The 60,948-nt window shown below is 46.7% G+C and overlaps 1 protein-coding gene across 3 annotated transcripts; it reads left to right on the top strand.

The window, feature by feature from the left end:
- Positions 1-282: 282 nt before the first annotated feature.
- LOC126534438 (uncharacterized) lies at positions 283-28,003 on the top strand. Of its 3 annotated transcripts, XM_055072140.2 has the most exons (5): positions 283-412; positions 3,026-3,041; positions 4,282-4,385; positions 13,567-13,761; positions 27,792-28,003. In XM_055072140.2, the coding sequence occupies exons 1-5, from the start codon at positions 367-369 to the stop codon at positions 27,875-27,877; spliced, it is 447 nt and encodes a 148-aa protein (XP_054928115.2). In that variant the 5' UTR covers positions 283-366; the 3' UTR covers positions 27,878-28,003. The 3 variants fall into 3 exon arrangements, with proteins under 3 accessions (XP_054928115.2, XP_054928116.2, XP_050037672.2); XM_055072141.2 differs by lacking the exon at positions 3,026-3,041 and having other exon boundaries at positions 330-412; XM_050181715.3 differs by lacking the exons at positions 283-412; positions 3,026-3,041 and adding an exon at positions 4,028-4,211.
- Positions 28,004-60,948: the final 32,945 nt, after the last annotated feature.

Raw genomic sequence — 60,948 nt, 5'->3', positions numbered from 1 at the left:
CTAACTCATTATTCAGCCTCGCAAGAATAAGACAATACTGAGTGACAAAAATACCATCAGGAATTGAAACGAGTGCATAAACAATGTCTCAGAGTCTTTGTACTCAACATTAGAAAATTTCTATTTTTGCCAATTAAACATTTTTATTGAAGACCAAGTAATGGAACTATACTCGCGAACGCGTAACACAAAAATTATTAGCGAGGTATTTCATCTTGGACAGATAATATACACATGTCCAAGCATTTCAGTTCACTTTGTCTTCTTCAGGCATGAGGGGTATTCGTTGCAACGGCCACTTAGGACAACAACCACAACAACGAAGAAGAGCTTTCTATCGCGCCGAAGACATCGAGGCCTGACATCATGCCATCGCGGGACACAACGGAGGAACCTGATGACAGAGAGAAATGTAAGTAATTCTTATATCGCGAAGCTGTTTGGTAAAGTTTGGAGTGTCAAGTTTAACCACCCTAGTTCACCAAGAATTTCATCTGAGCAATCAGGAGTGAAGCTTTAAGAACTGCTCAGCGCTCGTTGCCGTTTGGGCTCTTTCAAGGTGCAGAAGCCTTGATGACGTTTCCCTGCACTTGTCCGCGTGATAATTATCACTTCTGGAATGTGTTACTACACCACTGTCCTTTCTGCAGTCTTTATGCATACAAACCAACGCTTCTTAGCTATGTATTGAAACCTTTCTATTAAGCTTTGCTCCATCCTTACAAGTGCTTTCGTTTACCTTATATATTTTCCCAGACCAAGGTTTAAAAACAAAGTGAAGTTCAGGTATAATAAACGTGCTTTTATTTCATTTAGCTCCGTGCCACCAGTGTGAATTTATGCTTACTGCCTGAGCGCCTTCGAAGAGGCTTCTTGTAGTGTTTGGTCCTTAAGATATTCTTTCGTTTAGCAATTCTAGTGTACCAGCAGATATTAAAAGATAGATTTGTTACGTCTCTTGTGGCAGGCCGGCAGGAAACGCATTAGGGCATTTCACGTTTTGTTACGTGCTCTAGGAGAATACTTTACAATATATAGGTGAACTCTTAATATGTAATTCTAAAGAACTGCTTCAACATTTAAAAAGAGATGAATAATTTTTTCAAGACCCATAGATTAGCTGACGCACCAGTGTTGTTAGAGGCAACTCAAATCTGGATGCATTGCAGAAGTTGATTTGCTGAATGATTGCTAGAAACCTGTAGAAGGCTGTCTACCGGCTCTTCTCAGGCAATGGCGTCTCCAAGGTGCCATAGCAAATGTAATTAGAAGTTTGTTAATGAGGGGCTTGAGCATTTTAGCTGATAACCTTCATGACTATCAATGGTATGTACAGTGGACATAAATGGTGTTTGTGAAGATTTACTTCAAAAAGAACGCTTGGTATTCAACTAAAGAACTGGGATGTCACTGAAGACTACAGGGAAGAGCCTTTAAAGGTCGACGAGATTTTAACCGAAGATGCTGCGAATGCTCCTTCGAAGCACTTTAAATGAAATGGAAATGGAAACATGCTTGCGATCTTTGTTTTATAATTAAAAAAAGAGAGAGCGTAGAGTGAAAGAAGAGCCGGTTGTGGCAATTTTCATAGCACGCTCATGACAATGCACACTTTTACGAAATTAACATTAAAACCATAAGGCTGCGTCTTGTTGTAAAGTTTCTGCACAGAAATGTAACCAGACAATTATATGCAATCAGGAGTTTGAAATGGCAAGTCGGGCTTCATGCGTGCAGAGACAACTCATTCAACTCCTTGTGGGGGACGTAAACATCGGCTGAGACAAAGTCGAAAGCTTCAAGACAATGGACATACCAAGTTCTGTCAATTATCTCAAATGTCACCGGACTAATCTCTCTAATAAAGAAAGTGATGCGCTTGTACATAGCATATGTTCCGTATACAAGTTCGTTTTAAATAATTATCCTATGACGAACCACAAGACCGCTCTTGTTTCGTTGAACAGATGTGCGAATCGACAGTATAATCTCAAAATAAGTGGCTAGTGTCCTGCATGTGAGCAGTTATATTTAAAGGTATCGAAATTTGGTCGAGACTAAGAATCAAGGTTGAGAATGTTAGCTGCAGCGTGCGAAAAACGTTGACATATTTGTATATATATTTTGTATTGCTTCAACAAACTTCAGTAAATAGTGCAGCGCTTCTCTTGTGCTCCTCTGGCCTTCTGTTGATATTTTTTGACGCTTCTTGTACCTTTGCCAACAAATTTTTATTGTGGTACATTAACGCGGGCGCGATATGAATTCCCAATCGTTATCGCGATCGTTATTGCGAGTGGCAGGGGATCAGAGGGGCTTGGACAGAAGCTAGTGAGATAAATCATAGTTTACTAGAAGGTCTGAGAATACGCGTCGAGGTGTTTATTAGCGTCCTGTAGAAATGCCACGATTTTCCTGGTCTATAGGGCAAACAGAATGCCCCCTTTTCTAAAACGCCCACTAGCATCTTTCAAAAAAAAATTTTGAAATGTGTCTGGCAATATACAAGAAATTATTCTAAGCATCGCTGCTGTTTACTTGTGGACATAGTTGCCGCTACGAAGATGAAGGCACACTATGGAGCATAATATAATACACCAATTAAACGAACGCCTATATCGTCTTTCATGTTCATCACTCTATTCGTCTTTTCAGTGGCTATTATGACACTTATGATAGCACATTTTATCTGGCCACTATCCTTTTTACAGCAGGATATCATCATTACGCTCAAAAATTTCTGCAATCAAATGGTGGTGCTTGATAATGATTGGTGAACGATTTATGATGTTTCTTCACGTTTGCCTCTGCAGAGGAACTTCTTAGTCGAGACAAAGAAATCAGTCCAAAGGTGCTCATGTTAGTGGACATCCTATGGAACTTTGCGAGAAGTACAGTGAGATGTGGAATGATCATTGTGATAATATGTGTATTAGTAATCAGCTCATGGTAATCAAGTAGGCATTTTATTACCGCGTATGATACAGACGTCATTGATACAGTTGACATTCTTTCTCATTTTCAGCACCATATGATGACTTGTAAGTATAAACAATGACACTGAAGCCTCATTACAATGCTTTTCTTAAATAATAATGTATTGACGCCTTGAACGGAAACCAAAATTACAGGTGCCTACCTGTTTAGGAATTATGACTAGAAGAGATTACAAGGAATCGTAACGTTTACAACCATCAAAGCCGTTTGACATAGGTACTATATAATGCGAAGGTGACGGCTATGCTAATACGCTTTATAGAATTGGCCGTTGTGTTATTTTATTGTCATCGAAATGTAGAAACACAATTTTGTGAATTCTACTGACATACCAGTAGCACTTCTGTTCCTCCACCGAGCAAAGGCTTGCAGGCGTTAAAATCAAATGATGCACGAGGAGAAGCAGGTCCACAATGATACAGGTTTTAGCGGTATTCATGTACCCGAAGTACATAAAAGAAAGTATTATACTTTGTGTGCCGAAGCCCTACTACTTGATTCGATAATGTATTCGTGGTGTTTCACGTAACAAAGCCAAAGCAAGGCTGGGGCTGTGAGAAACGCCTCACTGGAAGGCTACGGATTACTTTTACCAGATAAGGTAAATACCGGGCACCTCAATATAAAGCCATCAGTGCTTTTCATTTAGCACGCGCCTAAACGCGGTCATCGCGGCCTTGAACAAAACAAGTTAAGTGAAGCACAGCGCATGAACCTCATAGCCACAGATCGAACCCGCCATGGTACTATCGTAATTCGAAAATCACATGCACAAATAGCCAGCTTTTTTATTGTGTTGGCAGTTATACAGACCTTCAAGAGGTATTCACGCCGTCGCCGTCGTACTCTCACGGTATAAAAGTGCAAACGCGGCTCGCATGTGCACGATTAGAAGATCTCTACAGACGCGCATTGCGTTTGACTGAAACACCACGATGCCAATTTGACACAGTGGCAGGCTCCACTCCATTGGCTCAGTTTAAGCCAGGGAAGCGTAGTTGGCTTCTACAGCTGTCTTGAGGTATGTGCACAAACATATGCGTTCACGGTCTTCCTTGAGTATGTTCTTGTGCACCAAGAAACTGGGACGCCCGCAGCTTTTGTTGCCGCACTCGTGATCAAGCCAGCATTCTGAGACACCTTCAGCGCAACGCTAAAACTCGGTTTCGCTTGAGGCGCTTTTCGTTCGCCTAAAAGTGCCAAACTTTTTTCAGGTTTGTGCTAGAGAGAAAACGCGATCGAAATCTCCCGCTCTTTAACCAAACTATCCTCGTCATTTTGCAGGCCCATGATATGGGACACCAAGAGCATCCTGCTTACCGTCGGATTTTTCGGTGGTGCCCTCCTGATGGCCTGGGTTGCCTTCACGGTCTTCACGTGGCTTGGCGGTGAGTGCCCCTAATGTAAAGTTGAGAATCGCTTTCATGCAGCGTTTGCGATTATAGCTTACTCGATAAGATTAGCAGGCGCTTCATCAATCCTAGGAAACTACAGCTGCAACACTAGTGCCAATGTGGTCGAAATGAATGACAGGAATGACTGTTTCAATGGCAGGGCGACGAGACGCACAGATATGCACTGCCTTTAACTGCACGTATCTAACCGCATTCGAACTTGTCATGCACTTCGTCACGGGCCTTTTCCGTGTGTTGCAACAGCGGGAGTGCCTTTGCTACTCTGCTGGTGCACTCGATGTGATGCTGCTTGCATTGAGGAATGTAATACCATAATGAATATTAAATTATCAGGTGCAATTTGAATATTTCCTTTTAATAGGATTTATTAAAATGTAACTGCTTTCAATTTCTCCATATAGGCAAGTACAGGCGAAGTTCTCAGAATAACATATTGAATTGAATCATGTAGTTTTACGTGCCAAAGCCACGATGTCGCTATGAGGCGCGCCGTAGTAGGCGACTACGGATTGATTTTGACCCCGAAAGGATCTTTTATGTGCCCCCAATACACGGCATACGGGTCTTTTTGTATTTCACTCCCATCGAAATGCGGTCGCCGTGACCGGGATTCGATCCCACGACTTCGTGCAAAAACACCATGCCGCTAAGCAACCACGGCGGGTCATTAGCATATTAAACAAACGTTTCTTAGCAGAACTATGACATTCGTTATTAGCGACAATGTATGTCCGCGTCGCCTTACATATTCCTTTGTAAGAAAGCCAAGTTCGCTACACTCGTAGCTGTCTTATAGCTGTCCTAGCTTTCTTATCTATACACACCTTACATATGCGTGGGATAAGCCTTCATTAGAACAGCGGGCTTTCCATAACATCCTTGCATTTAGAAAGCGCTCCGAACGCAGATCTCTGGGACTATGGAAGGAATGAAGACTCATCCTACCAAGAAAGCACAGAGAAGGTAATGTCGCCGACGCGGTGAAGAGCCGTTGGTAATTGATGCTACATCTTTCTTGGATCTCGTAGAGAGGAAACAAAACAAACGTCTTAGTGCTCAATATGAAGGATGAATTCACCCAGACTTTATTTAGGGCGAAGAAACTGTTAAATTGCTCTTTCGCATCAACTAAAAATCTGCTCATTACAGCCGGATTACTTGAAAAGCCGGACTTTACTTGCACAGGAAATACAAACGCATATTGGAACAAATATAAAAATTCAATAATCACCTCTTTAACTAGTTACATAAGGGCACATATCCTAATCAACCTAGTGATTACGCAAAACATAATAATTGGAAACGAATATTTCACTCACACTAGTTGTGAAATAGGCACTGTCAAAAACTTGCGGGTATGATTGCACTGTACTTCGGTTAACTTTTTTCAGAAAACGGCTTCTTTAGTAATGAAGCTCAAAAATTACTTAACACCAAGCATTTTGACGCACAGGGGCGCTATCAGGTAAAACTTTTCCAAACTTTTTATTCTGCAATCAGTCCTACGCAATTGCTCAAAACATTTTTTGACCGCACCACTTCACCTGTCTGTCACGTGACGTCACGAAAACCGCGATAGCTCCCCATCTGATATGATGTGTACACACTGGTTATGCATCATTTGCCCGAAAAAAATAAAAATTGTTGTTTTTGATTCGACGCCTTTTAGCCATTAGCCCTTGGTTATTAGTCAAAAGCTTTCGGGCTGCACCCACTTCACCTGCCTGTCGCGCAGCGTCACAAGACCGCAACACCTTACCACGTCAAAGTGACGTGTACGCGTTAAAGATGCATTAATACGCCGAACAAAACTGAGTTTCTGTCTGAATAGCCGCAGGCAGCCCCGTTCCGAATGGAATAAAAGATGACTGCCACCTTTCGCTATCACTGGCTACTCGCGCCTGCCGGAAAGCATGGGTCTATTTGCGTATAATAAAACTTCTTGTGTGGCCGTGTAGCGTTTTCAAGCACTTTCGGCATGTTTACGACCTCGTTCTTCCAACTATTCTTGCTTTAGGATTAGTTTTTGCGTCATTCTTAAGCTTCCGTTGCATACCGGCGCTATTTTCGGCCAGCCACCATAAGCTACGCTATGTAAGGGAAAGCGGACCAATCGCAGACGCCGGCACCACACTCTTCGTCTGGTTATCAATTTTCAGTGCAGTGGCTCGGCCCCGTCGAATTCCTCTCCACTTCAGCGTGCTCCTCGCCTTTAGTCAGCCAATTGGATACGACAAGGCGCTAGGCGTAGGCAATGTTATTCGTTTTTCAAGCAAACAAAAGTGACCTCTATGAACTAGGAGAGCGTTTGATTGGTCTGTTCAGACAACCCTGGGGGTAACCGCCCGGTGCTTGCGTAGGCGGTTACGCAAATTTGACGTCACGAGATTGGAATAAAAACATATTGGAATAGTTTTACGTTATAAGGCCCCAGTTCTCAAACGCATATGTGGAAACTCGTATTACTCCAAGAATTTGTTCCAAGCGGATATGATATGCAAAACGACCGGCTACAATTCGACACGGTAATATGTGCCGTATAGTTACTTTAAAGGTAATCAGCGAGATATTGATATTTTATTCACAAGGCGTTCTAATTTCGTAAGCACATGATATCCGAAATTCGGCACATTCCACCTTACGATGAATGCCGACGATAATGCGTTTACCATTGAACCAATGTAGCGACACAACATATTGTCACCGTCGAAACGATTAGTGTATGCGGCGTGTACTGCTTCGGGACTCCTCGTTGCCGCTTCGGATGTACGGTTGTTATGAGCGTCCCCTTTAGAACGGGGTGGTGGGTTGCGTCACTACGCTCTTCCCGAAGAACCGAAAGTGCCATCTAGTGGCGCCACCGCAAATGCGGCGCGCACCTCTCGAATGTATGGCGCGCCGGTGCATGCGAACGCTGAGAAACGCGTCGTGCGGCAACTGGGCTTCTATTCCGCGCTTTGATGATGTCTAATTTATTAGTGTTCCCGTTTTGAAGTGGGCCGCATAGGCAAATAGTTCCTGATCCTGCTTGATTTAATGAGATTTTAGTACACCTATCACTATCTGGCCTTTTGTCAATCTGCTCTTGATCTTAGCGTTGGTATTTAACGCCTCTTTCACTATACTGTACCTTTGCTTACACTGGCACTGACTCCGGCTCGCCCAATTGGTTCCCGGCTTTTCTTACCCATACTCTAAATGTCTATGACTTAAGCAGCTGAGAAGTTGTTAGCGTGCAATGTTAAGAGCGTCGGCTTCTTCGGACTAATCTTAAAACTTTACTTGGTCTGCCTGTCACAATATTTATTTAATAAGAATGCCATTATACTACACGAATATTTCTCAGAACCGACGTACATCTTGCTTCGTCGAGATAATTCACGAAAAAGATTAGAATACCCGTTCAACACGTGCACTTTCAATGGTTCGTTTGTTCTAACAACACAAATATGAAACTGGCTCCAAGATGATATCGTGAACAAAACTCACAATGAGCTTTTGTTCCGTTTCCTAAGGTAACGTCGACGTGAATAATGTAGACCTAAATGGAAATATTCTGCCGAAGTGATTCTAATAATGAGAATGTATGTTCGCGGCAATTTTCGTATATTCTGTACAGTTCCGCCTAATTTAAGGTTTTGTCCTTTCTTATTGTGTGCAGTGCACAACGATATCTTGTCATTTGTCTTATGTTGTGATCCATGTCCCGCGCCCCCCTACGAAATTCCTTGTCGGGATGTAGGTAATCATAAATAAAGTAAATAAAATTTAGGACGAATGATACTGCTTTTCTAGCTAAAGCGATTCGCAGTGTAGTATGATGCGTATGCAAGAAGCCGGAAGCTGTGACACGGCCCTAAGCCAACATCGCCATGCGACCGTTGTCCATCGAATGCTGCCGGTAACACTCGCCGGCACTTACACGAACGAAATACGACTTCGTGTAGCGGGAGCTTAGTACACATTCTTCAAGGGCTATAGAAGTAGTGATATTCTTCTGCTGACACGTTTCAATTTAATTCAATTATGGGGTATTACGTGCCCAAACCACTTTCTGATCATTACGCACGCCGTAGTGGAGGACTCCGAAAATTTCGACCACCTGGGGTTCTTTAACGTGCACCTAAATCTAAGTACACGGGTGTTTTCGCATTTCGCCCCCATCGAAATGCGGCCGCCGTGGCCGGGATTCGATCCCACGACCTCGTGCTCAGCAGCCCAACACCATAGCCACTGAGAAACCACGGCGGGTCTGCTGACACGTTTGTTTACCTAACAATTCAGACGGGCAACAAATGAAGCCCTCCCCCAACACGCACACAATACTGCAGCGCGCCTCGCTGAATTATATGAGTATACACAAGGCATGGACATTTCTGAGGAAAGCTGCGCGCTTTCTAACTGAGCGCTTACAGACAGAGAGTTTCCTTTTACGATACTTCAACGAGCATGCGGTGTGCACGGAGAAGGGTTCTAAAAGAAAAGCAAGAACCAGCTGTCAATAACTGTCTCCTGTCTCCCAGTCGGTGTTCTTATAGGTGCCCCTGGAGCCGCCAGCCACTCACATAATGAACTCGCCTCAGCTAGCGTGATGCGACGGCGCTCGTATTCGCAAATCAGCATGTCTTGCTCGTCATTATTTCGTGTCAGCGCTGTGCAGTCAGCCCTGTGTTTGAAGCGAAACACAAACTGTGGCTGCAGGTACCTGTGTCAACAATTGCACCACTCGAATAAATCGGTTGTCAAACACGAAAAGTTAGCGCTGGAACTTTTCCTTGCCTCGAATACGCTAATGACTTGTTTAGGATGAGTAAAAGAAAACACACAAAAAAAGTGAGGAGCACATGTTAAAATTAGCGGCAAAAGTTCCACAGCCACTACTTCAACACAGGGGTCCGTTGTGCCTGTTGGAGGGGGGAAAGAAAATCATCTTGACCTGCTTACCGATGGCTCCACACCTGGCAACACGGTCTTCGGCACAACACAGCTGTTTCAGGAAGTCGCCACTTAAAAATCGGAGTCGTGCCGGCCTGGTGCGATAGTGCTTAAACCGATTTCAATTACTGTAAACCGCCAAAGCAAGCCGACAGCACCGGCCATCATAGCCTCAGCTGTAGTGGCACCCCTAGCGGCCGCTTCTGTCCATATTGCAAACTCGGTCTGTAGTTTTGTGGCCAGTAAAAAAGTATGGTATTAGTGGATATGGTATGGATATGGATATGGTATTAGTGAAAAAGGAACAAGGGAGAGATCGATAGAGGTGACGTCGCTACCTGTATAGACAAACTTGCAATTTAAAGATAGAGGTTCCGATAAGATCAAGTCAAATGAAATGAAATCATTAATCGCAATTGTGCATACAATGCCAGAAGCACGGACAAAAAAGCCCAAAAGAAATTTCGTGAGTGGATTGAGCGAGTTGAGCATACATTGAAAGGTGCAAAAAAAGAACACCGAAGAAATAACAACAAACAACAAAAATTTATTATAAAAATAATGACGTTTTAAAGAAGTTCAGCAACGTTCCTTGCACACAAGATAAATGTTGGTGTGCGCAATTAGTTCCGGTATGTGGAACATGCCATTTCTGGGAGTGTCATGTATCATATTTATCATACTTTAGTGTAAGATTTGATAGCTTCAAAAGAAAACTTAGTACAGTTCTTGACTTCAAAGTTCAACTGTATAATTAGCGTGTCAGTTTAGAAGTTATTGAATACTAGAGAAACCAAGGCTCCGGGATGAAGAGTCCGCATGAGAATCGTAAGCTAAATTTAAAAAAAGCTAGAACAACGTTTCACTTCGTGAACGCGGGTGACTCACAAGCGTGAGGGTGCTATAGCGCACACGACGCTATCGACCCTCAGTGAGCCTTGACGGCTGCGCTGTCCGCATCGCAGATCGTATTCAAGACAGGGCTCGAGCGGGCACGCCGTACACAGCCGCCCCGGCAGTATAACCTACCTTTGTAAACATTCCCTCATTATGGTTTGACCGCGCATGGGCAAACCTGAGAATTTCAAACTCGATGAACCTGGACACTCGCTGTCAAAAACTCTGGCGTGAGGAATCGCGGCACCAGCAGCGAGCGACGTGACCTTCGTACTCTCTATCGCTTCAACGCAAACTGAACGGTGAGAACACAGCACACGCAAAGGTACGAGCCCTCTCCCTACATACACTGTGCACCCAAAGCAGATGGCTTTCAAGATAAAGCCCGCGGCGACCGCGCGCGGCCGAAGTACAAAACGCTCGCCCCCCCTCTCCCTCTTTCCATAGTGCCAACCGTGCGCGCGACCGAATACGACGCGCTTCCTGCTCTTACGCACGGCAGCATGAGCCGCCATTGTCGGATCACCGTCACTAGCTTTCACTCGCACACACAGCGTACGGTGCGTAAAAACGATGTTAACACGACCCGAACCCAGTACGTATGCATCGCAACAGAAATCTATAGTAACTGCCAGAGCAGGTCAACCCAGAGTACATCCGCGTAACTTCCTCCTCCGCGACGCTTCACCTCGTTTCTGCATCCCCACTTCGCTCAACGTTGCCTATACATTCCTTTAGGTGGCGGTATTTTGGCGCGCGCTGAGATCGCTCCTTCGTACTTACCCGGCCGCGCGATTACCTTCACGTCCGGGCGCCTTCTTCATTCGCTTGCTTCGCTTCCTCAGACGCACCGTCGATTTGGAGAGCTGGCCAGTTACGCTTGCGCGTAAAATAGCAGAAACGGCTTTCTCTTGTAGCAAATACAGGTTCCTGGTGTTGGTTTCTGTTATATTTCCCCAAGGTAGACAGCAGTAAATATGCGACAAAGAAAATTCACCGACAATTACGATACTCCCTAATGTGAAATGAGAAAACCACTATATACGTGTTTTCATTGCGCATATCAATATTTTGAATTATGATTACATAGGTACAGAGTTTATGTTAAGAAGATAAAGCTTTGAATAGCGTAGCTGGCATGGACAGTCTGTCTCACAAGTCCCACTGCAAACGGACCGCACTGTGACGCGACTGCGTCGCTAATCGGGATATGGCGAGAGGCAGCGCGTGGGTAAGGCCTGGGCGCGATTCACAGCAGCCACGCAGCGCATAGTTGCCATACAGACGACGCTCGCCACTGTGGTGCCATATCGTATCTATGGTCAATGCACAGCCCATCTTGCGCGGCACTATGGACGACCGTACGCCAAGTTTCATCCTAGACGCCAGCGCTCGTTTCTCCCCTGGCAGAACGATTTCATCCTCGACGGGTGTAGGTTTCCGCCGCAGCTCCGCTTCACGATCGCGCCCGCGTTCACTTTGCGCTGCGCGGGACACGTCTCTTGTTTGCGAAGGTGCCTCTTCGCATGACCGGAAATTATTATTGTGTTGTTAATTGTTACGACAGCAATGTAAACACGAAAGGGTTTACGCCACCAGTGAAATTCTGCCGATTCACAAGAAAATGGTACGAAAAAAGCATACGACAGACGTGGATTACTGCGGTGCGCCGAGCGAAGTAAACAACTGAAAAACGAAGCGAGCTCGTAAATTGATCACTCCTGAGTGTATGACGGTTTTTATATGTAACCCACATGAATTTAATAATTACTCGGTACATAATCCTTTTATTTATATAGAAACTTGTTCGACGAGCGCTTGTCCTGTCTTCTTTCTCGTGTTTCATTTATGTGTGCGCTGCCCAAGAATTGAAACCACTCGTATGCGCTGGCAGTGGCCGAAGTTCATGCGTGCCGAGAAATTGATTATGTGCACGATGCATTGAACATGACCGGATTTCATTCCCGCTTCACCACTGCACCGATCGATCGAGTTACTGGACGATACACGCCCGCGTCTTGGTCGCGCCGGCATTGCTGAAGCAGGAATGATTACTAATACTTTCAACTTCCGTCTCTTGAGCACTGTTAAAAAATGGCCAAGCTGTCTACATAGCTGCCTCTATTCCATATTGTAGGGGACACACTAGTTAAAGTTGTGTGCGCATGTCGTACTTGTGCTATGCAACGATATATTTTGTTTATTTCCTCACAGTGTCGATGGAAGTCCGTTGTCACCATCAGAGACAACACGGATTTGTAGCAAACATATTGTGAGAAACTGCAAAAATGACTTTAGCTCGTATATATGTGCCGTATGTATGTGCCGCATCGTATGTGCTGACGATTTTTCCGGCGGTACATACGATGTCGTTTCCAATCACCTGCTCAGAGTCATTACATGGTTAAGCAGACGCTGCCCTTTCGCCGCATTGCAGCCATAAAAATAATCGTCAAGCGTACCGATCTTCTTAAAGACAAATAGAAGCGTGTACAGTCTGTTTCACACTTAGGGGAAAACTTTGAACGTATTGCATTGCGATGCGGCACGCAATGGAGTCGTGCGGTGGCAGCAGCTCGAGCAGGCGCAGAGGCCCGAGGGGCGGAGTCGTGATCTGCGTCGTCTGCTACGGCGGCGCGCGCTGGCCGCATTGTTGGGATTAGTTTCGATGTTGGGATTAGTGATCGATTAGTTTTTCTGTGCCTTTGTCAAATACAGCGAGTGTCGACACTGACCTGAAATTCCATAATGTATTTTTCTCTCCGCTTTAAATAAAACGTCCCCATTTCCAAGTTTATTTTGTTCAGAAAACGTGCCGTGCGGCAAAATAAGGCTGTACGGGTGTTGACGGACGGCACTGATTACATCGAGGCTGAACTTCAGAGGCCAGACTTCTGTGTCGCCAACATCACAATATTTATTATATTTAATTTGACACGCGACAGTTAGTCGAGCGCGTTCATGCGAGATAAAAGAGGGCGCTTCGAGTTTTGTGGCGGCAATAAGTCGACGGCGCGCGCGTAATAATGGTCGTTTGCGAAGAGAGAAAAGATGAATACAGAAGAGATAACGAATGAAGAGAGAGAAGATAAAGAAAACATAGGAAAAATGCTAGGCTGCCATATATGTAGGGCAACAACATTAGCTCAAGAAGAACTACTGGCTATTTGTCGCCGCCCTATTTAAAACGGTGCAACAGAAATCGTCGCAATGCCAATAAAAGCCTTGTCCAATGAGAGCGCTGTGCAGTGCCTCCCTGTTGCCATAGACGTATTTGGTGCGATGTGTTCTCACTAGTCTCACGAAATGCATCGCGCCGCAGGCAACAACCGCATGATCCTGCTGAGCCGTGAAGAGGCGGCCCGCTTGGTCCGTGAGCGCGGCTGCAAATGCCGCAAGGCGCGCTCACCGACTGTCTCGGGCAATGGCGTGCCCCGGAAAGAAGATTACGTCTGCAGCTGCCCGGCATCGTCGAAGATCAAGACTAAAGGAAAGAGGCGGCTCATGAAAAAGATCGGTGAGCTGAGGGTCGCCACGAAATGTTGTTCAGATATGTACAGGGTTCATGGAAACAGGGGCTATATATAGAATGTACACTTTCGCTTCCGGTTATCTAAAGAAGCTCATCCTCAGTGAAGTTAACCAAAATTTGTTTCTGCTGTGCTTAAGACAGCAGACGACTGGATACGGCAACGTTAGTTATCGCGGCACGTAGACTCCTTCATTGCCACAACTGCATGCTGTGCGTGATCGCGCCCGGCTTGCGTAGCAATACAATTTGCGTCAGCCTGTTTCTCGTGCAACAATTATGACTGGTATTCTATATGTCATTTGCATTGTTGACGAAATCAATATCACAAGTTTCCATTCTCAACTCATCAATATGGGACCTGAAGCTGATACTGGCGGAAGTGTGTGCTGTGGGGCACTTAGTCCGATAAAATTAGGCACAGCAGCATGTTTTCCTCCAAAAATCGCAACAAATTTATACGTGACGCTGTCGGTGAGAGTGTCCTTACACTAAACGCGGTTCAGAGATATCTGAGACAGCTGATTTCTTGCTCTTGCAGTCCACCTTTCATAGAGTCAATGTCGGCGGAGATCTGAGATCACCATGCAATGAATGCTGAAATAATGCTTCTGTAGCGCTGCGAATGCTCAGAATTGCTTGCCAACATTTTCTTTAAAAGATCTCTTTCAAGCGAGAGGCCGAGATTGGTTTGTGAATTATCATAACAATTGGCACTCCGCGAATGATAAACCAGATGCCGCTTTGGAGTCAATGTGTCACAGAATAAATGCGACAGCTTTAGCTGGCGGGACGTATTCGAAACGTTTGAGCAACTTTCATTTTCATGATAAAACGCATCTACAGTTAACCTTCATGCTATACAATAGCATGTAACCTTTTTTGGTCACCTATGAAACCATCTATCCACAAAAATATATACAAAATGACGTGGATCCCCATTTAGCACTTTCGGTTAGAGAATGGCTTTCGGACTACTACTAGAACCAATTCAACGCCGTATGTATGGTATGATGAACTTTATTTAATGTCCTGAAGATCAACCCTTAGGTTGACGCAGGCGGCTCCCACGTCGGGACAGTAAGGTTTAACCTTACCGCCGTATCATGGGCCTTCTGGACGGCCTGTACTTGATCGAAAAGACCTCCACTGTGTAGGACTCGCTGCCACCAGTCTCTCTCCTTGTCACAGTCTGTGAAAGTCACAGGACACTGCCAAAGCATGTGATCCAGAGTAATGATGCCATTACACTTCTCGCAATTGATTGGTATCTCTCTTTCAGGATATATCTTGTTAATAAAGTTTGGACTTGGATAAGTTCCTGTTTGCAACAATCTCAGAGTCACCGCTTGAGCTCTATTGAGCTTAGCGTGTGGCACTGGGAATTCCCTTCTGTTGATGTAATAATGCCTCGTGATTTCATTATATGTTAGTAATTGGTCCCTGTTCTCCTCCTGTATATTATTAAGGTCCTGGTCGCGTAGTGCACGGATAGTAAGTCCTCGTGCAGCTGCGTTAGCCATCTCGTTTAAATTCTTCCGAGATGGATCGACAGACCCCATGTGCGCAGGAAACCAGCGGATTTCGATCTCTTGGCTGTCCAACTCACCGATCAGCTGGGCAGCCCTTTTGGTTACAAAGCCATTGGTAAAGTGTCTAATAGCCATCTTAGAGTCACTGTAAATCTTCGTCCACTTATTATTCCTTAAAGCCAATGCTATCGCTACTTGTTCCGCGACTGTCGTGTCTTTAGTCATGATTGTAATAGCATCCCGAGTGAGACCATCTGCATCTACTACTACTGCCGTAAAGGCTTTCTTTCCTCTGACCCACGCAGCATCTACAAATGCTGCATGTTCTCTGTCGTGTTCTATCTCTTGCAGGAGAGCTTTGGCCCTTGCCTTTCGTCTTTCCAGGTTGTGCACCGGGTGCATATTTCTGGGGAAAGGAGTTGTCTTGATTACCTTTCTTATGCTATCTTTTAGTTCTACTGTGCCTTCACCTGAAATTTTGGATTCGGTTGGGCACCATCCTACCTCTTCTAGTATTGCTCTACCTGGCCTTGTTCCAGAGAGGCTCTCTCTGTGGGCAATTTGCTGAGCTTCAATTATCTCGGCTATTGTGTTGTGGAGCCCGAGTTTCATTAATTTGTTATCCGGAGTGTTAATCGGTAACCCCACTGTTGTTTTGACTAGCTTTTTTAATTAATCTGTTCAACTTGTTTATCTCTGTCTGTGTCCAAGTGAGCATCCCAGCTACATATGAGAAGTGACACAAGGCGAAAGCGTGGACCAGTCTGATGGCGCTCTCCTCTCCCAGCCCTCTGTGTCTGTTAGTGATTCTCCTTAGCAGTCTTATTACCTCCACAGTCTTGCTTGTGATGTGTCGTATTGTTCTTCCATTTGCCCCGTTTGCCTCCAGGAATAACCCTAAGACTCTAATGGATTCTACTTGCTTAATAGATTCGCCTGCCTTCGTGGTCAGTACTAACCTGGGTTCTTCCTCGGGAACGTATCCCCTCGGTTTTTTACCCCTTCTTCTGTTCTTGAGTACAAGGAGTTCAGACTTATTAGCAGAGAATTTGAGTCCCATGCCTTCTAAAATAGACTCTACCTCATAAATGCTCTTCTGAAGTCGGCTTTCCGCATGTCCCATACTTCCTTCAGCGGTCCATATAGTCACATCGTCTGCATAAATGGTAAAGTGAATGCCCTCTATCCCTTTTAGTCCCTTTGCCACTTTTGACATGGCCAGGTTGAAAAGCATAGGTGACAAGACCGACCCTTGTGGCGTCCCTCTGTCACCGAGATCCATCTTCTTTGATTTAATATCCCCGAATCTAAGGTGAGCAGAACGATTGCCAAGAAAGGTTTTGACCACTTCATAGAGTTTTCTCCCCAATCCCAGTTCGGAAATCACTTCAAGTATTGCTCTATGCTTAATTCTGTCAAAAGCTTTTTCGACATCCAACCCCAAGAGAGCTCGAGTGTTTTTTGGTTTAGCTAATAGCAGTTGATGTTTGATTAACAACATGGCATCTTGTGTGGACAAGCCTGATCTGAAACCAATCAGATTGTACGGTAGGATGCCATTGTCCTCCACATATATCGTTAACCTGTTCAATATGACAGGCTCCATTGTCTTCCCGAGACATGATGTTAACGAAATTGGCCTCAGATTATCCAAGTTGAGTTGCTTGCCCGGCTTTGGTATTAAGATAGTACTGGCCGTCCTCCATTCTTCTGGATATACCCCATTTTTCCATAGGTCCATAATGTATGTGGTCAGATATTTTATTGAATCGTCGTCCAAATTCTTAAGCAATCTGTTAGAGATGCCATCCGGGCCAGCTGCTGACCTACTATTCAGATCATACAGTGCCGTGCGTAACTCACTTTCGGTGAATTCCTGATCCATATATTTGCATTCTACCCCTAAGTAATCGGGATAACTCACATCCTGATCTTCTTTCCTGAGAGGCAAGTATTTAGTAGCCAATCGCTCCATTATGCTCTCTGCGCTTGCAGTCTGACTCTCCTGGTGTACCAGTTTCGCCACTGCCGTACGTCTATTCGATTTAGTGCCTTTTTCGTTGAGCAGATGCCTGAGCAGACTCCAATTGCCTCCACGTTTTATCCTTCCGTCTAGACATTTACACACCTCATCCCATTTTTGTTTCTGCAAATATCGTGCGTGTTCCTCTATACTCTTATTGAGCTGAGCAATTCGTTTTCTAAGTCTCCTGTTTAGGCGTTGTGATTTCCACCTTTGTAAAATCGATTGCTTGGCTTCGATCAAATGCGCCAATCTACTATCAATTTGTTCAACCTCTTCCTCTGTCTCTATAGCCTTAGTTGCTGCATTCAAGTCGTCCCTAAGCTGACCCACCCACTCTTGTAGTGTGATGCGCCCCTTTCTATCTGTGTCTGCTCTGTCTTTTCTGATTTTTCTAAAGTGCTCCCAGTCTATGTAAGTGAAATGCTTTACCTCCCCCCCTGTCGTTTCGACCATTATGTGTAGTATGTAATGGTCGCTTCCTATGTCCGTACCAGAGTTGATCCAGTCTGCCCTGGGTAAGTTATAAGTGAAGGATAAGTCCGGGGTAGTGTCCCTACACGTGGAACTGCCACACCTGGTAGGAAAGGCTGGGTCCGTGATAAGAGAAAGGCCTAAATCTGTGGCGAGATGCCAGATTCCTTCCCCTTTTTTACTACTCCAGCGGTAACCCCAAGATTGGTGTGGGGCGTTGAAGTCCCCTCCTATTATGAGTGGCGCAGTTTTGGCTACCCTCATGGCCTTATTAAAAATTGCTCTGAAGCTCTGTCTCATCTCTCTGGGACTGCTATATATGTTGAGGCAGAACAAGCTTTGCGCTTTACCTCTGTGCCTTTTTAGGACCATTTCTATCAATATGTATTCAATTTTACTCGCCCCTAATTCTAGATCGTGCTCTATGTAGGGAATTTTCTTGTCAATTAGGGTGGCAATTCCTCTGCCTGGTTCTTTGCCTTTGCAGACCGAGTTGAAGCCGGACAGCCCGATCTCCTCCGCTAGAGTTTCCTGCAACATTATTAATTTCGGCCTATATTCAACCGTTTTGATTATCTGTGCTAGTGACGCTCTTTTTTGCTGAAATCCTCTGCAGTTCCACTGCCACACACTAAGTCTATTTCTATTATCCATTATTATTGTCGCTGCCCCCTGACTTGCTACCCCCTGTCACTGTTCGCTTGACTGTACCACCTACCGCTCCTGGGGGTATTCTAGCGCTTTCTGCTTCCAAGGGCATATATTCTTCATCCTCTCCTTGGGCCTCTAGCCTTTTCAACCTTTTCTCGGCTATTAACTTCCACTTCCATGTTTTATCCACCTTAAGGTTAACGCTGTCTACCGTGTCCTTTAGGTCCCTAATCGCATTCCTAATCTCTTCCAGAACCGAGCACATCGATTCTGCCTCCGGAACTACAGCTCTCTTTTTGGGCGCCGGTGTGTCTTCTTCCTGGCTGTTACTTCTACACACCGGCTTAGCTATTGCCACACTGCCGCTTTCTGTCCTCAACCCTTTCTTCATTTCCTGAATCTGCTGCTTAAGTTCTTCATTTGCTTTCTTTAGTGATATAACCTCTCTGATCAGCTGTTCTACTCTGGCATCATTACTTTGTTCCTGCGAGGCTAGCGCATCTGTGACTTTCACAGTACCTTTGACTTTCTCGGCCCAGGTCGCTCCTGGCTCCTTTTTCTTGTTTGTCTTCAGCTCCTGCTCCTTGAAGCGCACCTGCGCCTCCCGAGACCTGGAACGGTTTCGTCCCCTCGATGTTGAGCGCTGTCTTGATCTTGATGTGCTTCTGGAGCGTGAGCGCCTTCCGGCGCCTGGAGGGGTTGCCTTTGTCGGTTGGGCCGATTCCATCTCGGTCTCCACTTTGGAGCGTTGTCTTCTTCTTATTCTTACTACATATGGTATTTGGTACCGCTGCTTGCAAGCCCTGTCACCTGTGGGGTGATCTTCACCGCAGAACTTGCATTTGGGAGAGCAGATATGAGCCTCACCTGGGTCTTGCATACCACATCCCCTGCACTGCACAACATCAGGTGTTGGACAAACGTCTGATCTGTGTCCGATTCTTCCACATGCGTAACATACGTCAAATTGCTTCCTGTACAGATAGCACCTCACGAGGGTTGACCCATATTTGATGAAGTTGGGCACCCTGAATCCGTCGAAAAGCACAATAACCGATCCCGTAGCTTTGATACGTTGTGCAGCCAACGCCATTGGGTTGTATTCATGCACAATCTTTTTCGTGATCACACTCTGACTGTCATTGAGGTTCACTCTTCTAATAACCCCCTTGCACGTAGAGTGGGGGGCTGTTTCATAAGCACTCACTTCATATTCTGCCTCCATGATCGTAATGGACTTGATTCTCACATACCTTTCAGCATGAGAGGAGTCCGGTGTACTAACCACCACAATATTCTGTGTGAAGTTGGGGCAGACGATGTCTTCCTTCGCTTGGTCTGCTGTAAGCCCCGCTGCCTCGACGACCGCTTCTCCAATAGCTGTGCTGACCTTGTTCAGGTTGATGCCTCCTCGAGGCCTAACGATGATTTTCCTGTGCTCCTCCGGCAGTTGCGGCATTCTTGACGCCTTCACAATCCGGCGTTTGAGCTTGTCGGCCCCGGCAGCACCTTTGTTGGCGATCTCCTTTCCTTGTGATTCTTGGATCAAATTGGCGGGTCCACCAGCTCCCCAGGTCTTTTTCGCAGATCGCGATCTTCGGTTGGTGACCACCTGCCAACCCATTCTTTCCCGCCGTCTTCCGTCTCCGAGGAGAGTTCGTCGTCCATGCGCATATCGGCCATGCCGGCTTGGCGGGCTCACTAGACCTACGTGGCGTGGCGCCCACTTGCGATGCACAGAAAAGAGGCTATAGAAGTCCAAAAAATGCTGGCCCACCTTGTCCAAAGGTGTCCACCGATTCGGGTTAACCTCACGAATCCGATGATGAGCTTCAATGCGTGGTCCTGCCAAAAGTGCCGGCAGAATCATTCAAAAAGACGGAGCCGATGCGGGGCACGTCCGCTTTCTTCAGCTTCTTCTTCTTCTTCCAATTCAACGCCGTACATGTTTTTTTTTCCAAAAGACACTTTACTCTATAGCAGTAAAAAGTTCTAAATGGAGATGCTGTGTCCGTCGTTCCATCTTTCCATCAATCCATTCTTTCACACAGACGATAGCGGTCACAGTCGCCGGCGTCAAGCAAATACGTGTCTATTTATTATGTGTCGTTTTAGCTGCGCCAAATTTTAAAAGACCCGCCGTGGTTGCCTAGTGGCTATGGTGTTCGGATACTAAGCACGAGGTGGCGGAATCCAATCCAGGCGACGGCGGCCGCATTTCGATGGAAGCGAAATACTAAAACACCCGTGTACTTAGTTATTCGTGCACGTTAAAGAACCCCAGGTAGTCAATTTTTTTTTCTGGAGTGCCCCACTACGGGGGGGGCACGCCTCATAATCAGATCGTAGTTTTGGCAGGTGAGGGAGCATAATTTATTTTCTCAAATTCTGAAAGAAAAGCAACTTACACACGGGGAATTCCCAGTCACAATTCTAATGTTAAGATTGGTAGCTGTTAAAGAAGTAGTAATTTGGGAAGCTATGTTCGAAATGAACGATATTTTATAGAGCCGTCTTTTATAAGTGATCTCAGGTGGCTAAATGAACAGAGCAGTTTGGAGTCCGTCCACGGTATTAGAGAGTTTCACAATAGCGTTTGACGCCTTCCGTACGTTAAACGCTGGATCCTTAGTGGGTAGTTACGGTGTGCATCCCTTGAAAACTTGTAGTTTAACGCACGAGAAAGCAAGCGTAAAGAAGACGCTAGAAGACAGAGGACTGGCTGGTTGCTGACGCCAAAGATATCCAAGGCAATAGAATTCAATAGTACGCATTATACGGTGTGTATGACGACGTGTGTCGTTAAGTATATGGTCGATGGATTCGCCGAACGACCTCAGAAATGGTACGTGCAGTGCGCTCATGACAAACATTTATGATAAACTTACACAAAACAAATGCTCATTGAAACAGTTACTAGCAATCAGCTATAGCGAGAACCTAACCATAACGAGAATTCACGCTGAAACAGGTGCCATGGTTGCCGCCATACTGAACAACGCTATTTCTTAGCATAAGCAAGTACTATTACGTTAATCTCGCCGAACATAATACGTGCGGATAGTGTTCGTTGCCCTTGCAAACCAAATACTTTATCAAGCATGCTAAGTGAGGACAACGGTATTTTTTTTACATACGTGTTGCGTTTACGTTTCGTTGACAATCCAAATCGAAAACCCCATATAACGTATCTTGGTCAAAGTGGGAGGTCGTGCGGAGCGTTGTAGTGGCGAAGCCATATTGTCTGATAATAACAGGCAAGATTGCATTACCAGTCATCTTGGCTGGTAATGAGCTTGATCATTTTTTGTCAAGTCATAACCAATTTCTTAGCATTTTCTGTGTAGTCGGGCAACTTGTTACCTGGGTCCGCATTCGGAGGTGTCAGGCTCGCAGGGAAGTAGAGAGTAAGATGTGCAAAAGGATTCGTTTTCAGGGAACCTAAAGAGTGGTGAGAAGCTATCGGTTGCTTGCATGGCAGCCTTATACACGTAGATTAGAAAACAGGGAATCATGTCGGAGTTTGAATAGTCGCGAAGACTGCTATTTCACGAAGACTGCTATTGAAGTGCTTAGCTTCGAGTACGCCGGCGTCAGTACTCCTGGGGTAGTATGAAAAGCAGGGCAGATCTCGGAGTGCATATGACGGTCTACAACTACGAGTCGCTTTGGTGGTCAAGGTGCAGCAGGACAGGATGTCTCACACGGTGGAATGAGAGGCTTGACAACGGAGCGTGCCTCAAGGCGGGGCGTCCGAGCAATCGGACAGTACGTACGTTCAGCATGGCGACATTCCACGAATCCTCACGCTGCCCCACGGCCACAGTATCAAACTTGTGTGCAGAGATAACTCTGAAACCTCCAGAGGCAGCGGCAGCTGTCAGGGGAGAGTAAGTAGTGGCATCCGTACACTGTTTCCAGCCAGAGTTGTACACCAATTGGATGCAGTATTCTTGTAGTCCAACTTCCCAGCGGCCGAGGCGGCCAAAGGGATTGTTTAGAGGCGACTACAAATCCGCCATGTACATCCGTCATGGTGTAAACAGCATGCCCGTACAGCTAATGTCAGAACTTCGTAAGGGCCTACAGGGTGACCAGGAAGCCATTTTCAGTGTCGAAATACTTCCGCTCGACGTTTTTATGGATGGACTCACGTAGGTGAAAACGGATTAGTCATAGGCAGGTTTGCGTTCAGCGAGAACTGCATCAAGACCCACTACGCTGGCATCTCTACGTGTACATCAGTAGGGGCTTGAGAATCGCAATAACGAAGCATTGGTAATGTCAACGTCCTCAGAATGGTCTGAAAGGCAAAAGCGTGTTCAAACGGCTAAGTGTAGACATTGGTGCTCAAGCTGAGGAGCTGCGTCAAAAGCTCGATGATCGTCGCGACATTGTGCACGAGATGACAGAAATAGAAGTAGAGGCCAGTGAAACGTTTTTTGAGTCTACCGAGATGGCAAAAGCGGACAGTTTCGCTTGTTAGGGGAGGCCGCTTATGTCTAGTCAAAACATGGCCCAAAATTTACGCGAAATGACGCTGTTTGATGTTCTATAGAAGAGAAATTTTCGGTTTGCCAGAATTTCATAGAACCAGTTTAGCTGAAATGAATAATCTTGACAAAACAAGATGGTATTGAGTCAAAATAAACAGACGTTGAACTTAGGTCCTCAGAGGCCTAAATCTGCGCCTAAATGTGGCCAGCTCATTGCAGAGTGCGTCAGGTAGGACAGTAAACTGATATAACTGATCAGGCGTCAGGAATCCTGTCTTAGGGCGATCATTTGCGGCCAAGCGAACCTGCCAGTAGCCATAACGCAGGCTCACTTAACAGATTTACCCCGCGCCTTCCAGTCAACGTACTCAAAATCTAGACGGCAGAGCGCCTTCGCAACCACTGTTGAACGCAAGGGGCTGGAAAGCCGCCGGGGACGCTCGACGCCCCCTGCAACCACAGAGAGACTACTCAAAGAGACAAAGACAATGAGACAAGGGACAAAGAGACTACCCTACCGCCTCTTACGTTAACCTAACCTGATGTAACCGAGCTTTAACCTAACCAATCTTGACCAAGATGAAAAGACACAAATCCTCGCTGCGTAACCACTGTGAGAATACGCCGCGCCACCCTAACGCCTTTTACGCCAACCTAACCTAATCTAACGTAACCTGACGTTAAGGCACCCTAATGTGGCCGAGTCGGAAAGATGAAAATTTGCATGACGTCACCACTGTGAGAATACACCGCGCGATCCTGACGCCTTTTACGCTAACTTAACCTAACCTAAGGTAGTCTAAACCTAACCTAAAGCTAAGCTAACCTAACCTAACCTAACATAGATGAGACGCAAAGCCCGTAATCCTTACATCGTGATATCAGGCAGTGGCGGTGAGGTTGCTAAGTTGCTGAGCGTATATGTCACTCCAAGGGGACATCTAAAAATGCTACTGAAAAGTCGCGGAGAGGAGCATACAAAAGGCCTGCCAAGAGCAAAAATACTGTACTAGGAGACCTTGCCGGGCCTCTACTACGGCCCCTACTTCTCTACCGGACACATGAGTGATGTTTCTTTTTTGAAGGTAGATCACCGTAAGGGGCAAGAAAGGTTTAATCCGGCATGACTGACTCCGAACTAGCGCCGCACGCGCGAGAATGTCTGTCCGGCGTACCTTCACGACGTACCAAATGGGGGTGTGAGCGTTCGTGCCCATTGCTTCACCAGTGGGCAGCCAGCATAGGAGCGTAAACAAACTCGACCCACTCCTCAATGCCGGCGCGCCTTGGGCACAAAGGCATGCAACACGAGCAAAGGAAATTCTCTTTGGCAGATTTTCTGCCAGATTTTATCTCTCTCGCACACGCTCTTACTCGCGCCTGCGCAGAAACGTCGCGCGCCTGCAAAAGTGCCAAGCCCCGCTGCACTTACTAGTAATTGCAAAAATGTAACCGGGGCAAGGTAGCATGACGTTGCAGGTTTAAATTCGCCGGTCTTGTGCTACCTAGGAAGAGTTCTGACAGCTTGCCGCCCACCAGTGGAAAGGAGGGAGTCGCGCTGCGGCGCGCGGCGGTGGACGTGACCGATTGCGTATAACTTATTGTTATGCGCAAAATAAAGCTAAGGCGACCCACAATCTGCGCTTAGCCGCAAGCACATGCGCTCCAATACGAGTAACCTGCCAAAGTTAAGGTCATGTGTCAGCTGGCGGCTCAAGCAATCATTACTTTTTTTTCATTTCTGCGTCCTTTCTGCCTGCGTCTGCAATGAAAACGAGAAGTGGGAAGGCAGATAAACAGAAAATTGTGGAGGGAGGTAGTAGCGTAACGGTTAGCGCGCCTAGCTCCCAAATGGAGGATGCTGCGAATACATGGGCATGAATCCCGCTGGTTTGTTTGTGAAAACAACTTTCTGTGCCCTTTGGTGAGGGCGAAGCTCAGAATGAGGCAGCAGCCTGACGACAACGGTCGCCGTCAACGTAACAGGATAAGCGGGCGTGCAAGGTCACACCTAAAGCCGAAAGTATATTCAGACGAAATACAGTATGCTTCTGTCGACAAAAAGAAAGTGATGAGTAACGAGCAGTGATGTTGAGCGAGGCTGTAGACCGATAATGTCCCCATAGACAGGACTACGCTCCAATCCCGGTGCTCAGCGGAAAGGTACATTGACAGCATGTCAGCTAACGTGTAATTGATACTTCATTAAGGTCGTTGCGTGTGTGTGTTGTGTCTAGAAGGAGCGAGTAGTGTAAGAGATGACACTAGACAGAAGGCGGTGTGCGAAGTCCGCGAAAAGTACTTGACGATAGTCATATTGAACGTCGACGCCGGTTGAAGAAAGCCTGCGACTTCAGTTGCTCAGGTCGCCAGACAGGCTTGAGTAATAGCATACCGCTGGGCATATTTGGTAACCACAGCAATAGATGCACACTTTGCGGAAGTAAACAGAGGAAAGGGACCTAGTGAGTTGGCCGGCCTTTTCGAGCTCTGGCTTAGTTTGAAAAATGATTGTGGCGAAGTACGACGCATAAAATAGTATATGCCAACCCAAATGAATAAGCGTGGTCATACTCGCGCGACACGCCATGGTGGCCTGCCACCAGGACATCTTAAGTTGCAGCGATGACTGTTTTCATTGGGCGCTTGAGAATAAAAACAAGCGCATTAGAGACGTCCGAGGGACGTTTCTACGGTAAAAAAGCACATCGCCCCCCCCCCCCCAAAAGAAAAAAAATAACACACACACGAAAATAACCTTGCCAATAGGGGCATCATAAGGTCGAGCACTACGGCGCTTGATGATCTTGTTCAGGATGGCGTCAGCGTTTCATTCAGCGTTTATTTCTGAGAAAATGAGTTCAAGTTACATTTATTTGCATCACAATGGCGGACGTAATCAGGCAAACATTGACAGCACTTCATTAGATGGTGAGTGACTATACTCCGTGGAGATTACGCATGACATTGACAACAAAGAACACAGAAAGCTTCGTTTGCATCAATTCGCACATAGGTGAGATCCGCATAATTTTTTTAGACTATCAATTTATATGCTTAAGAATGGCGCTCATTATTGCAATATTTACATTCACAGTGAGCAAAAGCGGCTGTCGTCTCCACGGTAGAATTGATTTAAACGGCTGTAATGCCATGTACATTATATCGTTGCCAACTTTCGTGGGATTGTAGTCGTCAAAATGGGATACAAGTGACGGGGAAACTCGGAGGTTGATGAACGGCAAGAGGGCAGAAGCTTGCACAAGACCTCAGAGAAATAAAATTACTTTTTGAGTAGCGTGGTCAGGGGGCCATGCAATGGTTTCAACGTCTATTAAAAATTCTCCAAAATATGAACAGAGGCCGACATGAATGCGGGCAATGTATATGTGACGTAATATTGCGAGCAGCTTCGGCCATTGCTTGCTAACAGAGGACGACACAGAGAAAGTTTGCTCAATTCCTGTGTCCTGACTTTTGCATCAAGGTGCAAAACCAACATATCCATGTATATGTCTTAATACTTAAGCACATCTCGATTTCCAGCTGTGGTGGTAGCCCGTGAGTGCAGATAGCAAAGTCGCTAGCGAAATAATTGGGGGCACCTTAACGAAATCGATAGGTCAAAATCAAAACCCGTCCAAGACAGCGTCTCTCGTAGACGCCGGGCGATGTTCGGACGTTAACAATGTGTGTTTCTGACCCTTAGCCTAGCTTGTTTACTCCGCAGCATCAAAAAGAATAAAAAAATAAAAAGAAAGAACCGTATCAAAAGCCCAGAATCCATCATCGCTCGTCGCGACTAAACGCTCTCAGGATGATAAGTAATTTCCAGGATTTACAGGCGACGAGCGGCTACACTGTATCAAGAACAATGATAACGCCGGCGGGACAAGCATTGTGGCAAAGTTCAATGCGCAACGATAGCTTGTAATTATTTTATTTTCCTTTGGTTGACGTCATCACGCGTCATCGCGGGAAGTTTGAAATGCTTAAGCTCAGTACGCCACGTGGTGGCACTCACGCGAACTTACCCCTCGTGTCCAGAAAAGTTGGATACGGGGTCGACCCGGTATTTCACTATCTTCGGGATCGGGCCACGTATGGGGAGTGCTTAACGCCTGCTTCACCTCTGCCACGGGTCGTCCCGCCATTGCACTATCTTGGGATTTTGTGTATACACACGGACGCGATCCTGGGGTAACTAGCCGTTAACAGCTTCGCTGTAAAATCAGGTCACTCCATACTTTTCTTCTCGTTCATCACATGGCGAGGTTCTTGAATTCGGCATGATTAATGCCTTCAGGTAGCATGTGTGGGTTCCCTGACACGCTCCTTTCAATCAAAAAGATCACATACTCCTGACGCCTGTGGCAGATCGGTTTATCCAAATTCACCACCATGGCTTCGAGTGGTTGCGCTGGATAACACTCCCAGGGTTAGTTCTACTAGATAAACATAAATTCCCCTGAAAGTAGATGGGAAAATGGCTCCGGGTAGCGCAATTTCAAAGACACGCGTAAGGCGTGGACGTGGGTCCGTATCCCACCAGTGGCTAGCACTGTTCTCATCCACCTTGATTTTTATATACGCATGTTCGTTTTTTTAATTCCATTACGAACTGCAGATAATTTTACTATGCTGTTTTTGGTGTGTTTGTCGGTTTCTGAAGATTACATATGTGTACATATAACGCGAAGAGAAATTTTTGTGCAATCTACACTAAGCCCAGAAAATGACCATTTGTCGTGATAACTAGCTGCTAATGCGTTACACTTCTGACTCCGATATAAATAATTCAAATTCATTTCTCCTCATCGAACAACTTTCTCTCTCCTGCAGTATCAACACCAACACCTTCTGCAGAGCCAAAGAAGAAGGCCCCTGCATCCCGGCCAGATGTTCCTGGCATCAAGGAATCCCTGTGACCAGTTGCCTGCCGACCTGTTTCGCAAGACTGTGCTTGTTCAAAGGGCTCTTGAACCAACCCAGCCGTCAGATTTTCTTTGTTGTTCTGTGTTTTTTAAAGTTTGCAATAAAGAAAGTTAGCCATACCGTATTATCCTTCTTCTGCCGCCACCGGCGCCATAGCCGCATTAACCTGATGTGCTTCATCAAATGCTTCGCGCCGTTGCATTTCGTCATCCCATACGCCATATTGATAGTGTGAAAGACAGTGTCGGAAGATGTAAATTGCGCTAAAGGCTCTATAATTGGCCATAAGTATTTTGAAATCTACTCACAAACAATTTATGATCATTTTACTCATCTAATTAGGGTAAGTAAGGTAATCTGACTGATTGGCGTCGCACCACGCTCCGTCGCCTCGACAACAGAAATGAAGTTAATTACGTTGTCAGCGCATGTCCGTTTTGTTCTTTACATCTTTCTCTACGTTTCTTTTTGGCGCTACCTTGAACTACCTAAAATGCAATAAAAATATGTGAATTGTTGTGTTCTAATAAAATACCTGAAGACGGTGATATGGTTACTACACAACTGCTTCACAAGGTACTATACCTTAGTGCTGCGAAAAACAAAGAAAGAAATATTGCTGTTGTCTTTCCCTTGTGGTTTAGAAAGTCGTAGCCAAAGGGTAGTATTAAAGGTAATATATTTTCCCTTTGTGAGTGAATTTAGGTGCCGAAAGTAGAGTGTTTCTAATTAAGCCTGAAAGAGTTGAAAAGTATGGTATTTCAACCACTGTAGCGTAGGGTAAGACCATCAGCCGATTCTATGGTCTCCAACATTTACAACACAATATTCTAGGATGTCGCGGAGCTTGGATTCCGGACAAAGTGCTGTGGGAACGGGAAGACCCCACAGTCCAGGCCAGCAGGCCCCGATCTAGGCCGGCCGTGCCGAAGAGCTCTCAGCCTAGGCTCGAACCACCGCTTGAGCTCACGAGTCACTTCGCCGTCCACTTCTTTGACTCCTGGCTCCGATGCCAGAGTTGCCATACAACCCCTCCTTCTGCGAAGGCAAAGATAGCACTGGCACACGGCGGCCTGCAGTGACTGCACCGTACACCCAGCGGCGGGCAAACCTTGCAGACTGCTGCACTTAATAAAGATTGGCGAAGAAGGTAACGTTCGAGTCACCAAGGTCTTCCAGGAACCCCAAGACCCTATTCCAGGCTGGCTTCTCGGACATACGCTTCGCGAAGCTGCGGCAGACCATATGGTGGAGCCGCCGAGTTCTTGAAAGAACAAGGCCCTAAACCATTCACGGAGGCACATCTGGTCCGGTCTTCCTCCTCGATCTCGTTCAGAGGATTGCACGAAGCAGGTCTCCTAAGGTAGTAGCCACCCGTTCGCTGCCATTCCACCACACAGAGACCACATGGCACCGCACCACGCAGTTCGCAGATGATGACGATCGTCGCTGGAACGGTGCCGCTTCCGCTACCGTTGGCAACTGACCTCAAGCGCCCACAATGTTCTCGTCGTAGCCATTGCTGAACTCCTTTTCTTCTGAATCGCTGTCATCGGCGTCTTCGCTGCCACTGCAGCCAGCCGGTGGCGAGGAACCGCCACCACAATCCGAGACTTCACCATCCTCGGAGGAGGACGACGCGACCCTCTTGTTCTGCGCTTCGCAAATCGACTAACGGTTCTCCTGTGAGCCCTGACGTATTTTGGCAACCTTGTGGCGCATGTTGCGCCAGCAGGAGGTCAGTTTTGTAGCCGCGTTCGGGGTGCGTGTGCACCATCACTAATTTGATCGTGTTTTTTGCCTATAAAACCACATTCATTCTCTTAAATGTTGGGTGCACGTTGTCCAGTCCTCACATTTGGTGCAGTCGAAGACGAACCATGCCCAGGAACCCAGAGCCACCCACCTGCTTCACCTGAGTTATTAAACAAAGCTGGCTACCGGCTTTTGCGCCTTTGCCTGCCCTAGCCCCCTTCGAGCTTGCCTGCCTGCTTGTCCTCCGTCATGCCACTCATAAATTGGATCGAAACCCCCGCAGAAGACCTCTGTGATTTCACAACCAACTATATTCGTCCTGAACTGTTGCGTCGTAACCTAGGGACTACCGAGTCGAAGGAAAAAATGATCGAACGGTTCCTTTCCGACAACGCCTACAACCGCGCCGTAGAGCAGCCCTGAGTCGTGCGCACCCGCCCAGAACAGCCTTTGGCTCTTCACAAGTCACAACACTGCCCAACCTTTCATAGTCGCTCCCAACCTTTTCTGGCGACAGCTGTATTTCTGCTCGCCAGTGGATCGAGGAACTCGTGCGTACGCAAGTATTGACCTCATGGACACGTTCTACTCTTCTCGCCGTAGCGCTTGGTACAATGCGTGGCCCTGCTGCAGACTGGAAAAGCGTGGCGGGAAATCACTTCGACACCTGGGGAAAAGTGAAAGCTGCCTATGAAGAACTGTTTAGCGACAAACTTACGCTCCTGCAGTGGCAGAAAAAAGTCACTAGATGCGTCCAGTCACCTGGAGAGAGCCTTGTCGATTATCCCCTGGCCAAACTACGCATCATTTCAAGATGTCATGTCCAAGTGACTGATAATCAGCGCAATGAGTATGCACTACAGGAGGTGCGTGGCGCACACTTGGCAACCACTATTTCAGCGCAACGTACGACGACTGTGGATGTGTTTCATGTCATCGCCACACAGCTTGATAGAACTATGGAACATTGCTGTGTCTTGCGAAATCCGCCCACCTGTTGCAGCGAGAACATCAATTTCGCAAGTGCCTCCCTTGCCTGTTCAGCATCCTGATGTTCCGAACAACACAGCTTCTTCACAAATGAGACCAGCTTATTCATCAGCCTCACGTCGAATTTTTTTCCTTACCATTGGACCAGCAAGATATTCGCTTTCTTACAATCAGCTCTTAACATGGCGCACCTGCCTATCCTCCTGGGGAAGATCTAAGCAAAGACTTATGCTATAATTGTCACCAAAGCGCCCATCTTGCATCGAAGTGTCCTCATCCCAAGTCCAATGCTCCACAGCCATGAAGCCAGCAAACGAACCTTGCTTCCATGGCGTGCCTTCAGGCTTCAGAACCACCTGACGGGTCACTTCTGCAGTGTGCTGTAATTCGAGCATACATTCCACTTATAGGCACTGTTGATGCCTTTCCAGAGAGTGGTTCTAAGCAGACCATACTCTCGCTCAATGTTATTGGATCTGCCAACCTGTTACCGTGAACCAAGCCACCCATATCTGTATATATGTATTCTGGCAACCTTGTGCCGCATGTTGTGCTAGTAGGAGCTGTTTCGTAGCCGCGTTCGGGTGCGCGTGCACCATCACTAATTTGCCGTGTTCTTTTGCCTATAAAACCAAATTTATTCTCTTAAACGTTGTGTCCACGTTGTCCAGTCCTCATATGTCCTAGCCGTTTCTTTCGACAGCTTGCCTTGCGTGCCTTGGCGGCTCCGTTACCGTGGGAACGGCGCGCTCCCTCAGTCCACGCCAGAAGGCCCTGTCGTGACCCGCCTGGCCCAGGAGCGCCAAGCCAAGCCTCGAACCACTACTCGCGCTCACGAGTCACTTCGTCCTCTACTTCGACTGCTGGTTCCGATGCCCGAGTTCTCATACTGCATACGAAGAGCGCGCGCACAGACACTCCACCTCCGTCCAAGCTGGTGGTACCGGTGTTTCAGCCGGTGCTGTAGCTATTATTTTCGTATGTGATGCGGTTAACGACTATGTGTGCATATCTGGAGGGTATCTGAAGCATAGCATTCTTCGGATACGTGCCCAGGGTCATTTTGTCTTCCGTTCCGTTTGTATTTCTCTTTCGTCTTCCAAGAAACTGGTATCGCCATCAGTGATAAAAAGGTGAATTTCTTTGAATACACAAACTGCCGTACGCTTACCGCTATCTACTTGTGGCTGCCCGAACCGTCGATGCAATATTTTTTTATCCATCATGCAAATGATAGTTAATACATATATTTATCAGAACTTTGCCTTTGTTGCTTCAAATGGCGGCGTAAACTTATTCTTTTATTAGAATTACTGTTTTCTAATTGATTAAACACTATTCAAATTGTCCGACGGCCGTATTCAAACACAGGACGTCTAGTACAGAAGCCACATATCGAAACCATTACGCCACGGGCATTTCTCTATGCGTAAACGTCAAATGGCTCATTGATCGAAAAAGCCGGCGTCCCTCGTCTGTAGCAGCAGCTACATTTCCATTGGCTGCGACCGCATGGCACGTGCGAGCCTCGACGAAGCAGAGCGGGCCAAAGGGAACGCCTGCTGCCGCAGTAGCGCGCCACTTGTTACGAGACGTGAGGGCATCGCATGACCTTGTAGAAACCGAAATAGCGGCGTAACCGTTTCTTGTAACTCCTCGCCGGCGTATCGAAGTCCAGACCTAAGCACGGTCGCCGGGCTAGTACTCGGCGTAGGTCCGTCGAAGATCACTGGGTCTTAGACCTCTGCTAGTTCTTAAAGGCCAACTGCAACAAAATTTAAAAAAAAAATTATCGGGTTTTACGCGCCAAAACCACTTTCTGAATATGAGGCACGCCGCAGTGGAGGACACCGGAAATTTCGACCACCTGGGGTTCTTTAACGTGCACCGAAATCTAAGTACACAGGTGTTTTCGCATTTCGCCCCAATCGAAATGCTGCCGCCATGGCCGGCATTCGATCCCGCGACCTCGTGCTGAGCAGCCCAACACTATAGCCACTGAGCAACCACGGCGGGTCGCAACGAAATTGGGACAGTCTAAAAAAGCTTTGTTTTAGAGAGTTTGGACACTTAGTAGCCTCTGTACAAATGTTCCGCTTGAAATGCAGCTCAGTTTGTCACAATGAGCTCGCAAAAATAGATGTTTCTAATACCGAAACTGAAAAAAAAGAATGACGCCGTTATCACCCGGCAGAAGTGACGTCAAGTGAAGAATATGCAGAACCAGAGCCCTTGCTGTCTGCTTCCTTGCTTCTAGCGTACAGAAAGAAATTTCAGCAAGAGCGGACACTCCCATAGAGCCCAGTGACCGAATTGACTGTAGCGCACCAAGCGGATGGTATTTACACCTTCCGGTATGGTTTTCGGGCACGCGTTTTCAACACCTGTTGGTACAGGCCACGCCGGCTCCGCTGATCGGGGCGGAATTTCTTTTTTTGCTTCTGCTGAACCACGTGCGGCCTTGGCGCGGGATCGTTTTATTATTTAGTAAAATGATTGCGAACGATCTTTACAAGACTCCATCGAATCTGTGTCACGTGCCAATTCATAAAGAAAACGCAAGACGTCTTCTGAAATGATGAACCGTTTATTTTGATCTATATAAATGCTCCTTCCGGGCTTCTTGTGCATTCACCGAAAGTTGTGGTACCAGGTAAGCAGCAGTCGTTGCCGTACGAAGCTCCACCGGATACCATCAGCTGAAAAAAAAAAAAGGAAATTAGAAGCATGTATCATATGGGTATATTGACCTAACAGGAATATTGCGTGTAGAGGCGAAACGTGCGTAAGTGGTCAATGAGCGGCATTACAGATAAATTCACTTTTACATGCATTTCGTAACAGTGCCGTAAAATCTGAAGAAAACATCCGATTTTCAAGCATTCTAACCTTCCTGGGCATTATTTCCTGCACTTTAAGAGCACAAATACACGGGTGACGGCTGCATTTCCAAAACAACTTGGCCTCAGTCAACGCGATGGTACGCCAAGTACACAGAGGTGGCTACAAAGCAGGCTTTAAGCCAGACCATGTTACACGCTCGCAGAATGCCTTCTAGTCGCACTCAAGACAGCTTCCTGGGTGCAAAGCCAGCTTTCAGTTGCTCAGAAGACAAAACTGTCAAGTTATTCAGCTCCTCGATGTTATCTTTTACGCGTCCTGCCGACGCAAGAAACACTCCAGTGTTATCACTCTCGGCAATCGCTCGTCGCGTTTTCGACAAGCGTGATTACCAAAGTAAGGTATATGTTGTTGAAGGAACATAGAAAGCGTCACAAACTTGTCCCACTAAAATTCAGTACACGGAAAACTAACTCACCACGGCCGGCTTGCTTTTTTGCTAACAACCTTACAACCCCAGGCGCGGCGAGCGTGCGTCAAAAGTATCCCAATATGTCACGAAATGAATCAGAATAATTTTAGGGGTCAGAGAATGCGTCACAAACTTCTCCCAGTAAGATTCAGTACACGCGAAAATAGCTACGTCAGGCAGCTGAGCTGCTTTTCGCTAACTGCCCCGCTACGCCGAGCGCGGCCACTGTGCTTGAAAAGTACCCCAAAAAGTAGCGAAATTAGTTACAATAATGTCTGGGGTCAGAGAAAGCGCCAAAATTTGTCCCGGTAAGATTCAGTACACGCGAAACTGCGTCACAGGGCCGAAGTGCTTTTCGTCACAAAGCCAAGTGCGGCGAGCATGCCCAAAACCTACCGAAATAAGTTATAACGCTTGGGCTCCTAGAAAGCGTCGCAAACATCCCCCAGTACGAGTAATTAACTAGCTTTAACTAGACTTGGACGGTGGAGCTGTTTTTCGATAACTGCGCAACTACATAGGTTAAGTTTTGTGCAGTAAGCCTAAATCTGCTTGAAGTGTGTCGCAGACTGTCAAACAAAATTCCTCACCTTGCTGTAGTAGTGCAGCGGAGCCGTGTCGAGATGCAGACGGAACACAAGAGAACGCCGGGAGCTCAAACAACGGGCTATACCCAAAACAGACGGGTCGCCGAGCTTCACATGCGCAGCCGGCCTCGCTCACTCCTGTCCATGGCTTGTCTGGCGCATGACGTATGCACGCGCGTTTGGCAAGGTCAATGCAAAGAGGTCACGCTGCTTCGGGCGAAAAGCGGTTCAGAACAAATTGCCACCGACATCAGCAAGGGTGGTTATGGGAGCAGCGATTGAAGCGCGACTATCTTTGGAGGGAACAAACATTGGGAAAGAAAAAAGTGTTTTTTAATTAAAGCGAGACACAGTTAGATTCATTCAATGAAAATAAAATTCCCAATCAATTTTGTATATGCATGACGAGTAAAGAAAAGACAACTATTTTTTATTTGATCATTATCAATAAATGCATTTTTACAGCGCCCATCGTAAGAAGGGGCGTGGAGGCCGCTATCACTAGGATGCCTCGATGTCCTCCGCGGGCGAGGAGGACATCGAGGCACCCTAGCCCTAGCTATCACTTGCAAACACTGCAGCTCTTGAAGTATACAGGAAGGCGCGCTCGTAAATTTCACCAGTTAGAATACGCCCCCCCCCCCTACACCCCCTCACACGTTGTGCTGTTTTGCTTGTCGACGTTCGTCTGAATTTGGCGACGCAGGTACCTTCATCGTTTCTCAAACTTTTAACGGATATGCCATCGCATTGTTTTTTTTTTTTCTTCCGCCAGGAGTGTTGCCTCCACATACAGATGGCGCTTAGCCCCATGAACTGCCGGAGAACCACCATGTTTTGAACGTATGGGCGTCTATGGAAGCTTCGCTAGCAGGTATACTTACACTCTAAGAACAGATTACACCCTTTGGCGTGCCCCTTCTGCCACACAACAATAATCGCCATCTGCCTTGATTCGTTTCCTTTCTTTATCACTGCGAGCCCGGAACGTTCCGGTAACGAACGGCACGCGCGTTATCAGAAGGGGCACTCCAAAGGGTGTAAACTGTTCTATGCTGATAACGCGCGTGCCGTTCTTTACTGGAAAGTTCCGGGCTCGCAGCGATAAAGAAAGGAAACGCATCAAGGCAGATGACGATTATTGTTGTGTGCACTCTAAGAAGAGATTACACCCTTTGGCGTGCCCCTTCTGGCACACAACGATAATCGTCATCTGCCTTGATGCGTTTCCTTTCGTTATCGCTGCGAGCCCGGAACTTTCCGGTAACGAACGGCACGCGCGTTATCAGCATAGAACAGTTTACACCCTTTGGAGTGCCCCTTCTGATAACGCGCGTGCCGTTCGTTACCAGAAAGTTCCGGGCTCGCAGCGATAACGAAAGGAAACGCATCAAGGCAGATGACGATTATTGTTGTGTGGCAGAAGGGGCACGCCAAAGGGTGTAATCTCTTCTTAGAGTGTGGCAGAAGGGGCACGCCAAAGGGTGTAAACTGTTCTTAGAGTGTACCTTGCGTCTGCCATGCCGCTAGCTTGTTACTAGGCAAGAACGCAACAAAAGTAAGTCGCGAAATATAAGTTCATTTACACACAACACTTCTTTTTTGTTTTAGTGAGAAAGAATAAAAAGTAAAACGTTGTCTGTAAGTTAATTTCATAATATTTTTTTCTGATGCTCGCGTCAACTAACTGATGGATTTGAGACTGGGCGTGACGTGTTTCCTGTTGCCTGCTATTGCCGAGTGTCCCCTCTTGTTGAATTTCTTTCTCTATGCTTGCAATCCGTTCCGATGTACTGTATCAGTAATGAATGTAGTACACGTCTGCTAGTCAAAGAGTTAGTATACTTCCTTGGCTGCTTCTTGCGCCGAGACAAGGCTGTTGCGCGCAAGCGATGTCGTTTTAATGCGAAGTTTCTCCGAGTCCAGCCACTTTTCTTTGTCCGGCGCTCTACGCTCAACAGCAGGGCCTCGATGCCTCTGCCTGCGCTCGTAGAAGAACGTATTGGGGTGGCCAAGCTAAAAGTGTGGTGAAGTCCGGCTTAACGCGTACCCGATCCACGCGTGGCTCAGTTACGCTCAAGCGACGAAAATTGGACGCTCTAGAGTCTTCCATGGCTGGCGCGGGAATAGAACATGTGATATCGCACGCCGCAGCCGCTGGAACAGCGTGCATCGCGCGCTAGCGTGGCTGACCCGCAGCATGTTGCTTGGCTGCACTGAAGCGTTCGTGTTGCGTTTGCGCCTTCGAGAAAGAAATAAGTGCTCGCTTGGAGTGCAGTTGTTCGCTAGCGCTGCGGCAACACCTGATCGCCGCGTTGCAGTGGGTCACGTTTAAAGCGCAGGATAAAATTTTAGCGATCTCACTCTCTCCGGCATGACGTATCTGACTTCCCTGACCACGGCCTGGCACGCTGGAAGCCCCGGACTTGTCGACCGATCTAGGGAGCTTACGTGCAAGCAAAATCACTGTTTCCAAGTAGGCTCCCTAGACCGACCAGACCCCTACCCCCATCTGTAGTAAAGGATGCTAAGTAGCTCATACTTCGCATGGTCGGGCAAGAGGGGCTCGATGCTAAGCGTGCTAATTGTGAATTTCGCTGTGGCGCCATTGCATTTCTGCCTGGCTTGCCGCTGCATCTACACCATGACCGCCGCGTCGCGTTCTCCTTCATGACAAATTCAGCATGCGGTTCCTGCTCGTCTCTGGCGCTGTGTCAGAAACGATTTGCTCGGTCTACTTCGACGCGTCCGATGTAGAGACGCGCGAAACATATTGAAGATGTTGCACTACAAAAATTGAGCGCTCGAGAATATGGCCCTTGCATACAACTTACCTTTAAACATTACGTTTGGTTTCCGTGCCACATCGCGGCATATGGTCAACTCCAAAAGCGTTTGCCAAGCCGATCTTGATGAGTAAGTGACTGTGCTGTTGATGTGCGGCTTTGTCTACAGCAATTTACATACTGTGTGCGCTTTGGCTGCTCCATGTCACACTTGCCTGCTGCACCGCGGCGCAAGCTTGCGCGCGGAACGCTGGGACAGGAAAAATGTGTTCAGCCTTCCTCTACTCAGCGTTGTGTACTGCACAGCCACTGCTCGCACTCGAGTACGTATTGGATTACCTAACGGCCACGCAACGCATCGCCATTCTTTCAACATCTCAAATAACGAGCGCAACAAAGAGAACGCACCCGCGAGAGAGGCCCGTCAACTCTCAAATGATGAGCGAACAATGCTACCGGCTGCCTAGGTGCAACATAGCGCAATTAAGAGATCATAAGTTGCGTACGGATCTTCAATATGCGCCATATCCGCATCGCTACCGCTTTGCTGCCAGGTGCACGCGTATTCTGCATTGGCGCCATTTAGTAGCTGCTAATAACAAAATTAGGCGATCACCAGCCCTGCGGCTTTGCCAAGATTACTTTGAGAGTATACGCTAGGCATTTATAGTCAATTTATTCTAAGTGAAATTAAGTTGCAGTTGGCCTTTAATGCGCAGGCGGGCGAGGTGTCGGGCTCCTTCGACATGCTGAAGATAGGCGGCAACATCGACATTATCTTCGACCATGACGTGCGGCAGCATGGTATCAAGAGTCGTCGTCGGGTGCCTTCCGCAAACCTGTCTGAATGCTGTGCTCAGCGTTGTTTTTTGCACCGCCGTGTTGTAAGCGAAGGTAACCTACAGCAGGACGGCTTCCCACATCTTGTGTTCGACGTCGACGTACATTGCAAGCTTGTCGGCGAGGGTCTTGTTCAGTCTCTCCGTAAGACCACTTTCCTGCGGGTAGTAGGCTGTTGTCCTGCTGTGGCTTGTCTCGCTGTATTGTAAGATGGTTTGGGTCAGCTCCGCAGTGAAGGCCTTTCCTCTTTTGGTCATGCAGACTACTGTAGCATAATGTTGCAGCAGGTTGTTTTCGACGAAGAACTTAGTGACTTTGTACTACCTTCATGCAGAGCTTCAGTTTGGGTGTAGCAGGTAAGGAAGTCGGTAGCCACGACGTTACACTCCTTAACAGATGCTCACTTCAGAAAGAGCCCCAACAAGTGAGTCCCAATCTGCTGAAAAGGTCAGCAAGAAGGCTCGATCGGCTGTAGCAGTCCCGCCGGCCTTCTCGCTGGTGCCTTGCGTCGCTGGCAGTCTCGACATGTCTTGACATAACGGGCGACGTAGGCGGTCTGGCGCGGCCAGTAGTACTTGTATCCTTCGAGCGTACGGGAAAACGCGAGGTACACGGCTGTCTTATCATCGCGCAGGGCGGGGAGTAATTCAAACCGGAGTACTGCGGGCAGAACGCGAAGGTAGTTTGCGCAGGAGGGAGAAAATTTCTTCACCAGCACGTCGTTTCTTAAGAACAACGAATACAATCCGCTTCTAAATACCCTCGGGTCAAAGCCACACTTCCCTTACAAGTACTCACCAAGCCTTCTGAGCTCCGTGTCCGCTCATCGCTACTCGACAAAGTCGTCTGCACTTATTGAACCTAAAAAGGCGTCCTCGTCTTGGGTGCGTTGCGACACCACGTACCCGAGCACATGAGGGTTGAACCCTCCCGCGTGTAGCCGCGCGCGGCTTAGCCGTGTCCGGGGAAAGGGGGATCCTGGGGGTTGAGCCGATGCCGGGTGTTCGGACATTTAAGGCCACCCGGCTGAGGCAACACACCTCTTTGGCCTCTGCTTCACGTAGATGGCACCCCCGGACTGACCCACCCGGGGGAAATCGGTAGTTGCCTTTTCCTATCCTCCTCTCTAATCTTAGTCTTTCTGTTGCCTTTCCTGTCTCCTCCTAGCTTCCTTGTTATTTCCACTTTTCCCAGGCAACAAGGGTTAACCTTGTGTGGTATAGCCAACCTTGGTGATAACAGATGTCGTTATAGTAGTGTCGTACAGCTGGCGCGTGCAGGCCATGTCTTTTCACGGTCCTGCAGCGTCCCCTTGTTGGGCTCCTTGGTGCGTGGCTGGCGGTGCTGCCGAATTTCCGCATATATCTATGGCAAGTTCTTTTCCACCCCTTCCTGATCGCCCTCATAAACGAGGACAAACCGAAGAAGTATTTAAGTTCTATGGTCGTCATAATGAAAACTTTCCCCAATTTCATGTCATCCACTCGGAGAAAACCGCAAAGTCTGCGAGAATGATCTCTCCTTTTCTAGTGCATAAATCAATAACCGATATTCTTGGCCAAGGCTTTAAATTAACCAAACTTGCAAGTGGAGATCTCCTTTTCGAACTCCGAGATAAAAATCAGTTTGAGAAGCTGCCGAATCTTGTCTCTTTTGGCGACGTTCCAGTGAATCTAACACCGCATCACACCATGAACACCAGCCGTGGTGTTGTTTCAGATAGTGACCTGATTGATCTGACAGAGGCTGAACTACTTGAAGGCTGGAGTGACCAGAATGTTATCAGTGTAAAACGAATCAAAATGAGGCGCTATGGTAAAGAAATTCAGACTAAGCATCTTATTCTAACATTTGGTTCAAGTGTCCTGCCCGAAACAATCGATGGAGGCTATGTGAAGATCAGGGTGAGGCCGTATATCCCAAATCCCCTCCGATGTTTTAAGTGTAAAAGGTTTAGCCGCAGTTCCCAGAATTGCCGTGGCCGACTAACCTGTGCCAAATGTAGCGACCATGAACATCCGTCCGAGTCATGCCAGAACACTCTACACTGTGTAAATTGTGAAGGGGAGCACCCCGCGTACTCGCGGTCCTGCCCACATTGGAAAAAAGAAAAGGAAATAGTGGCACTCAAAACCAAAGAGAACATTTCGTTTAAGGAGGCACGCAGGCGCATATCCTTCTTACCGAATAACTTTGCCGAAGTGGCGCGTCAGGGGGCAGCGCCACAACGGCCTCCGGCGGCTGTCCGGCCCACACCTAGTGAGCCGGCAGTGACGTCACCTGCCCCCTCGGCGGTTGCGGCTAGCGCTGCTCCGTCATCCGAGAGGGGGCCGTCGACCTTCGGGCTGGTGGCCTCAAGGGCCTCATCCTTTGAGAAGAGGCTTTCTCAACAAACAAATCGCTCACAAGAGCGGGTGTCCAGCGCTTCGCAGGAGGCGATGGACACGACACCAAGTCAAAGGGTGCCACTAGCGCCTAAGGAGCGGCGAGAATCGCTCGACCGCTCAAAGAAAGAGAAACATCGCATTACAGGACCGGAAAAGGGCCCTGTAACATAAATCTCTTTCTAGACACACAGCACTAACCTCGTTCCCGTTGTAAATACCCAAATAATACAATGGAACGTGAGAGGACTTCTTCACAATCTTGATGATGTTAAAGAACTACTTCGCAAATTCACTCCGAAGGTGCTGTGTGTCCAAGAAACACACCTAAAAGTAACTCAGACCAACTTTCTAAGGCAATATGCCACTTTCCGCAAAGACCGCGAAGATGCACTCACCTCCTCAGGGGGTGTAGCCGTAATAGTCGATAAGGGCGTTGCATGTCAGCAAATCAAACTCCGAACTCTCCTTGAGGCAGTTGCAGTCCGAGCTGTGCTGTTTGGTAAGTTAATCACAGTTTGTTCGATATACGTCTCCCCCTCCTGTCAATTTTCTAAAGCAGAGTTTCAAAGCCTTATCGATGAACGTTCTGCTCCATATATAGTCGTTGGTGATTTAAACGCGTATAGCCCCTGTGAGGCGACTCGCGTTCCGATGCGCGTGGGCGCCTGATACAAAATTTTCTGTTTTCTTCAGATGCATGTTTATTGAACAAAAAAGAACCAACGTATTACAATGTTACACATAACACATACTAGGCCACAGACTTGAGCATCGTTTCGAGTTCACTATTTCCTTACCTGGAGTGGTCTGTTCTCAAGAACCCCTATGGGAGTGACCACTTACCAATTACATTAAACCTAACCAAACCAGATGCATGCTCGCCGCATTTCCCTCGATGGAACCTCGAATCAGCAAACTGGGAACGGTTTCGAGAAATCACGTGTTTAGGATGGGACGACATTTCTGATTTTAATATAGACGATGCTGTGGCATACCTAACTGTTTTTATTATTGTCGCTGCAAGAAAATGCATTAAACAATTTAACGGACTGGCAAAGAACCGTCGCATCCCATGGTGGAATAACGAATGTCGAAATGCACGCAAAAATCAAAACAAAGCTTGGGGATTGCTTCGTAATTCTCCAACACCAGAAAACCTTATTAATTTCAAACAAGTCAAATCTCAAGGCAGAAGAATACGTCGACGTGCGAAGAGAGAGAGCTGCGAGCGGTAGATATCTAGAATAAATACTTACAAAGACGAGGCAAAAGTGTGGAATAGGGTGAATAAACTAAAAGGCCGAGAGACGAACCCCCTGCCCTTAGTAGGTACCCATGGAAATTGCCTGGAAGACCAGGCAGACTGTCTCGGGCAACACTTTGAGTATATCTCCAGTGCATCGCGTTACTCACAGTCATTCCTGAAGTTCAAAGAACGCGCAGAGCGACAGCGCCTTGCTCGGAAATGTGCCCAAAATGAAGATTACAACCACCCGTTCAGTTTAGCTGAGCTCAAAACTTCTCTTGCTAGTTGCAACAGCTCAGCACCAGGTGGTGACCGAATCATTTATGAAATGATCAAATACCTGCATCCTGAAGCACGGAAAACACTCCTCTCACTTTTTAATGTCATGTGGGCCGCTGGGTATATTCCATCTTCTTGGGAAGAAGCTGTAATAATACCCATACTCAAACAGGGTAAGGACCCGTCCTTACCTAGTAGTTACAGGCCTATCGCTTTGACAAGCTTTTTGAAAAGATGATAAACCGGCGCCTAATCTATATCCTTGAGAGCAATAGACTACTAGATCCTTACCAGTGTGGTTACAGAGAAGGCAGGTCTACCGCAGACCATCTTGTCCGCATTGAGGCAAATATAAGAGATGCCGTCATACAAAAACAGTTTTTTTCTCTCCGTATTTCTTGATTTTTAAAAAGCATACGACACCACATAGCGCTTCGGTACTATTCGAGACCTTTCCGCTATGGGTATCCGCGGGAGTATGTTAAGTATCATTGAAAGTTACCTTTCTAACCGCACATTTCGTGTTAGGGTGGGCCATGCCTTGTCAAGGTCTTTCACTCAGGAAACTGGTGTTCCACAAAGTGGTGTGCTAAGCTGCACACTCTTTATTGTTAAAATGAATTCTTTGGGCATGGCTATCCCACGAACGATTTCATACTCTGTATATGTAGATGACGTTCAGTTTGGTTTTAAATCATGCAACTTAACTATCTGCGAACGACATGTCCAGCATGCCTTAAATAAAGTGGCAAAATGGGCTGACGAAAATGGTTTCAGGTTGCGCCCACAGAAAAGTACCTGCGTTGTTTTCACGAATAAGAGAGAAATAGTACCACGTCCTGCTATTGAGCTCTCTGGTAGCAGATTACCTGTAAGCGCCGAGCACAAGTTTCTCGGCATCATACTGGATGCGAAACTGACATTCATCCCGCATATTAAATACTTGAAGGCTATATGCCTCAAAACAATGAACTTATTGAAGCTTCTAACAAGTACAACATGGGGAAGTGACAGGAAATGTCTTTTGAACTTGTATAGGTGTCTTATCGGCTGACGTCTTGACTATGGCGCTATAATATATCAGTCCGCTACACTAAGTGCTTTAAAGATGTTGGATCCTGTCCATCATTTAGAAATCCACCTCGCGACTGGAGCCTTCAGGACAAGCCCCGTACAAAGCCTTTATGCAGAAGCAAATGTGTGGTCACTCCATTTTCAGAGATCATATAGCGCTTTTACATATTTCGTCAAAGTAAATTCTAACCGCGAACACCCCTCTTATTCATGCATAAACGATATGACCGGTGCCATACTCTTCAATAACCGACCTGCAGCGAGAAGACCGTTCTCTTTGCGCGCAAGGAACCTCAGTGAGGAAATGGGTGTTCCGGTGCTTGAACATTGTCTTATGGCTCAGCGAAACTGTTAGCGCCATGGCAGTGGCAGCTGATAGAGTGTGACACATCCTTTGTAGAGGTCACTAAACATGCGCCAGAGACACATATCAAAATGCATTTCTTGGAGCTCCAGTACAAGTACTCGTGCACAGAGTTCTACAGAGACGCTTCTAAGTCGCATGCTGGGGTGTCCTACGCATCCATTGGTCCATCCTTCTCGGAATCCGGTGTGCTGCACCCTGAAACAAGTATATTTACGGCTGAGGCCCATGCACTTTTGTCGGCTGTGAAACATATCAGAAAATCAAATCTTCAAAAATCAATTATATTTACAGACTCCGTAAGCGTCGTAAAAGCCTTGAAGTCATTCTGTAAACACAAAAACCCTGTACTTACTGAGCGCTATTCCATTCTCTGTAGAACGTATATGTCTAACCAGCATGTCATTATATGCTGGGTACCTGACCATAGAGGCATCGAGGGGAATGTACTAGCTGACGAAATGGCTACATCAATCACCTCGCAAGCTATTATTCCTACGGTTGCTGTCCCGGTCACAGATCTGAAGCCTCTCTTACGGAAGAATCTGCGAAGCCACTGGCAACGCTTGTGGGACATGGAAGCTACGAATAAGCTTCACTTGATTAAGCCAAAGTTAGGTTTCTGGCCCGCGAAAACGAAAACACGACGAACTGATGTCTTGTTCTGTCGACTGAGGATAGGACACACCTATGACACCCACAATTTTTTTACTGACCGGAAATGAACCTCCAACGTGTGGTAGATGTGGTGAGAGGCTGACCGTTCTCCACGTCCTCGTGGAGTGTCGGGAAGCCGAAGCTGAGAGAAAGAGACATTTTCCCCTTGTAATCGCCAGCACACCCCTCTCCATCCAGCAATGTTTCTTGGTGAAGAACCGTTCTTTGACACCAAATCAGTTCTAAATTTCTTGAACAATCTCAACTTGCAAGTTTTTAGCCCTAGATATTCATAGCACATCCTCTTTGTAGAGGATGCCGCTGTGATAGTAGTCTAGCATAGCACATGCCTACAGGCCCTTGCATCCCAAGGACTCTGTAAGGCAGTAGTGCTTATTGGAAAAAGTATATTTGTGAGATATATCACTAAATCATCATTACTTCACAACGTGTATTTCGTGTCCATTGTACAGCCCATTAACAATCGGCATAATTTTATCTTGTATAGGTTTTATGCATTTTAGACCGACTGTTTTTAGGCCCCTTCACAGCCACCGTAACATCTGCCCTTCGTTATTCATACCTCCATTGCGAACGCACTACCACCGACCTGGCGCTCTTTGGCCACATTTGGCCCTTGCGCCACAAAACACCACATTGATCATCGTCCTCGTCTTGGCCATCTTTGAGTGGCGGGTCCACGGGGCGCGAGACAGGCAGTCGGCTTCAAAATGTTTTCCACGGGCTTGAAGAATACAGTCACCTAATATTATTGCAGTCTGAGGCGCGACCGCGTCAAGCGCCCTGAAGGGTCCTTTAAATTAAGTAGCCAACACAACGCGTGATGGTCACTTACGACTTTGAATGGCCTGCCATATAGGTAAAGGCGGAATTTTGCTGTATCCCAAATGATGGCCAGGCATTCCTTTTCAGTCGTAGAATAATTGTCTTCAGCTTTCGACATCGACCAGCTAGCTTAAGTGATCACCCGTTACAGTCCGCCTTTCTTCTGGACTAGGACGGCACCAAGGCCTAGGCTGCTGGCGTCAGTGTGGATTTCGGTATCGTCGTCCTCGTCGAATTGCGCAAGTACCGGTGGCGACCGCATGCGTCATCTGAGTTCTTAAAATGCGGCCGCCTGTGGTAGTTCCCACTTGAAGTCGACATCAAATTTGTTTAGATGTGTAAGCGGAGAGACGAGAACTAGGAGTCGAATATAGCTGGTAACATACAGGAACTCTATACCATTAACGAGAGGGTGGCATGTCTTCTTCTGAAACCTAATAAGAGGTACAAAATGAAGGTTGTACAGGTCTACGCTCCTACATCCAGTCATGATGACCAGGAAGTCGAAAGCTGCTATGAAGACGTGGAATCGGCGATCGGTAGAGTGAAAACAAAATACACTATACTGATGGGCGATTTCAATGCCAAGGTAGGCAAGAAGCAGGCTGGAGACAAGGCAGTGGGGGAATACGGCATAGGCACTAGGAATAGCAGGGGAGAGTTATTAGTAGAGTTTGCGGAACAGAATAATATGCGGATAATGAATACCTTCTTCCGCAAGCGGGATAGCCGAAAGTGGACGTGGAGGAGCCCGAACGGCGAGACTAGAAATGAAATAGACCTCATACTCTGCGCTAACCCTGGCATCATACAAGATGTGGACGTGCTCGGTAAGGTGCGCTGCAGTGACCACAGGATGGTAAGAACTCGAATTAGCCTAGACTTGAGGAGGGAACGGATGAAACTGGCACATAAGAAGCCGATCAATGAGTTAGCGGTGAGAGGGAAAATAGAGGAATTCCAGATCAAGCTACAGAACAGGTATTCGGCTTTAACTCAGGAAGAGGACCTTAGTGTTGAAGCAATGAACGACAATCTTGTGGGCATCATTAAGGAGTGTGCAATAGAAGTCGGCGGTAACTCTGTTAGGCAGGATACCAGTAAGCTATCGCAGGAGACGAAAGATCTGATCAAGAAACGCGGGGGGCGCGACAAGCCTGGCTGCTGCGTTGCGAGCGCATGACGCTTTCTGCAGAAATGCAAAGACTATAAGGGTGTGTCTCTGAGTGGTTGTTGACGTTAGCGCCCACGACAATGCTCAGAGAATTTCGAACCGCACCACCCAGCCCAGCTGGACTGAAGGTTCAAGGTGCAAAACGACTTGATGTTTATTGTGAAATTTTCGTTTCGTCTTTCTGCTTAACGTTTGTTTCAGCGTGACCGACAATAAGAAGAGCGATCGTGGTTTATTTGTTAGCCCACCACGGCGCTTTGCTCCACGGCGAAAGTTGGATTCCACCATCGGTAACACTATATTTTATTTTATTAAAGCGACGCACGAACCCACCAACATCACGTAAAGTGTCAAGAATAATGCAAAGAATGCTTGGTGTAATTAAAGAAAAAGGAAAAGCGAACGTCGCCAAATTGTTAGAGCGCGAGGTTTCTGTTCTCGGCGCTAAATAGTCGACTACTACAAGGGTCATACTTTAATAATGCGATAGCACTTATGGCTCATGTAGCGGAAAATCCGACGGTTAGGCCGGAGATGGTACAAAAAGTGACGCGGTCACAGAGATGCCCTCGTGCCACTGTTCGCGCACTCGTCGTCGCCTTCTTCGACAGCTGGCCCCGATGCCGCTCATCATGAGAGTGTTCCCATGCAGCTCTATCTGTCCAGCTAGAGCTGCATGGGAACACTCTGCACCGATAGAGCCTCTTGAGAACCCTACAACGGTGGAGCCGACGTGTGCGGAAATATTAAACTACTATAGAGGGCAGAGAATCAAATATCCTCCGCCACACACACTACTTACACAACAGGAAGCAGCCGACTGGAGAAGGCTACAAACCGGAACTTTCTATATTCTACACATACTAAGTAAAATGTACCCGACACAATACAGAAACTCCTGCCCATGGTGCGGAGAAATACCAACTCTTTACCACATAACATGGGAATGTAAGCATAACTACACATTCCATAAACATAAAAACCCGAGTGCGGAGCAATGGGAGGGCCTGCTCACCAGCAGCGAGCTCACCGTCCAAAGGGCAATGGTACAGCACGCGTGCGAAGTGGCCAGGCTCAGTGGAGCCCTGGAATAGGGGCACAACCGTGCTGAAGAGCCAGGCAGCAAGCGCAAGACGGCTCACCGCTAAACCCCTTGATAGCATCAATAAAGTTTTTCTCTCTCTCTCTCTCTCTCCCATGCAGCCCGTTCCTCTGCAAGGCGCTGGCGGCACTGCCGCACTGGCAGTCGGTGCCGTGATTTCGGTGAGTTCTGTCGTGCGCTCCGATGGACGAACCTTCGACTTATACTTCCCAGCTAGGCTCTTTTGGACGTCCACGAAAGTACGAAAACGAGGCCGGGGCACGTGAAGGATGACAAAAAAAGACAACATCAAAACAATACCATTGCGTTTCGTAAAACCAGTCAGCATGGGCACCGGGCGCGGGATGAGTTTGTACCGGTGGCGCCTTTATACGGCAGCGCCACGAATCTAATGGCATGTAGCGGCCGATCCGGGCTCAGCAGGCGCTGCCGTCAGTTACGTTTCTTTAATACGTACAGTCGTTTTTTTTTTTTTTTTTTGCGGTTTTGCGTTGCTGAAATACCATGCAAAACGACATCTGATCAAACATGCCGAGTATTTTGGGCACATGAACAGTTAGTGAAACATGACTTTAGTTGCTTAGGTCATTCACTTCAATTGTTATTTATTGCGGTCTCGCTATGGAACTGCGGAAAGACTGAATTTGTGGAATCTGTAGGCAACAGTACGTGCTTCTTGCGCCGACTGCAAGCGCTGGGAACATCGAGCTGATGCACCGTGGTATACAGAGAAATCGAGAACCTTTGTTACGCATTGTGACTCCATTTGGTCGCACTGCGATCACTAAGAGCTCACCCGTGAAGCAAAAGAAAAGACGCTGGCATTAGCGCGATACGAGTATTGTGATTCAATTACCGAGCACTACACAATTCCGACGCTGCTTTGCGATGGTCTAGTAACTTTAACATAATAGAGGAGGCGTTCATACGCAAGAACTTCGTGTCCCATAGGAATGGTCTGTCTTTGTCTCCGTAGCAGTAACGGCTCCGGAGCTTGAGCTACGAAGTCGAACACTAAGATTTGTAGACGCCATTCTGCCGTTCTATAAGTGCATCAGCCTTCTTTTAGGTTATATTTTATTTCTTCGCACTTCCCAGATCTATAGTTCCGTCCGGCACATAACTGTTTGACTGTGAATCGACGGCAAAAGTAAACGCACCGGTGTGTTCACACTTGCCGCCACTGACGACTTTCGTCGGGCTAAGCCGTGTGAAATGGACCATGATTGAAGATGGGGCTAGTTTATAAGACATCGAATGCTGATTCACACCGGCGACTGACAACGGTCGTGCGACAAAGTTGGTGGCAAACCCGCTGCTCAATTTTTCAGTCGCACGACCGTGGTCACGAAAATCCTAAACCAATCAGCGGCGCACCGAAAGTTATGACTTTCTGTCGGGCCAACAGTACTCTGTACCTCGCTAACGTTACAAGCGACGCACACGCGCGCTAACTGTGCCAATTCGTTCGCAGCTGGCCTAGCTGTCTCCACAGTGCTCTGTTGGCACATCACCTCGTCGCTCTCACTCTGGCCTTTAACGGCCTCTGCTGCCACTAAGGCATCGTTAGCTGCTAGCACTTCGAGTTCACTTATGAACGTGCTGCTAATCTCGCAGGTGCTACTATCTCTCTCGGCTTTCAAGCAAAATCTGCTATCTGCTTCTTCCCACTTTCGCTGCGTCCAGCCTACCGATTTCTCAAGCCGCTGTAGACTTTGCTCGATTAACTGCTCAAAACCTTCAATCTCTTTGTTCAGTGCATCAATGTACTGCCTCGTAACTTCTGTTAGGCCTTCTTCCTGAGAAATACTTTTTAGTTCCTGCCTAGCTTGTTTCTGTTCTTCCCTATTTTCATCCTGTTCTTCCCTAATTGCTTCTCGTTCCCGTTTTTTGCTTAGAATTCAGTTACCAATTTGTTCTATGAATTTCAAACCATTGTTACTTGCGAGAAGGGTTTTATGAATCGCTGCTTCCGTCAAGTCCTCCTCTACGTTTACCTCGATCTCTTCACACAGCCACAACAGGTCAGCTCTTGTTAAACACATTAGGACCATTGTCGCTACTCTAAGCTTTGGCTCTGCGGTCACACTTGCTGAGATACCCACGCAAATCAGAATACAAGTAAAAGATCCCAGCGAATCAAATCTACGCACAAAAAGAAATTGAAGCCTGGTAAATCTTACAGCCAAAACCAAACGCTTACCCACTGAAGCAGCACCATATCACCAGTCCTTCTCCACCGTACCCAGTTAGTTGCAAGAGGTGGTCAATCCCAAGTTGCCTCCAACTTGATCAGGATACCGGTCGGTCGCCATGTGCCAAATTTCGTGAGCTACCGTTGCTGTCTCCGAGTCGTAAGCCGATCTACGAGCCGTAGGCCGATCTCACCGCTGCCATCCAGATATTAGATTTGGAGTCGGACTTGTAGGACGATCGGAGGAACTTGGGGCGACAGGGTTTATTTACAGCATTAACATTTTAAACATGAAATATTTACACAGTCTAGCGTGACTCCCTAATAGAGTCCGCAAGAAGAAGCATACAGCAAACGAGCACATAGCTCACGAGTACATTGCCGAGCACAGAGCATGACAACGAGCACGCACTAGCAGCCGACAAGAGCCGTTTTTAAACACTTCGGGTTCCCTAGACCCCTAGGTGAGGCAAAATGTTCGACGACTTCGTAAACAAGCCGCCTCTCTGCGGGACGGTTTACAAACACACGTACGTACTTCCACTGCACTCGGAGCTGACCTTCGCAACGTGGCTGTCGTGTTGTCCATTGTCCTGCGTACCCTTAGCCAGATGGTCACGCCCGACCCCAGTCAGCGCCTCTAAATTGCAGAGCGGACCTCGCACAGTGGCCTCCGCCACTGCCCGTTGTCCGCAAGGCATTTCCTTCCAAGAAATCCCCCTGCTTCAGTCTAACCGTGAAGGCGTTGGCGATTTCACTAGCAATAGCTGATCGCGTTTAGTCATGCGGCGCCGAGGGGTTGTTGACGCGGCACCTCGCGGCCCCTACGAAACGAGACACTGCGGCAGGTGTTGAAGGCTTCCATGGTATCATCGGGGAAGCTCACCACGCTCGCAGCTGCAGCTGGCTGCGAAAACTTGAATGTTGCCACCTCGGCAGGCCATTCCGCATAGAGTTTCTCCCTAAATTACCTAGAGGGAAATCTGGAGCTACTGCGCTGTGGTATGCATGGGAATGCCGGTATACTGTAACTTCGGATTGCCATCGTTCTCGGAGAGCCAGGCAAGCCCCATTCCGTCTGTGACAATGATCGATTTTCTACTAAAACAGCACGTAAAAAGCTGTTTTAGCTTTATTACAACACAAGACATGTTTCGTTTAACTATCAACACTTGCTATTGCATGTACAATTATATGATACGTAAAAAGTATCAGCGGGCCGCTAAAGTTGGAGGACGGACAAGATTCGCGCTCGCTTTGAAACAGTTTCTCGTCTGTTCTTGCTTTTCTCCGCTTGGTCATGCTTTGTAGATGAGTAAAGGCGTAATATGCATGAATGGAACCATTTTATGAAGATATTACTTTAGGAACGTGTTATTTCTGTAGCGATATCCACGTTTTAGATGAAGCCTCTAATAACACCAGCCAGCAGAAGCCTCGCGGACACATATACCGTCATTCCCATGACGGCATAGCGCCCCTTAGGAAACCCCTATTGACGGAGGCGCTAGATTTCCCTCTAAATGTTATAGCCAGAAACTCTATGGTTCACAGTTTACATGCGGAGAGCACGTCCACCTATACCACATATAGAAACGACGTTATCTACAAGCTGAGATCTGTTTGCGGTGGCTGCTGTGAATCGCTTCCATGCGTTACCACGCTCTGCCTCTCGCAATCTCCCGATTAGCGAGTTAGTCGCTACACACTTCGCTCCTTTTGCAATTTGTCGCTCGAGACAGACTGTCCGCGCTAGTCAATATCATCATCATCATCTTCATCATCATTAGCCTGGTTAAGCCCACTGCAGGGCAAAGGGCTCTCCCATACTTCTCCAACTACCCCGGTCATGTACTAATTGTGGCCATGTTGTCCCTGCAAACTTCTTAATCTCATCCGCCCACCTAACTTTCTGCCGCTCCCTGCTACGCTTCCCTTCCCTTAAATTCAGTCCGCAACCCCTAATGACCATCAGTTATCTTCCATCCTCAATACATGTCCTGCCCATGCCCATTTCTTCTTCTTGATTTCAACTAAGATGTCATTAACTGTGTTTGTTCCCTCACCCAATCTGCTCTTTTCTTAACCCTTAACGTTAGACCCATCCTTCTTGTTTCCATAGCTCTTTGCTTCCTCGTCAATTTAAACAAAACCCTTTTCGTAAGCCTCCAGGTTTTTGACCCGTACGTGAGTACTGGGAAGACACAGCTGTTATACAATTTTGTCTTGAGGGATAATGGCAACCTGCTGTTCGCGATTTGAGAATGCCTGCCAAACGCACCCCAGCCCATTCTTATTCTTCTGATTATTTGAGTCTCACGATCCGGATCCGCGGTCGCTACCTGCCCAAAGTAGATGTATTCCCTCACGACTTCCAGTGTCTCACTACCCATCGTAAACTGCTGTTCTCTTCCGAGACTGTTAAACGTTACTTTAGTTTTCCGCAGATTAATTTTTAGGCGTACCCTTCTGATTTGCCTCTCCAAGTCAATGCGCATGCATTACAATTGGTGCCCTGAGTTACTAAGCAAGGTAAGTTCATCAGCGAACCGCAAGTTATTAAGGTATTCTCCATTAACTCTTATCCTCAAGTCTTCCCAATCCAGGTCTCTGAATACCTCCTGTAAACACGCTGTGAATAGCATTGGAGAGATCGTATCTCCCTGCCTGACGCCTTTCTTTGTTGGGATTTTGTTGCTTTCTTTATGGAGGACTACGGCAGCTGTGGAGCTGCTATAGATATATCTTTCAGTAGATATATTTCAGATATATCATTCAGTATTTTTACATACGGCTCGTCTACACCCTGATTCCGTAATGCCTCCATGACTGTTGAGGTTTCATCTGAATCAAATGCTTTCTCGTAATATAAGGGCTGGTTATAAATAAGGGTTGGTCCTATATAAGGGTTGGTTATATTCCGTACATTTGTCTATCACCCGATTGATAGTGTGAATATGGTCTATTGCTGAGTAGCCTTCACGGAATCCTGCTGGGTCATTTGGTTGACAGAAGTCTAAGGTGTTCCTGATTCTATTTGCGATCACCTTAGTAAATACTTTGTAGGCAACAGAGAGCAATCTGATCGGTGCATAAATTTTCAACTCTTTGGCGTCACCTTTCTTATGGATTAGGTTTATGTTAGCGTTCTTCTAAGATTCCGGTACGCTTGAGGTCATGAGCCATTGCGTGTATTGGGTGGCCAGTTTTTCTAGAACAATCTGCCCACCATTACGGCCAACTGCCCTGAATTTTTATGAGGTGAAACGTCTTAAAAATATATTTACCAGAGAGAGTCCGGAAACTTTGTATGACATATAACAAGACAGCATACCTATGTGGTCATTTTCATATTGTAACGCATGAAGAAAACGAAGACGGGGGAAAAATTACCAACTCTGTCGTAATAACATGGCCTCCCAAAAACACGTCAGCAATACACACCCCAATAGGTCGCAACAGCTCGCCACTCACTCCACAGAACTTTGAATCTTCGTCCCATTTAAACAAAACCTTTCGCTCTAACAGGTGTTTAAAAGAGACACTCTTGACCGAAATTGTTGCGCCTGTGTCCACCAGGGCCGTCACAGTGACATTATCTACAAGCACGCGCACCTTGCTTTTCAGCATTAACACAGGAGGTATTTCTGTCAGTAGCACATCTCCAGTGACCTCACCTCCATCGGCCGCGCTAGCTAGTTTTCCGGTGACGAAGGGGACGTGGTGCGACGCAGCGGTGAGGGAGAACGGGGAGCACGACGTTGCGGTGGGAGTGTCAAACTTCTGCCAGATGCCGGGGAGCGATTCCGAGAGCTGCTCGGCCAATACTCGTCGCCAAATGACACGTGTGCTGGCCACGGGGCACTGTGTGGGCGTTCGGAGGGCCGAGAATACTCTGACGGCTAGCCATACCACGTGGTCATACGCTGGTTGCAAAACCGTGATATAAGACCCGGGACACCCCAGGAATAACACACTGGGAGAGGTCGAAACCTTGGTTGTTGGTCGATGAAGCGGATATTATCATTTTCGCGCGTGTAGTGGGTTGGTTCGTGGTGTCTGTCACGACGGTACATCAGCCGTCTAGAAGGCGTGCGCTGAGCGCGTTGGTCATAGCGCGGAGTCGGCGGGCGTGTTGTCATCCTCGACTGTGGGGCTGCGCTGTACTCTACGGCCGCTGCGGTAACCACCGGTTGCCAAGGTGCCAAATGTGGCGCCGTCATAGCCTCACGTGACGTGTACACGCCACGGTGGTCAACAGTTGAATGCAACAGCTCTTCGCGCAGGGAAAGTTCCCCGCGGACAATCTGTTGGATGGTCGAATGAAGGTCGAGGCAAGGACTCGTGTCGTTGCCTCGACCCTGGCAATCTCGACACTGGCAACCGTTCGTAACGTTCGCCAACCGACCAAACGTTGGCGCAGTCCGACGCATCTTGAGCGTTTCAAAAGCTCTGAAGTGCCGAATGACGTCGGACACAGAGCTGAGGCTCTCCTTTCCAATTCAAAAATTGTACACATCCTCAGCCACTCCTTTCAGAAAATGTCCAACTTTATCTTCTTCCGACATGCGAACACTAACCACCTTGCACAGCTTTCACTCTTCTTCGATATATGTTGTGCATGTCTCACCTATTAGCTGCGCCCGTTGCGTTAGTGTCTGCTCCGCACGCTTCTTTTTGGCGACTGAGCCCCCAAAACACGCCTTTAACTCGTCAAGAAAATATTCCCACGTCGTAAGCTCGTCCTCCTGTTTTTCGTACCACACGAGGGCGGTATCGGTCAGGGAGAACACCACATTGGTGAGCTGAGCAGTTGCATCCCACCCGTTGGATTTGCTCACTCGTTTGTAGTGGACGAGCGACTCGTCGGCATCTTCCCCCGCTTTCCCTCTCAAGGTGGGTGGAACTCGGTAGTATGGAAGTGGACTGCTAGGCGCTGCCCTCGGAGTGGCTACTTCTTCTGGCATGTCGAAAACGGTCACAACTGATGGCGGGAGGCCCGCAAGTCGACGGCTTCGACGAAGCTGCGGCAGTGATGGTTCCGTTGTTGTGAGCGGTACCCAGCACCTCCACCACTTTGTGACGCGCGAAGGAGAGCGTTTATAACCCTTACGGATGAAGGGGACCGTTTACTTTAGGTCGCGACGGTGAGCGCAAGAGCGGCCAGCTGGTTGATCAAGTCAGCGTCGTTCTCTTCTTCCTTCCCCCACTCGGGAGCGCAAGCACGTTCCCCGGTCTTCGCTTTCTTCATGGGTAACAATATCAAAAAATGAAAGTCAACCATACTGACATGGCATTTCTTACTGAATTTGTCTTTTTTTGCGGTAAGTAAAAGTCCTGAACCTCGAAACCCTAGAAGAAATTTTCATCTTTTAAAGCACGTTAAATAATTTACTGTCATAGAATTCATTCGAACTATAGTATCAGTTCTGTTTCCTAGGAGCTGCGTATCTTTCGTGTCGTGACAGAAAGGGCTGGCGTGGTATGTCGGGTGCTCATGTGGTATACCTAACTTGGAAACCTGTTAGCATGCCCAAGAGGCCTCATTACCTGTAAGAAACTAAGTGACCATATCAATACAATCAATCCATCTGCCTTCTGTTGAATTTAGAGCCAATGACCCATTCATATAAAAGTATGAGAAAGACATTTACATGTGTATTAGGCAAAATAACTTACAATCTTTGGCATAATACTGTGAGTACTCCAGTCACGTCTTCTGAGCATATCCCTCTGCACGGGCATACTTAACTACCAGCCCAAAAAACGTACAGACACTCCAACTGGGTAACGTTTCAGCAATAAATATAGAGATCATTCGGGATAAGCACAATAATGCATCATATATGAAATTGTCATGAAAAAGAACATGCTGTTCTGGCACGAGCGGCACTAGAGACTGTTTAATTCTTTACCATACCATTAACTAAAACTTTGTATAAAGGTACTGATTTGTGTTGTCAAGCCGCCATTAGTCATAGTTAAACCGCATTAAGTATTGACTTATATGGTTTGAGCAAATATATTAAGCTGCTTAAAGAAGATACAAAGAATACACACTCGTTAGTTCTGCCTCATATTGCTGCATCTACTTACTTGCAGCATACATCTGCAGCACCTTTGGGACTAATGACACAAAGGTCAAGGCCATCCTGGCGACCATGCTTGCCAAGGGGAAGTAGTGTAAATATTTAGCCTCTTTCCATAATAGGATAAGACATGCATTTTAAGAAATTCATCCATTATATTCTGCAATAAAAACAGTTATTTCATTGCCGGAGCATCTCTTTTCTTTTTTGTACTGCATGATTCAGCACGCAATTCTTTCTGTTTAACCCATTAGGGACCGGTTTCTTTCTTTTCTTACAATTTTGAAATAAATCTAATATGTTAACGTACATTTATACTAATAATTCACATGCCAAAAATTATTACTCTTGCCTAATTAGTTTTTGAAATATAGCCTGTGACCATATGGTCCCACTGGGCGCTTACGCTACAGCAAAATACGAAGTGAAAAACATTTATTTGAAGCCATGAAACATCACAAAAAACATACATAGCGGATAGTCGAGCACTTATTTAGTGTGACATGGTTTAAATCATGGCATACACATGCCGTCGTCATACATGGTGCATTTTGTGTGCACTGCGCTGTTGCAATTATCTCATGCACACCTCCACCTCTTGCCATTAGGTATTGGTGCAACAAAGTGGGCCACTTGGTCATACCGTGTACCAGTCAGGACATAACCAGTCTTTGGGATACTGTGTTGACGAGGTCCTCTATGCTTATTGTCCCATCGCATCGGGTAGCTTTGTGCAATTTGCCTGCGGAATTCCACCTGCGTGACACTGAACCCTGTGCTACGAATTAGCGCCCAAGCGTTGCTGATAGCTACATCACAAAGTCAAGTGAAAATCGGCCACCACCAGTGTTTGCCATGGATTACAATCCTGTGGGCGCCCACATTGCCATCCATCTGGTCCGTACCTCCCATGGAACTTGTATTGAGCAACAGTGTTTCTTGCGGGCCACCTTGATTTGCTTGTTCTGATCATGAGAGTAGCTGTCTGCAGATGACATTGGCTCTACGCCGTGAATGGTGCTTACGATCGTTACTACAGCATTGTCCATCCAGCGGACAATTATCCCACTGTCGCTCAGCACGGGCTCTTCGTGCCCGCTAGGTTGGCGCTTGACGAATTGTGGTCGAGCGATAGGGTACCCTTTGGAACACGGTTCTGCTTCACTGTGCCCGTGCCTTCATAGCCCTGTGCCTTGAAATGCCTGAGTAGCGGCATGCCTGTGAATAAATTATCAAAATAGAAAAAGAAAAAAAGGTCGGTCGTCTCTGCTGCGAGTTCATCCACCATTTGAAGAAGTGGCGCCGCTGCTTTTCCGAAGTCCTTTTCATATTTTGCAGATGTTCCTGGATCCCCTGTTTGCCTTATGCACTTTGAAGTTTACAAGGCATTCGTTCTTGGTATTTAGGAACCATACTTTATACCCGAAGCGGATAGGCTTCCAGCGTATAAACTTTTTACAGCCATGACGACCATAATACTCAATCATACTTTCGTCATAGCTCAGGTGACGCAAAGATTGAAAGTGCTCCAGAAACCTTGCTTTCAATAGTGCCATCAATGGACGCAACTTTGCCAACTTGTCACTCAGCGTTAGGCATGCATTTCACACACTGCATGAATCGCATTATATGTACGAAGCGATTTCTTCGCATAGCATTGTAGGACATCGTGTTGCGCATATCCAAGCCGCTGTCGCAATAGCACATTTTCCCTGGCAAGCGGTTACAGCCGGACAAAACGAGCACTCCAAGAAAACCTAATTCTTCTTTGGTAACCTCCGGATCGGCCATATTGAAAAATAGCGCATGCTTTCTTGTTTGTTCGACTAGCAGCTCCACAACGGCTTCGTCAAAAAAAGATTTCGAACAACTCAACAGGTGAAGCGTCCCTGTAAGTAGCAAAGATTGGGTAGGGAAATATGCCAAGGCTTCTCTGGAGATCACCGTTCGTCCACTTAGAAGCAATGGATAATTTCGCAGGAATGGCCGCATCACCTACCGCAGAAGAAACCTCATGTTCCGTCATCTTGCCTGCTGAGCTCGTCATCATCCGAGTCGGATCCTCCAATGCAGCGTCCGTCAGAGAAAAGTTTCAGCGTCGGTTCATAGCTGCCGCCCGATTAGATTGTCAATGAGCCCGCCTGAGTCTTCATCGGCCGACTCTTCATCGGAATAGGTGCTAGCCTCTCGCGGGTCGATATAAATCACTGACACGTCGTCATCGTCTTCTTCGAGTATCTTCACTATTTATTCCAACATCAACCTATTCAGAGAATAAAATAAGAAATAGCCACTGTGTGAATGCGCCAGCAGCCGTGCAAGAGATGAGAATGCAGTTTAAAAAAAAAAAGTTACGTCGCCTAAAGGCCCAGCGTGACCGTATGGCAACGCGCAAGATAACAACTCGTTCATGGATAACTCAAACATTATTCTTTCACAAATGCTCTTAAAAGGTCACATATTCAAAGAGCAATATGGAGATAAGGATATCCGACTATTGCTTAAACAAGTAGTGAAAAAAAAACGCATTATCCTTGGAGTGATGCATGACGACGCTACTCGCACAGCAACACTTATTCCCGCCTTTGTGATGGGCTCCCACAAAACGACTGACACCTGCTGCCACTTGATATCAATAATGGGAACTCTCATCTGTCTAACGGCATGTCAAAGGCGATTTTGGTGCCGTTTTGGTAATCTTAATTAATTGAAATTAATGTGCAGACTAACGTGACCATATGGTCACGCTGGTCTTTAATTGGTCAAGCAACATATATGAAAGTACAGCTGGTTGAGGATCAATATTAATCTACTAACGCTAATGCATAAGTGCAGATGAAAAGCAACAGGTGCACATGCATAAATACATTCAAAATATTTTGCTACCACAGGTAAATAAAAATGTAAACTAACTTGTAGATAGCAGATAGCTATGGACTTATGGCCCTATACACTCTTTGTAGATTTGTCTATAAAATGTCTGTGTATATAGACTGTCTATAGATAAATGAAAATTTGTTTGTTGACAAAGGTCTGCAGAACGTAATATAAAAAAGTGTATAGGATTATAAAGTTCTGTTTTTGTAGACTGAAGTCTATAGAATGTCAACAGACTGTCTATAGAAATTTGTCTGTAGGCATTCGATTGACTTCAGTCTGCAAAAGTAGAACTGTATTTATAGCTCTACGTTTGCAGACTGAAGTGTAAAAAATGTATATAGACAAATGTCTATAGATAGTCTATAGACATTTGTCTATATACATTCTATAGACTTCAGTCTATACAACTAGAACTGTATAACTCTATACACTTTTGTCTTTAAACATGCTGCAGACAATTGTCTACAAACATGAATTTTCATTTATCTATAGACAGTCTATAAACAGTATATAGACAGTCTATAGACTCAGACTTTTTATAGACTAGTCTATAAAAAGTGTGTGTGAGAGAGAGAGGGGGCTCTTTATTAGAAAATCTATAAAAAGTGTATGGCCATAAGTCTATAGACTGTCTATAGACCGTCCATAGGAAGTCTATAGACTAAGACTTTTTAGACTAGTCTATAAAAAGTGTATGGCCATAACTCTATAGACTGTCTATAGACTAGTCTAAAAAGTATAAAAAGTGTATGGTCATAAGTGTGTAGACTGTCTATAAACCGTCCATAGGAAGTCTATAGACTAAGACTTTTTAGACTAGTTACAAAATTGTATGGCCATAAGTCTGTAGACTCTCTATAGACTAGTCTAAATAAATGTCTATAGACTTCATAGGCAATGGCTATAGACTGTCTATAGACTTTCTATAAAAACTTTTGTGTGGGCAGGTTAATTCGAGTTCCTATGGTCACTGCAGCGCACCTTGCTGAGCACGTCCACATCTTATATGATGCCAGGGTTGGCGCAGAGTATAAAGTATATTTCATTTTTAGTCTCGCCATTCGGGCTCCCCCACGTCCTCTTTCGGCTATGCCGCTTGCGGAAGAAGGTATTCATTATCCGCATATTATTCTGTTCTGCAAACTCTACTAATACATCTCCCCTGCTATTCCTAGAGCCTATGCCATATTCTCCCACTGACTTGTCTCCAACCTGCTTCTTGCCTACCCTGGCATTGAAGTCGCCCATCAGTATGGTGTATTTTGTTTTGCCTTTACCCAATGCCGATTCCACGTCTTCATAGAAGCTTTCGACTTCCTGGTCATCATGACTGGATGTAGGGGCGTAAACCTGTACGACCTTCAATTTGTACCGCCTTTTAAGTTTAGCAACAAGTCCTGCCGCCCTCTCGTTAATATATCTAGTCAATATACCGCGAAATAAAAACTCACATAGATTTCACATTAGGGAGTATCGTAATTGTCGGTGAATATTTCACCCCAGAAAGAAACGGTACAAGCTCGGCCGAAACCGAAGGCAGTACGATGTCTTGCCGCGTCTTCGTAGTGTTCTCGTTGCAAAGCTCTTTGACTCTAGTTGATGTCGTCACTTCATTATAAAGGTCGTGAAGCGCACATCTCACGCCGGAACAGTGACAAATTTATTCCTTTGTTGTACATCTCATTCCGTTCTAGAGGCGCTCGTTGTACAGCTGCTCGACTGTAGTGGCATCGGCATTAGGGAAGCGTGTGCACAGTTAGAACATTGAGTATGTAGAAAATGCCTGTTTTATTAAGAGACGAGACGAAGACCGAGTACTGAATGCTTCAATACAGTGTCATTCGAATCAAAGAGTAGACGCACAAGCCTATGTGTTATCGCTAACAACCACTACACTCACTCTGGGAATCTTTGCACTCTTGTGACCAAGACTTCGTCATTGTATGATTAACGAGAAAATCAGAGCAGTCTTCGTGAACCGTTTTGCTAGCAGCGAAAACCGCTTAGCTCAATATCTCTCATGCAAAGCCCTTGAAGCCCACAAACGCGATGGTGTAGGCAATATTTGGCAATATCGCGCTTTCAGAGAGTTGAAAAACCACAACTTCGATGCCATACCTCCTTTCCAATAAAAATCGCATTACGTGAGTGTGAGCATCAAATGCATATAGCATTTCTATGCCTGCCCATTGGGGAAAGGTGTCCGTCACGTAAGGCCAATCATCTGTAAAGAAAATAATTTATAAAATAGTGTTTATATGAAGGCACTGACGAAAAATTTTGTGATGGTGAAATAAAAGCCATTTAAGAGCCATACTGAGAGCCGACTTAGTCGAGAAATTTTATTGAGAAATGTTGAGAAAGTTTATTGCCAAACACACCACATCCCCGTTGCGTTTCGGGGGTGGCGGGTTGCGCCATCCCTTGGAGTGTTCTTTCACCGGCCAAAGTCTCACCAATCTGTGAGGGCTTCACGTCGCGCAACACAGAGAGATATGGAA

This window comes from Dermacentor andersoni, chromosome 7, assembly GCF_023375885.2.
Source record: "Dermacentor andersoni chromosome 7, qqDerAnde1_hic_scaffold, whole genome shotgun sequence".
Classification (NCBI taxonomy): domain Eukaryota; kingdom Metazoa; phylum Arthropoda; class Arachnida; order Ixodida; family Ixodidae; genus Dermacentor; species Dermacentor andersoni.
The sequence above is the reverse complement of the archived record's forward strand: the minus strand, read 5'-3'. Positions and strand labels throughout refer to the sequence as shown.

Excerpts from the sequence above, each read along its gene's own strand:
- LOC126534438 (XM_055072140.2), top strand. The coding sequence starts at position 367 with ATGCCATCGCGGGACACAACGGAGGAACCTGATGACAGAGAGAAAT. Across the intron at positions 4,386-13,566 it reads GGTCTTCACGTGGCTTGGCG|GCAACAACCGCATGATCCTG; the intron begins GTGAGTGCCCCT and ends ATCGCGCCGCAG. Across the intron at positions 13,762-27,791 it reads GCGGCTCATGAAAAAGATCG|TATCAACACCAACACCTTCT; the intron begins GTGAGCTGAGGG and ends TCTCTCCTGCAG.